At 39.3% G+C, this 72,089-nt stretch overlaps 2 protein-coding genes across 7 annotated transcripts in view; both read right to left on the reverse strand.

The window, feature by feature from the left end:
* Positions 1–6,364: 6,364 nt before the first annotated feature.
* LOC128702380 (enoyl-CoA delta isomerase 2) lies at positions 6,365–53,686 on the reverse strand. 6 transcript variants are annotated; one of them, XM_070102185.1, is made up of 9 exons: positions 53,531–53,686; positions 43,806–43,940; positions 37,287–37,373; positions 28,283–28,410; positions 18,912–19,010; positions 15,936–16,053; positions 14,988–15,107; positions 13,730–13,897; positions 6,365–6,615 (listed from the first exon to the last, which is right to left on the reverse strand). In XM_070102185.1, exons 2-9 carry the CDS (start codon positions 43,815–43,817, stop codon positions 6,517–6,519), a joined length of 831 nt encoding a protein of 276 aa, XP_069958286.1. In that variant the 5' UTR covers positions 43,818–43,940; positions 53,531–53,686; the 3' UTR covers positions 6,365–6,516. The 6 variants fall into 6 exon arrangements, with proteins under 6 accessions (XP_069958286.1, XP_069958289.1, XP_069958290.1 ...); XM_070102188.1 differs by lacking the exon at positions 53,531–53,686 and adding an exon at positions 51,607–51,628; XM_070102189.1 differs by lacking the exon at positions 53,531–53,686 and adding an exon at positions 51,433–51,539.
* Positions 53,687–63,910: 10,224 nt separating this feature from the next.
* LOC128702377 (kelch domain-containing protein 3) overlaps positions 63,911–72,089 on the reverse strand; it is a 26,062-nt gene continuing 17,883 nt past the window's right edge. The window contains exons 8-9 of the mRNA XM_070102181.1: positions 69,041–69,147; positions 63,911–64,553 (exon numbers count right to left, since the gene is read on the reverse strand). Of these exons, the coding sequence (XP_069958282.1) occupies positions 64,411–64,553; positions 69,041–69,147 (250 nt within the window). The 3' untranslated portion in view covers positions 63,911–64,410. The remainder of the gene's footprint in view (positions 64,554–69,040; positions 69,148–72,089) is intronic.

A 72,089-nucleotide genomic window follows, 5' to 3' on the forward strand; every position in this document is an offset into this window, starting at 1 on the left:
CATCCTGCTCTTCCTCACTCCTAAAAGATGGTATACCTTCCTGGCCAATGTATGAAATTAGCACTTCCCTTTCTTTGTTGACATTTAAAAGTTCCTCAAAATATTCCCATCTACCCAATACCTCCATCTCCCCATCTACTAACTCCCCTACTCTGTTTTTAACTGACAAATCTATTCATTCCCTAGGCTTTCTTAACTTGTTTAACTCCAAAATTTTTTCTTATTTTCATTAAAATTTCTTGACAGTGCCTCTCCTACTCTATCATCTGCTCTCCTTTTGCACTCCACCTTTCTTTTACTCTCCATATACTCTGCTCTTCTTATAACACTTCTGCTCTGTAAAAACCTCTCATAAGCTACTGTTTTCTCTTTTGTCATACCCTTTACTTCATCATTCCACCAATCACTCCTCTTTCCTCTTGTACCCACCCTCCTATAACCACAAACTTCTGCCCCACATTCTAATACTGCATTTTTAAAACTATTCCAACCCTCTTCAAACCCTCCCCCCCACACTACTCATACTTGCACCAGCCCACCTTTCTGCCAATACAGTGGACCCCCGCATAACGATTACCTCCGAATGTGACCAATTATGTAAGTGTATTTATGTAAGTGCATTTGTACGTGTATGTTTGGGGGTCTGAAATGGACTAATCTACTTCACAATATTTCTTATGGGAACAAATTCGGTGAGTACTGGCACCTGAACATACTTCTGGAGTGAAGAAATATCGTTAACCGGGGGTCCACTGTAGTTGCTTATATCTCACCCAAACTTCCCCCTCCCTTAGTTTATACACTTTCACCTCTCTCTACTTGTTGCCATTTTCCTCTTGTCCCATCTACCTGTTACTCTAACTGTAGCTACAACTAAATAATGATCCGATATATCAGTTGCCCCTTTATAAACATGTACATCCTTGAGCCTACCCATCAACCTTTTATCCACCAATACATAATCTAACAAACTACTTTCATTACGTGCTATATCATACCATGTATATTTATTTATCCTCTTCTTCATAAAATATGTATTACTTATTACCAAACCTCTTTCTACATATAGCTCAATTAAGGGCTCCCCATTTTCATTTACCCCTGGCACCCCAAATTACCTACTGCTTCCTCCACATTTTTACCCACTGTAGCATTGAAATCCCCAACCACAAGTACTCTCACACTTGGTTCAAAACTCTCCACGCATTCACTCAACATTTCCCAAAATCTCTCTCCTTTACACTTCTCTCTTCTCCAAGTGCATATACACTTACTATAACCCACTTTTCACATCCAACCTTTATTTTACTCCACATAATCCTTGAATTAATACATTTATACTCCCTCCTTTCCTGCCATAGCTTATCCTTCAACAATATTGCTACACCTTTAGCTGTAACTCTATTTGAAACCCCTGACTTAATCCCATTTATTTCTCTCCACTGAAACTCTCCCACCCCCTTCAGCTTTGTTTCACTTAAAGCCAGGGCATCCAGCTTATTCTCATTCATAACATCCACAATTATCTCTTTCTTATCATTTGCACAGCATCTACGCACATTCAGACATCCCACTTGGACAATTTTCTTATTCTTTGTAGTAATCATTACAGGAAAAGGGGTTACTAGCCTATTGTTCCCAGCTTTTACAACACACATGGCTTCCGGAGGAAAGATTCTTATTCCACTTTCCCATGGATATAAAAGTTAAAGTATTAAGAACAAGAACTGTTAAGATAAGATCAAAGAAAACTCAGATGAGTGTATGTAAATAAACATGTACATGTATATATAGTGTGACCTAAGTGTAAGTAAAAGTAGCAAGATGTACCTGTAATCTTGCATATTTATAACACAGACAAAAGGCACCAGCAATCCTACTATCATGTAAAACAATTACAGGCTTTTGTTTTACACTCACTTGGCAGGACAGTATTACCTCCCTGGGTGGTTGCTGTCTACCAACCTACTATCTATAAATATAAAAAATGTATTTTTTGTTAATATTTTTGGGTGTCTGGAACAGATTAATTGGATTTACATTATTCCTCATGGGAAATATTATTATTATTATAATAAAAAAAGAAGCGCTAAGCCACAAGGACTATACAGCATGGGAAATATTACTTTGGTTTTTGTCCATTTTGGATTTTGACCGACCTTCTGGAACAAATTAAGGACAAAAACTGGGGTTCCACTGTATATCATCTGAGTAATGAAGATAAGTTGCTTATGATACATAGGAAATTTGATGTACGTTTTGCAAGTAGTGATGGGTCTCATCAAGCTATTAACCTTGCATCTTGGAGAGGCTATATGTATCAGATTTGGGTTTGTTGAGAATAAGAAAGTCATTTCTTACCTGCTTCTGAATATTTCAAGATCTTTCAGGCATCCAAAACATGCAGAAGCAGGTAAGAAACTTGTATGATTCCCAGCAACCTCAAACCCTACAACTTGTATGGTCTCCAAGACATGCAAGGTCAATTAACATCCTAATAAGGCCTATTACATGTGGCATTGGCAACCCATTACACAGGACTACTTGCTAGACATATATTAAATCTGGGTCCCATAAGCAATGCTCATCTACACTTGGGTTATCTACTTAAACTGAACAGTATCATTATAAGAAATGATTGATTTTTGTGTGCCCCTACCAATAAAGCTATCTAGAAAATCAAAACCCTCTTTGATCTTTCTCTACCTTGCCAGGACTTCATTACTTTCACAGAAAGTTGCATCAAATTCAGTTACAGCAGCAGAACTATTTTGCCAACTTGCATGTTTTGTGCCCATTACCTTCGTTATTTTGTCCACTCTCATGACCTTCACAATCCCTCTACATACGGGATAGTAACAGACGTTAGTGGAGGTCCATTATTTGTTCCCTGCCCGTTTACTCATCCCTTTTCTGCGTGTCTTCACTTGATCTTGGCTTTTCTTCAGTTGCCCCCTTTATATGTTCATCTAGCATCTAACTTTTCTCTTACCCCCTGGGAGGTTCCAACAGTTCATGTCTGTTCTTCCCCACTGTTGTATGCAAAAGCTCAAATACCTACAGTTGCTTCTCGCTCCATTTTTCTCAACCACTTCTGGTCTCATTCTCATGCCACTGCAGTGTACACTGATGATTCTAAATCCTCTGGTGTTGGGTTTGCAGCAGTGTTCCTGGACAGTGTCATGCGAGGGCATTTATTAGACTCGGCTAGCATTTTAAAGAAATTTCAACAGATTATCAGCAGATATCACGGATGCTGCTGGAACAAAGACAAGTTTCAAGAAGCTGGACAGCTTCCAGCTACAAGTGCCAGAGCAACTGGGTTGTGATAAGCGAGCCTGTAGATTGCTAGCACATTGTGGTTGACCAGGTGGTCAACACAAAAGCCTGATCCCAGACTAGGCAGTGGGGGTAGGAATGCCCTCAAAACTGGTCACAGGTATATCACAGATACAGGTATTTTTCTACCATTTTTCTACCATACTTGTCAGCAATATATACCATTTAACTATTCATTGGTCATGATACATCACCTTTTATATTTTACACAACCTGGTTGACACTGTCCATACAAATCCACAAGCCCAATTAAATTCACACTGCTGGACAGATCATACTTCAGATGACTTTCTTGTGTAGCTTTTAGACTATACATAATATATGCAGTCAAATCTAGCAACAGGGCTTATGTCTCCAGTGTTTACTCCTGCATGTAGCCATTATAAATACACCACAGTATTATGAAAAACAAATTACAGCCCAGAATTTGATACATGTTAAAGGTCTTAAGTTGCATAATTCAGGTGTCCTTCCCCTCAAGAAAGGTTCCTTGATGCTAGTGAGGGGCTCTTGATCTAAGGAATTAGATCTGTGGTCCAGTTCCCTGAATTAGGCTGAATACCTTCCAGCCCCCCCACGTGTGCTGTATAATCCTACGGGTTTAGCGCTCCCCCAGTTGTAATAATAATCAGGTGTCCTTGGCACCAGCAATGATGAAAGCCCATAAATCATAGTCCAATCCCTATCAAAAAGTTCCAAGTCAGAGACCATAAGTGACTACATGAGCAGCAGCAGCAGTTTAGATACCTAGGCTCGTCAGATCATTAACTGCAGTCTAAACTATATCCATAACCTGTTAACTTTGCTGAGAAAAATAAGGTAAGGATGCTGGATTAAGTGAACACATTCATATCTCACCAACCTGGTAAGGTCACCCAATGTTGAGTAAATTCCTCAAGGATAATTAAGGAGTAGGTAGTTAATTAAATCCCTACTAAACATACCCTAACCTTATAGTGTCTTGTACAATAAATTGCACAAAAATTATAGTTTTTTTTTTTTTTAACAAACAGGCTGTATCTCATCAAAGAAAAGTCTTAATTTTTGCATTTAGTAATTAATACAGAAGGGATTATTAGCCCCTTGCTCCCGGCATCATAGTCGTCCCCCTACGACATGCATGGCTTACGGTGGAAGAATTCTTTTCCACTTCCCCATGGAGATTATTATAATCATGGAGGAGTGCTAAACCTGTAGGATTATACAGTTCCTGTAGGGAGGGGGGGGATGGAAGGCATTCAGGCTCAATTCAGGGAACTTGGAGCACAGACCCAATTTCCTATCAAGAACCCCCTCACCAGCATCAAGGAACCTCCCTTGAGGAGCCCCATGGAGATAACAAGAACTATTAAGAAAACAGAAAAAAGCCCAGATTTTTTTTTTTTTCAACAAGTCGGCCGTCTCCCACCGAGGCAGGGTGACCCAAAAAAGAAAGAAAATACTTTCATCATTCAACACTTTCACCACACTCACACATTATCACTGCTTTTGCAGAGGTGCTCAGAATACAACAGTTTAGAAGCATATACGTATAAAGATACACAACATATCCCTCCAAACTGCCAATATCCCAAACCCCTCCTTTAAAGTGCAGGCATTGTACTTCCTATTTCCAGGACTCAAGTCCGACTATATGAAAATAACCGGTTTCCCTGAATCCCTTCACTAAATATTAGCCTGCTCACACTCCAACAGATCGTCAGGTCCCAAGTACCATTCGTCTCCATTCACTCCTATCTAACACGCTCACGCACGCTTGCTGGAAGTCCAAGCCCCTTGCCCACAAAACCTCCTTTACCCCCTCTCTCCAACCCTTTCGAGGACGACCCCTACCCCGCCTTCCTTCCCCTATAGATTTATATGCTTTCCTTGTCATTCTACTTTGATCCATTCTCTCTAAATGACCAAACCACCTCAACAACCCCTCTTCTGCCCTCTGACTAATACTTTTATTAACTCCACACCTTTTCCTAATTTCCACACTCCGAATTTTCTGCATAATATTTACACCACACATTGCCCTTAAACAGGACATCTCCACTGCCTCCAACCGTCTCCTCGCTGCTGCATTTACCACCCAAGCTTCACACCCATATAAGAGTGTTGGTACTACTATACTTTCATACATTCCCTTCTTTGCCTCCATAGATAACATTTTTTGACTCCACATATACCTCAACGCACCACTCACCACTCAGATGAGTGTGTAAATATATATGCATGTATATGTGTAGTGTGACCCAAGTATTATCACTGTGGGGGAACCGCTAAACCCGTAGGGATTATAGTGCCTATGAGAGGGGAGGGGAGGGGAAGGCATTCAGGATCAATTCAGTGAATTGGAGCACAGGTCCAATTCCCAAGATCAAAAGCCCCTCGCCTGTTATCAGCAATCCTACCATCATGTAAAACAATTAGATTTCCATTTCACAATCACTTGGCAGGACAGTAGTACTTTCCTGGGTAGTTGCTGTCTACCAACCTACTATCTAGGAAAATTACAGTTCTTTCTGTGGCTTAGCAATTCTTTTTTATTATAATAATAATACAGTTCTTTCAATGCACCGGCTATATCCCACCAAGGCAGGGTGACCTAAAAGGAAAAAACGAAAGTTTGTCCTTTTACACTGAGTAATATATACAGGAGAAGGGGTTACTAGCCCCTTGCTCCTGGCATTTTAGTTACCTCTTATGACACGCATGGCTTAGGGAGGAAGAATTCTGTTCCACTGCCCCATGGAGATAAGCAGAAATAAACAAGACTACTAAGAAAAATAGAAGAAAACCCAGAAGGGAGTGTATATATATCCTTGTACATGCATGTGTAGTGTGACCTAAATGTAAGTAGAAGTAGCAAGATGTACCTGAAATCTTGCACGTTTAAGAGAAAAAAGACACCAGCAATCCTACCATCATGTAAAACAATTACAGGCTTTTGTTTAACACTCACCTGGCAGGACGGTAGTACCTCCCTGGCTGGTTGCTGTCTACCAACCTACTACCTATGAAAATTATAGTTACCCACTTAAATTTAATAAGTTTATTTCCAATGTTATAAACCATACTTACATGTCATTCTGTTTAAAATACTGTAATACATGGTTGATAATCTGCAGAAATGCAGCTCCACACAAAGCTGGGGTTTTACTGCATATATACATATATTGGTTGCATTATCTAGAGTTTTGACTTCCTACTGAAAAATGTCATCATAGCAGTAAAAAATTCATCACATTGCAGCCTTTCTACAAGGTTGTTACACTCCTTGTCATTCACCTAAAAGAAAAAAGAATACAAGATCAGTTCAATTTAAATTACTAATTCATTGTAAAAATTATATTTGACTATGGGAGGGGGGGGGCACAGGTGCATACTGTATGTTTCTTTGTGTCCGTTAAAGTTTTAAGACTAGGTTTTGTGTTAAAAAAAAAAAGAAAAAAAAATATTTGTGGGTAATATTTTTGAAGGGTTGAAATGCACATATTGTCTAGTATGCTTAATGCATAATAGATCCCTACTGTCTGGGTACATAGAAGGGAAAATATGATTAGTAACCATATGAAACTAAACCAAAATGTAGGGCTACCATCTTTTTTGTAATGCTACACTGGACACTTCCCGCTCTCAAAACTATCGCTAGGCATATTTATTTTTTCCAACTATAATAAGATCTAATTTTATGATTTTCCATTTAAGTATTAAGCACAATTATGTGGGATAACATTAGATTATTAAAAAAAAAAGGGGGGGGGGGGGGATTCCTGGATTATGCCCAGTACAGCTCTCTAATTTTCAAATGGTGTTTTACTGTCCCTCAAACACTTTGGTAGACTTTTCTTCCCACATGGCCATCTCATATCAAGGAATGGTAATCCAAAACAAGAAATACATACATCACTCATTCAATAGCTGTCTTGCCAAAAGTGCACGGACATCACAGTTCAGATCCGCCAAACAGCAATACCCACTGCTCAGAGTGCAGGCATTGTACTTCCCACCATCAGGACTCCAAGTCCAACTAATCACTATTTCCTGTATCCCTTCATAAATGTTATGTTTACCCCACACCATAAAAGCACATGAAACCCTAAAAAAAAAAACACTTGTCTCCACTATCTCTGATCTAACGCTTAAACACATGCCTGCTGTATACACTCGAGCGTCTACCACTTAACCCTTTCATTGTTGGTCCCGTAATATTACGGCTTGAGAGCCAGTGTTGGTCCCGTAATACTATGCCAAAATTCTAGTGCCTTCAGATCTGGTGGGAGAAAGCTGGTAGGCCTATATGTGAGAATGGGTCTGTGTGCTCAGTATAAAAAAAAAAAATCCTGCAGTGCATAATGAGGAAAAAAAAAAAACTGACCATGTTTATGGTTTAAAATATCGACTTTGTGGTGTATTTTCGTATGGTATTTATGGATGTATTCTCATTTTCTTGGTCTCATTTGATAGAATGGGAAATATATTACAGAAATAGAGATGATTGTGAATGGTTTTCAGACTAAAAGTACAGTGCTACCTTGACTTACGAGTTTAATCTGTTTCATGACCTAGCTCATAACTCAATTTTCTTATATCAAATTAATTTTCCTCACTGAAATTAAATGAAATGCCATTAATCCGTTCCAGCAGAATTCCTGGCTCTCGGGAGGCAGGAGAAAATACTTCAATATAACGCTAATATCAACTCTTCGGCTTATTTATCTATCACAATTTATCTAATATGACATAATAAACAACATAAATAACATAGAAACGTGATATATACTCTAGAATGAATAAAATACGTTATTATGTGACAAGTGGTGGCGGCCACTCCCAAGGTAAAAATAATTATCGCTCTGACCATATCTTCCCATTCTTGCCCTTCTGAGGTCTTATTATAAGAGAAAATGGAGTGTTTGTAAGGCTAACTGCACTAGATCACTAGTTTCATAAGGAAAACACTGAAGCAATGTATTTATAAATAAGAAATATTGTATAAAAACAAAACACAACAGAGAATGTAAAGAAAAACTGGTTTTATAAAGTGTACATATTTATCTTTGGAGAACAGATGCTGGCGGAGGTAGAGGGTGGAAAAGATAGCCAGAGGAGATTGGAGGAGTTTGTTTTGTGCTTTTTCTATCGCTCAATTGCTTAACTTACTTGCTACACTTTATCGCTGGCATTATAGCCTTTATTGACTCCTCCTGCTTTAGTATGGTGCACATCGTAGAAGTACTACGCTGGTAATGCCTCGCCAACTCCACAACCCACACACCTCGTTCATGTTTTTCTATGATTTCATGCTTTAATTCAATGGACATCATCCTCTTCTTCTCAGCACTGTCCTTTGCACTTACTTTCTTAGGACCCATGGTTAGAAAGAAGAAATTTGGCAAAATAACTGCATAAAATGCAAGCACAACACAAGAGAGATGCTTCCACGGCGAGGTAAACACTTGCACCACTGATTGGATGTTGTGGCATTCGCTGCGCCAACTACTGGTGGCGTATCTGAACCTCACTTGTAACTCAAAGCAAAAAATCAACTGAGCGATGGCTCATAAGTCAAGGTACCACTGTACATACCTCGAAACTAAGCTCAAAGTAGTGGAAATGTTCAATTTTTGCCGATGTTCAAGAGTAAACAAATCATGCCACACGTCCAATACACATCAACTGGTGGGTTTAATATGCTTTCAGAAATGCGCTGATACTATTTATACCATTTTTACAATATGTAATGCAGTAGTCTGCATAACAGTAAATCTTCTATTTTTTGTGTGAATAAAAATTCAAAATGGAAAGCAAGTGTAATAATATAAGAGGGGCCTGGAGACGTGACTAATGAACAGAGAAAATGTTATTTTAGTGCTAGGAATGTCTGCATTGCTTATTCTGGCCCCTATTTTGAAACTGGCCATAGCTCCGTGTCTTCCTTTGCGGATGACACCCAGATTACCATGGCAGTGACCTCCATCGAAGACACCGCGAGACTCCAAGTGGACATCAACCAAATCTTCAAATGGGCCACTCAAAACAATATGAAGTTCAACGAGGAGAAATTTCAACCACTCAGATATGGGAAACTTGAGGAAATTAAAAATGTATCAGGGTATACGACAAATTCTAACCATACAATAGAGTGGAAAAGTAATGTGAAGGACCGGGGAGTGATAATGTCAGAGGACCTCGCCTTCAAAAATCACAATAATGTATCCACCTCATCTGCTATGAAAATGGTAGGATGGATAATAAGAACCTTCAAAACTAGGGACGCCAAGCCCATGATGATTCTCTTCAAATCGCTTGTGCTCTCTAGGCTGGAATACTGCTGTACACTAACGGCCCCCTTCAAGGCTGGCGACATTGCAGACCTGGAGAGTGTACAAAGAACTTTCACAGCACATATAAGCACGATAAGGCACCTAAATTACTGGGAACAGTTGAAGGTCCTTGATCTGAATTCCCTGGAATGCAGGCGAGAGAGATGCATGATAATATACACTTAGAAGGTCCTGGAGGGATTGGTACCAAACCTGCACACGAAAATCACTCCCTATGAAAACAAAGACTCGACAGGAGATGCAACATTCCCCCAATGAAAAGCAGGGGCGCAACGAGTACATTGAGAGACAACACAACAAATGTCCGGGGTCCAAAACTGTTCAACTGCCTCCCAGCCTACATAAGGGGGGATTACCAATAGACCCCTGGCTGTCTTTAAGAAGGCACTGGACAGGCACCTAAAGTCAGTACCTGACCAATCGGGCTGTGGTTTGTACGTCAGCTTGCGTGCGGCCAATAGTAACAGCCTGGTTGATCACACCCTGATCCACAGTGAGGCCTGGTCTCAGACCGAGCCGCGGGGGTGTTGACCCCTGAAACCCTCTCCAGGTAAACTTGAATTGTGTATGAAATTGGCCAAATTACCAATTTCTGATCACTTTTATTGATAGTTGAAATCAATAAATGGGTGGTTTATTGTACTCAATCAATAGAACAAATGGAGTTCTAGTGTAATAGCTATGATTTTGGTCGACTGGAACAATGGAATTAGCTGAATATAGGGCTCAATGTGGGCAAAATCGGCGCCGAGTGTATATCGTCAAGAGCAGTAACTTCACAAGAGAGTAATTCCAGAAGTCATCCATTAATTTTTTTTTTTGTTTTTTTTTGTGTCATTACCATCGGGAAAAGATTCTCTATCATTTCATAAGATTTTTTTTTTTTTTAATATTTTTCGACATAGAATGAGTCTAGAATCAGGAGTCCCGACAGTGAAAGGGTTAAAATCTCATTCCATCCCTCACTTTCTAACCATTCCTGGAATGATCCTCACCCCTCATTCTCTCTGCTCCCAAATATATACACCCATGTCATACCATAAGTATCTATTGCAGTTCACTTCGTATGGGGATGTCAATCACATGAGATGCATTATTATATTTAGGAAGTAGTGCTAAGCCTATTAGAGCTAGGCAGCACATGGGAAATAGGAGGCAACTAGGTTGAACCAAAGAAGGGGAGGAAGTCCAATTCTCTGGATCAAAACCCCTCACCAGCATCAACGACCTTCCTAAGGGGTCATGTACAGTGTGTGGACATACACAAGGATCACACACTGATACTTTAGAATATCAAAACATCCAACCATTTGTACACATCCAAACAAACCATATAGTATATGGTAAATCACTTCATTGTTAATGATAAAATATCTGAAATCCTGATATCGTGTCCACACTTCGTGCTGGCTAGACAAATGAACTTATTTTATGCGAGTCTAACTTAGTGACTAAACATTATACATGTAGTACTTAGTAATAAGTAAAAATACATTTACATGTTGCAGTGAGAAGATGAGGTTGTAATATACATAAAGTGACTAATATCTTAATGATGTAAGTAACTATGTCTAGTGTGGTCTGACCAAGACCCAGTGTGACTTTTTTTTTTTTTTGCAACTGCTCACAGGATGAGCCAAGGGTGCACAATAAACTACCAATCACAGGATGAACTACTTGGTATACAATAAAATACTGCTCACAGGATGAGCTGCAGGTGTACAGTTAATGCCACTCTGGCAGCATAAAGTAAGCATTTTTTTTTTTTTTTAACACATCGGCCGTTTCCCACCGAGGCAGGGTGACCCAAAAAGAGAGAAAAAATACTTTCATCATTCAACACTTTCACCATCATTCATACATAATCACTGTCTTTGCAGAGGCACTTGAATATGACAGTTTAGAGGTCCGTCCAAACTGCCAATCGTGTTGTATGTGAACACATATAATATGTAATATTTAATGCATCAATGCTTGTATAAACATATTAGTAAACAAAGCATCACTAATATGGGTTTAACCAACAATATGCAGGATGGTCATCCTGTGATGTTGCTTGCCAACTCTGTAGAATGGCTACGATTTCTAACATGACGGAAAAAGGTCAGCGTTAGTGTCTGCAGGGCCAATGCTTTCTCTTCTGCTCTTAAAGTTTGCCAGAACATGAGTAACAAAAAGGCACAATACCGTGACTGGAACGATACACATATAACCCGCACATAAAAGAGAAAAGCTTACGACGACGTTTCGGTCTGACTTGGACCATTGACAAAGTCACACTAACAGAGGTGGAGCAGGACGGCTATATATAGGCAGGAAGAGGTGGAGGTAGTAGTAGTAGTAGTAGTAGTAGTAGTAGTACAAGAATTGTATATAATACCGACAAGATGAAATTAAGACACATGCACAACACCCGGGCATCCCCATCGTAGACGTTTCGCCATCCAGTGGCTGGCTGGATGGCGAAACGTCTACGATGGGGATGCCCGGGTGTTGTGCATGTGTCTTAATTTCATCTTGTCGGTATTATATACAATTCTTGTACTACTACTACTACTACTACTACTACTACTACTACTACTACTACCTCCACCTCTTCCTGCCTATATATAGCCGTCCTGCTCCACCTCTGTTAGTGTGACTTTGTCAATGGTCCAAGTCGGACCGAAACGTCGTCGTAAGCTTCTCTCTTTTATGTGCGGGTTATTTGTGTACAGAACATGAGTAGTTAGTCTCACTGTTGTATGGAAGAGAGCAAGAGGAGCAGGAAAATTAAGTAGACATTGGCAGTATCAGCAAGAAGTGAAGTATGAACCACATTGCTATGAAGTGTATTAGTTTGAGAGAACGAAATTTAATATCTAGAGGATATGCGTTGTTACGGTGATTTTATAAACTTAGAAACATAGGGAAGGAAATTACACTTAAGTTTTCACAGAAATGGGTTAAGAAAATAAAATGTCTTAGCATAAAAGTAGACTAATCTTATGAAATTGAGAGGGCAGCCAAAACAAACAAAAATTTCAGTCTAGAAAATGATCAGAGATGCTAAAGGTGCAGAGGAAGACAGACAGACACAATAGCTCCTCTCAACATATTGTGCATGTTAGGAAAAGTAATGATTATATAGTGTGCATAGGCTTACAATAAACAGAAAAAGAAAAGTGTGTCACAACAGTGGACATTAATACTAATTACAACATACAGAGTTAGATTCTCATTCAGCTTGAGATATATAACTTGATTGTTAAGTACAACAAGGAGTTGGAAGGGATAACAGTCATATGACCTGCAGAGAACATAAACAAAGCCAGCTGGAGAGAACATATACCAAGAGAAAAGTACATCTTGCTACTTCTTCTTACACTTAGGTCACACTACTCATACATGTATACAAGCATATATATATACACACCCCTCAGGGTTTTCTTCTATTATCTTTCTAGTGCTTGTTCTTGTTTGTTTCCCCTTATCTCCATGGGGAAGTGGAACAGAATTCTTCCTCCGTAAGCCGTGTGTGTTGTAAGAGGCAACTAAAATGCCGGGAGCAAGGGGCTAGTAACCCCTTCTCCTGTACAAATTACTAAATTTAAAAAGAAAAACTCTCGTTTTTCTTTTTGGGCCACCCTGCCTTGGTGGGATACGGCCGGTTTGTTGAAAAAAAAAAAATAATATTTACAGTATTACTTTTTCTGCACATCAAATAATGAACCACCAACACTTCTGAAATTTCATCACAGATTTAAACACAGCTTCTGCTCTGATAAAAGATTAACTAATTTCCCATTGTACTTTTTCCCATTCATTTATGTGGTTTTCATAAATATTTTATGTTCTACATCCCCTCAAGGGAGGTTCCTTGATGCTGGTGAGGGGCTCTTGATCTAGGGAATTGGATCTGTGCTTCAGTTCTCTGAATTGAGCCTGAATACCTTCCATCCCCCCCACATGCGCTGTATAATCCTATGGGTTTAGCGCTGCCCCATGATTATAATAATAATAATAATTATCTTCTACATTAAAATGGACAGGCTGCCCAAATAATTACAACTAACCTCATGCAGGAAGTCTTTTTTAAGAGCTCTAAGCATCCCTTTGGCACTAATCAAAGTTTTTGGAGGCAATTGTGCCCACTGATAAATCCTTGACCATACTTGATCAAGACATGCATCAGGAAATACTTCTGTTACCAAGCCCAACTGGCATGCTTCCACAGCATTTATCTGTAAAAATTAGAAAAATAAAACAGAATTTTACCAAACATATACTGTATATGCATTTTTTAGGTCTACCTATATTGCTCATTTAATGTATGATATTGTAAACATGTTATCAGGCTTTTATATTCATTTGAAAGTGAAAAAAGGCTTAACTTTACAGCAGTAGCCCAGAGCCTAACCTGCTGTAAAAGCAGGGCCCTCCTGTACAGAGACTTCTTATGTTAAATGTATAAACTCTAGGAGTTCTTACAAGGAGAGGTCACTTATGAGATTTAATAACACCTTTCTTTCTGACCCTTTCAAGAAATTTTATTGGCTAGTGCCCATTTTAGTTACCAAATTAGGCACCTCCTGCTTGTATTGAGATACAGCAATCAAATTTTATTTCTTTGCAAGTAGTACATTGAGATTATGTATTTACAATAATGAGTTGCAGTGCAAAGAGAGCCACTATCATGCCTAGGCATTATGGAGAGACTTAATTTAATGGCTTACTGACTTCTTAATACTAAAGAAATTTATCATACTCTAAGTTGTACAATAGTTCTATTAATTATAAATGAATCTAATGTTTAGAAAGAAAGGATGAATGCCAGTCATAGCATGAACCAGTTCAAGAAAAGAGCCAAAAGGTCTGATGAATATAGCTACAGAAAGGGAGGGGAATGATTTTTTATTTTTTTAGTTAACACATGTGTAATTTTACCTTATTCCTAGTAATGACCCTCGTATTGTAGATAGTCTTAATGACCCTTGTGTAGTAGTCTTTTTAGTATGATAATAAGATGTTATCTCCATTATAGATAAGATTTTAAAACCTTAATATTATTATAATAAGGTAAAAGGACCCCAATGGAAATACGTCACTCTGGCTTTTTTGGGTTATCCTAGATACTTCACACATATGCTGCTATGTATGATAATCTATGTAACTGTATTTGTGTATACCTGAATAAACTTATTTACTAACAAGAACAGCTAATAAACAAAGAAATAGCAATTGTAAAGTACAAGTACTATATACATGAACTAACTAGTAATTTATGGAATACCTGGAAATCTAAAAACCAAAATGAAATTCAGTTTTACAAACCTTTTTGCCAAACAAAATCATTTCTGCAGCCTTTCCTGGTCCCATTATTCGGGGAAAAGTGTAGGTTGAGCAGCCTTCTGGTGCCTGGCCTAATGACACAAATGGTGTATGGAAGGTAGCCTGTAAAGGTTAAAAAAAAAAAAATATTCACTTTGCCTTATAAAACAAACATTTTTAACTAGTAGGTACCCTTACAACATCTGAATTTATAGAAAATTTCACTTCAACTGCTGTACAGGAGCACCCTATATAAGAAACTCATACAGTATTTCCTTAAATAATGTATACATAATATAAACAAAGTCTTTTATCATAAAACTGTGCTGAACATATATAGATCTTGGGCAAAATTCTTCCTGAAAAATTAAAGTTTAAATGCACAATTGAATTAATATTAAGAAACTGGTGTTTGCAGGAAAGACTGAGGTTTTTGAAATCATACTGCAGTGATGAAAAATAATTACCTTATTACATGATAGAGAATCTTAATTTCCATGAAAACTGAATATCACAATAGCTTACAGAAATTGGAAAATGGTTGGCAAAAACCGTTGAAGATTACTAGGAGGCTTCATTAGCAATGGTGAAGAATCCTTAATGACAATTCTTATTCTGGAATGGTGTTTTTGATACCTAAATATACATTTATAAATGATCATACAAATACGGATAACAGCCCTGCAGTTGAGATGGGAATATCAGCAAACTGTGATTGGAGGGTGTACCAAGATTGCAGCTTTGGTAATTCGTTGGCTTGGAAAGCGTCGTTGGTAGGGTAACAGTGTCAAAAGACTGCATCAGTCTGCAAGCACCAACAGTCTAGCTAATTAGATCCATTGTAAAATATAAAAGTTAAGAAATGCCTATTAAAAATTTAAATCCAAAAAATTTTCAAAAGAATAAACTGAACAAAATATATTATGAAAGGTAAAAAATGTGTGAACATACCCTGTCTGTAGCATATACTACATCAAAGAGTCCCAGTATTGTAACTCCAATGCCAACAGCTGGCCCATTCACAACAGCAACCAATGGCTTTGGGAAGTCAATAAAAGATGCCGTAAACCTGTGGTTAAATGAAACAACTCTTAATAAGGTGAAGAAATGCTCAAAAACTAAAATTAATATTAGCTATTTATAGCCAAAAAGTTTAATTTACCAGAATCTTTTTCCAGCAGCTTTCACTATTAGCTTTCACTGTCTTCATAGCTGTTGAGCATTTTTTCAGATATTTGGAAAACTGTTACCAGCTCTATATCTACCAACTAATCCACATAAGCCTTGCAGTGGTTATGATAAAAAAAAAATTACTTTTACAAATTACATATGTAACATTATGCACAGGTGCTCACTACAAAATTTGCAGTGCCTCCTAAATTCCCCAATTTTGATCACACAATGTTTTTACTGAAGGGTTCCACAGGAATAATTTCAGACTATCATGGATTTCTGAGGTGCCCATTTTGTTTTAACTTGTTGCATGACCACTAAATTGAAAAGCAAGCGTGGAATTTTGTTCAGACTCAAGTTTACTGAATTTCCCACACAATCTCTGTTTTGATTTTCTGAGGTAGAAGTTGAAAATGAACATAGATAAGAGTAAGGTGATAAGGGTATCAAATGATTTAGATAAAAACTGGATATCACATTGAAGAGAGGGAGTACAGAAGATGTAAATGTTTTCAGATATTTGGGAGTTGACGTGTCAGCAGATGGGTTTATGAAGGATGAAGGAAAAAAGGCGAGTGGTGCAATGAGGTATTTGTGGAGACAAAAAACATTATCCATGGAGGCAAAGAAGGGAATGTATGAAAGTATAGTAGTACCAACACTCTTATATGGGTGTGAAGCTTGGGTTGTAAATACTGTAGCGAGGAGGCAGCTGGAGGCAGTGGAGATGTCCTGTCCAAGGGCAATGTGTGGTGTAAATATTATGCAGAGAATTCGGAATGTGGAAATTAGAAGGTGTGGAGTTAATAAAAGTACAAGTCAGAGGGCTGAAGAAGGGTTGTTGAGGTGGTTTGGTCATTTAGAGAGAATGGATCAATGTAGAATGACTTGGAGAGCGTATAAATCTGTAGGGAAAGGAAGGCGGGGTAGGGGTCGTCCTCGAAAAGGTTGGAGGGAGGGGGTGGAGGAGGTTTTGTGGGCGAGGGGCTTGGACTTCCAGCAAGCGTGCATGAGCGTGTTAGATAGGAGTGAATGGAGACAAATGATTTTTGGGACATGATGAGCTGTTGGAGTGCAAGCAGGGTAATATTTAGTGAAGGGATTCAGGGAAACTGGTTATTTTTATATAACCAGACTTGAGTACTGGAAATGGGAACTACAATGCCTCCACTGTAAAGGAGGGTTTGGGATATTGGCAGTTTTGAGGGATATGTTATACATTTTTATATATGCTTCTAAACTGTTGTATCTGGGCGCCTCTGCAGAGACGGTGATTATGTATGAGCGAGGTGAAAGTGTTGAATGATGAAAGTATTTTCTTTTAGAGGATATTCTTTCTTTATGGGTCATCCTGCCTCAGTGGGAGACTGCTAACTTGTTGAAAAAAATTTTTTTTAGCAAGATTAGAACAATATTTGAAGAAATATAACCTCTGAAAGACAAAATGAGCCTTAACCCAAATTATTATATTCATAAGGAGAGAAAGCACTAAACTCCTAGGGATCATACAATGTCTGGGAAAATGGGAGGTAATCAGGTATGATCCAAGTAAGGGATGGTAAGGTCCAATTCCTTGAATCAAGAGCTCCTCACTGGAATGAAGGAATCTCCCTTTAGTAGCCAAAATCTGAAACAAAATTAATTAAGCAGACAGCATTTAGAGGTATTTGCTGGAACTTTCAGGAATGCATCTGGTGAATTTGTATGAAGCACTGTACAGCAAAGCCTTAATTAGTACGAATATTGAATAATACGAAAATTGACTTAATATGAATTATGAAATGATCTTCTTTACACAAACCTAGGTAGTAGGTTGGTAGACAGCAACCACTCAAGGAGGTACTACCATCCTGCCAAGTTAGTGTAAAATGGTAGCCTGTAATTGTTTTACATGATGGTAGGATTGCTGGTGTCTTTTATGAAATGATATCAGATCTTATTTAACACATCTAAATTCGATTAGTATGAGTTTCCTGCCCACCCTGCTTATTCCTGCTCCCAGATATAAGTATGACCCTGTTGTTGTGTGAAGATGTGCAGCAGCTTCTTATCCTATTCATATTTAGTACTATATTTTAAATTTTGATATATTGCTCTTAGCAAATATAGACAAATAAAAGAATACTTACAGTGCAAATAAAGCAAGTGCAAAAAAAACAGGAGGCTTGTTATTACATTAAAAATAAAAAACTGATGTAATCAAGTGATATGCACATGGTGAAAGCAACTCTAAAATAGGATGAGATGTTGGAATGCATGAATCAACGATATGTTATAATACACAGATGAAATAAAAGAAAAAGTTAGTTGAATAACCTTTTTGTGGCTTGCAAACAACTACTAGAAATAGAAGTATTACAATGCTATAAATGGACCGTCTCCAAGTCTCTTTATGGCAGTGAAAGAAAACAGTTCACGTAGAAATTGAAGAAAACCTTAGATGTAACACCTCGATAGAATAGACTTTTGATATGGGTAAAATACGCTAGGAAAATTGTAATTTTAGCTTCTTTATTTTCAATGATTATTGCTGTACATCTGTAAATTGTGTGTACAGTACTAATTAAGTATAACAGAGTACAGTACTTAATGCACTTTTTGGCTACTTAACATTATTCCAATTTAACAAACTCGGACAATCCTCCCCTATTAGTCTATTATGTTGAAAGTTTACTTTATGACCTATATAGTACATGATAATACAGTTATTATCACAACAATTATTTGACCAGCAGAAAATAACAATATATTTACTTGTGGAATCTGTTGATATCAGGGGCAATTAGTGTCTTCAGTGGGGTTTCATCATTTCTGTTATCACTCTTCTTTGGTATCCCAGTTGATGACTTTCCTCTGAAATGTATGATTCTAAAATTAAGATCTGAAAATGGTTCAAGAGATTTTTTTTTTTTTTTTTTTCAACAAGTCGGTTGTCTCCCACCGAGGCAGGGTGACCCAAAAAAGAAAGAAAATCCCCAAAAAGAAAATACTTTCATCATCATTCAACACTTTCACAACACTCACACATTATCACTGCTTTTGCAGAGGTGCTCACAATACAACAGTTTAGAAGCATATACGTATAAAGATACACAACATATCCCTCCAAACTGCCAATATCCCAAACCCCTCCTTTAAAGTGCAGGCATTGTACTTCCCATTTCCAGGACTCAAGTCCGACTATATGAAAATAACTGGTTTCCCTGAATCCCTTCACTAAATATTACCCTGCTCACGCTCCAACAGATCGTCAGGTCCCAAGTATCATTCATCTCCATTCACTCCTATCTAACACGCTCATGCACGCTTGCTGGAAGTCCAAACCCCTCGCCCACAAAACCTCCTTTACCCCCTCTTTCCAACCCTTTCGAGGACGACCCCTACCCCTCTTTCCTTCTCCTATAGATTTATATGCTTTCCATGTCATTCTACTTTGATCCATTCTCTCTAAATGACCAAACCACCTCAACAACCCCTCTTCTGCCCTCTGACTAATGCTTTTATTAACTACACACCTTTTCCTAATTTCCACTCTCCGAATTTTCTGCATAATATTTTCACCACACATTGCCCTTAGACAGGACATCTCCACTGCCTCCAACCGTCTCCTCGCTGCTGCATTTACCACCCAAGCTTCACATCCATATAAGAGTGTTGGTACTACTATACTTTCATACATTCCCTTCTTTGCCTCCATAGATAACGTTTTTTGACTCCACATATACCTCAACGCACCACTCACCTTTTTTCCCTCATCAATTCTATGATTAACCTCATCCTTCATAAATCCATCCGCCGACACGTCAACTCCCAAGTATCTGAAAACATTCACTTCTTCCATACTCCTCCTCCCCAATTTGATATCCAATTTTTCTTTATCTAAATCATTTGATACCCTCATCACCTTACTCTTTTCTATGTTCACTTTCAACTTTCTACCTTTACACACATTCTCAAACTCATCCACTAACCTTTGCAATTTTTCTTTAGAATCTCCCATAAGCACAGTATCATCAGCAAAAAGTAACTGTGTCAATTCCCATTTTGAATTTGATTCCCCATAATTTAATCCCACCCCTCTCCTGACCACCCTAGCATTTACTTCTTTTACAACCCCATCTATAAATATATTAAACAACCATGGTGACATTACACATCCCTGTCTAAGACCTACTTTTACCGGGAAGTATTCTCCCTCTCTTCTACACACCCTAACCTGAGCCTCACTATCCTCATAAAAGCTTTTTACAGCATTTAGTAACTTACCACCTCTTCCATATACTTGCAACATCTGCCACATTGCTCCTCTATCCACTCTATCATATGCCTTTTCTAAATCCATAAATGCAATAAAAACTTCCCTACCTTTATCTAAATACTGTTCACATATATGCTTCAATGTAAACACTTGATTTACACATCCCCTACCCACTCTGAAGCCTCCTTGCTCATCCGCAATCCTACATTCTGTCTTACCTCTAATTCTTTCAATTATAACCCTACCGTATACTTTTCCTGGTATACTCAGTAAACTTATTCCTCTCTTTTGTCCCCTTTCCCTTTATATAAAGGGACTATACATGCTCTCCGCCAATCCCTAGGTACCTTCCCCTCTTTCATACATTTATTAAACAAAAGTACCAACCACTCCAACACTATATCCCCCCCTGTTTTTAACATTTCTGTCATGATCCCATCAGTTCCAGCTGCTTTACCCCCTTTCATTCTACGTAATGCCTCACGTACCTCCACCACACTTACATTCTGCTCTTCTTCACTCCTAAAAGATGGTATACCTCCCTGGCCAGTGCATGAAATTACCACCTCCCTTTCTTCCTCAACATTTAAAAGTTCCTCAAAATATTCTTGCCATCTACCTAATACCTCCCTCTCCCCATCTACTAACTCCCCTACTCTGTTTTTAATGGACAAATCCATACTTTCCCTAGGCTTTCTTAACTTGTTTAACTCCAAAAATTTTTCTTATTTTCATTAAAATTTCTTGACAGTGCCTCTCCCACTCTTTCATCTGCTCTCCTTTTGCACTCTCTCACCACTCTCTTCACCTTTCTTTTACTCTCCATATACTCTGCTCTTCTTATAACACTTCTGCTTTGTAAAAACCTCTCGTAAGCTACCTTTTTCTCTTTTATCACACCCTTTACTTCATCATTCCACCAATCACTCCTCTTTCCTCCTGCCCCCACCCTCCTATAACGACAAACTTCTGCCCCACATTCTAATACTGCATTTCTAAAAATATCACAACCCTCTTCAACCCCCCCCCCACTACTCATCTTTGCACTAGCCCACCTTTCTGCCAATAGTCGCTTATATCTCGCCCGAACTTCCTCCTCCCTTAGTTTATACACTTTCACCTCCCTCTTACTTGTTGTTGCCACCTTCCTCTTTTCCCATCTACCTCTTACTCTAACTGTAGCTACAACTAAATAATGATCCAATATATCAGTTGCCCCTCTATAAACATGTACATCCTGGAGCCTACTCATCAACCTTTTATCCACCAATACATAATCTAACGAACTACTTTCATTACATGCTACATCATACCTTGTATATTTATTTATCCTCTTTTTCATAAAATATGTATTACTTATTACCAAATTTCTTTCTACACATAGCTCAATTAAAGGCTCCCCATTTACATTTACCCCTGGCACCCCAAATTTACCTACTACTCCCTCCATAACATTTTTACCCACTTTAGCATTGAAATCCCCAACCACCATTACTCTCACACTTCATTCAAAACTCCCCACGCATTCACTCAACATTTCCCAGAATCTCTCTCTCCTCTACACTTCTCTCTTCTCCAGGTGCATACACGCTTACTATAACCCACTTTTCACATCCAATCTTTATTTTACTCCACATAATCCTTGAATTTATACATTTGTAGTCCCTCTTTTCCTGCCATAGCTTATCCTTCAACATTATTGCTACTCCTTCTTTAGCTCTAACTCTATTTGAAACCCCTGACCTAATCCCATTTATTCCTCTCCATTGAAACTCTCCCACCCCCTTCAGCTTTGTTTCACTTAAAGCCAGGACATCCAGTTTCTTCTCATTCATAACATCCATAATCATCTCTTTCTTATCATTTGCACAACATCCATGCACATTCAGACTTCCCACTTTGACAATTTTCTTTTTCTTATTCTTTTTAGTAATCTTTACAGGAAAAGGGGTTACTAGCCCATTGTTCCCGGCATTTTAGTTGACTTTTACAACACGCATGGCTTACGGAGGAAAGATTCTTATTCCACTTCCCCATGGATATAAAAGGAAAAGTAATAAGACCAAGAACTATTAAGATAAAATCAAAGAAAACTCAGATGAGTGTGTATAAATAAACGTTATCAAGAGATAACCTTACAAATAATCACAAAAATCTGACTACAGGCAGCCCCACTTATATAGTAGATTAGGTTCTGCTACTGTTGTAAAGCAAAACAGCCTTTCTTTTTTTTTTTTTTCAAATGCACATAAAAGTCTGATAACATGTTTACAATATCATACATTAAGTGAGCAATAAAGTTGGACCTAAAAAAAAAATGCATATACACTATACACATTACTTGCCTTAAAATATTTTTGTCTTTAGCTCACAGTGAGTATGAATACGTATATTTATTGTATGAAGGTTGAATAAATGAAGAATGGGTATAAATGAAACCGCTGCATTGGCAAAATGCTGTAAAGCGGGGCTCTCCTGTATGTCATGCACTACAAAGCTACTTCTTTTGCAATCTATAGCAGAAGAAAGTTCAACTATTAACAAATTATAAGGCATTAATTAGCGTAAGTGCAGTGATTTTTATTACCAGACTGGTCATCTTCCACCAAGGCCTCCCATTCTTCCCAAAAATAAAGGAAATGCATAAACCAACATTATTCAATAGCTGGTTTGCTAGAAGTGTGAAGAAATCACATTTCAAATGACCCTCTAAGCTGCAACATCCCCATCCCTCCTTCAGGGTGCAAGCATTATTACCCTCCTCCAGAACCCTCAAGATTTTGCCTTAGATTGTACTTGTTACTTTGACCAACTTTGTTAATAAATTAAATATGATTTGATTACATTTGGCTGATCAAAGGAGGCATCCCCGGTCTCCTATCCCAGTATGTTTCACAATAAAGGTAAAATGTTCGAATGAAAACTTACAGCAATTAACCTAAATTTGTCAATACCTAAATACTGTAACTGCAGTAAGGTTTTGAAGACAGCCCTAGTACAGAAGAAATAAAAGTACCCCATACTTTAATCATAAGCAACAAATGCCTCTCCCTCCATTATTTCTCTCTTAGTTTCCTCCCCATCCCTCATCCCCAGAAAGGAGACATTTTTTCTTACACAGGGAAGGACTATGGTATTCATCAGTACTTTATGCCACACCAGAGTGGTTACATCAACAGACTCACTAAGCACTGTTACTGTGCACAGAGCCTCATTTTGGCTCACCTGGAGGTTGCACCTAACCCTGGAGATGCTGGTGGGTTGACTGCTGGTCTTCTCATATATTTGTAGTTTGTGCATTTGGGTTTGTAGTGCACTTTATGGATCAAGGGCTCCCATGAATTGCAAGTTTGGGTAGTCAGACAAGTGGCACTTGGCCTGACAATTTTGTATTGACATGGTGTATATGCCTAAGGTCAAACAGGCACTGGAAGGCATGTACCCTTGTGGTATTGTAGCTACTCCCAGAAGCACCACCTGCCCTGGGACAATTAGTGCATTAGTCACTTTTGCCCTTTGGTTTTTGGCTTTGCGATGGATGGGGAAATGGAGAGATAAAGTTCTATTTTTGTTTACTTATCCCTAGACTCAGCAGGCAGACAGACAGATCTACAAGTAATTTATTATATTCATGGGGCAGTGATAAACTCAAATATCATACAGTGAGGAACAGAGGTAATGAGATCTGATCCAAGAAAAGAGTAGCTTCAATACCATATTTGAAAAGTCCTTTACCAGCATTAAGGTCCCCCTCCTCATAAATGAGCTAGGCCTGGTTTGCTAATCAGTAAAAACATTTAATAGTAATGACCCCGTGAATTTATAGGGACTTCTGCATAGCATATAAAGTCTCTCTTTTTTTTTTTTTTTTTTTTTTTTGCAACGCATCGTCTTCCAACCAAGGAAGGACAATTCAAAAAAACAAAATACAATCATTGCTCATTCTCTAGCTGTCTTCCCAGTAATGTATAGACATAAACCATACCACAGGTAGGAATAGAACCCGCGGCCAGTTATAAAACTCCAGACCAACACTCTAGGTTTGTTTGCAATCATGTCATTATGATTTCAATAGTAATGTATAGACATCACATCTTGAATGACTATTTGAATAGCAACACCCCTACCCATTCTTCAGTGTGCAAGCACTGTAGCTTGTACACTACAGAATGGGTATTTCCCTCAAAAGAAGTGTTTTGATGCTGAAGGGTTCTTGATCCAAGGAATTAGATACTCTTCCTTGGATCACACCTGATTATCTCCCACTCCCTAGGTAATCTAGGTCCTCATAATTTTTTTTTTTTAACGTCGGCTGTCTCCCACCGAGGCAGGGTGACCCAAAAAGAAAGAAAATCCCCAAAAAGAAAATACTTTCATCATCATTCAACACTTTCACCTCACACATAATCACTGTTTTTGCAGAGGTGCTCAGAACACAACAGTTTAGAAGCATATACGTATAAAGATACACATCACATCCCTCCAAACTGCTAATATCCTGAACCCCTCCTTTAGAGTGCAGGCACTGTACTTCCCATTTCCAGGACACAAGTCTGGCTATATAAAAATAACCAGTTTCCCTGAATCCCTTCACTAAATATTACCCTGCTCACACTCCAACAGATCGTCAGGTCCCAAATACCATTCGTCTCCATTCACTATCGAACATGCTCATGCACGCCTGCTGGAAGTCCAAGCCCCTCGCCCACAAAACCTCCCTTACCCCTTCCTTCCAACCTTTTCGAGGATGACCCCTACCCCGCCTTCCTTCCCATACAGATTTATACGCTCTCCATGTCATTCTACTTTGATCCATTCTCTCTAAATGACCAAACCACCTCAACCCCTCTTCAGCCCTCTGACTAATACTTTTATTACCTCCACACCTTCTCCTAATTTCCACACTCTGAATTTTCTGCATAATATTTACACCACACATTGCCCTTAGACAGGACATCTCCACTGCCTCCAACCACCTCCTCGCTGCTGCATTCACAACCCAAGCTTCACACCCATATAAGAGTGTTGGTACTACTATACTTTCATACATTCCCTTCTTTGCCTCCATAGATAACGTTTTTTGTCTCCACATATACCTCAACGCACCACTCACCTTTTTTCCCTCATCAATTCTATGATTAACCTCATCCTTCATAAATCCATTCGCCGACACGTCAACTCCCAAGTATCTGAAAACATTCACTTCTTCCATACTCCTCCTCCCAAATTTAGTATCCAATTTTTCTTTATGTAAATCATTTGATACCCTCATCACCTTACTCTTTTCTATGTTCACTTTCAACTTTCTACCTTCACACACACACACTCCCAAACTCATCCACTAACCTTTGCAATTTTTCTTTAGAATCTCCCTTAAGCACAGTATCATCAGCAAAAAGCAACTGTGTCAATTCCCATTTTGTATTTAATTCCCCATAATTTAATCCCACCCCTCTCCTGAACACCCTAGCATTTAGTTCTTTTACAACCCCATCTATAAATATATTAAACAACCATGGTGACATTACACATCCCTGTCTAAGACCTACTTTTACTGGGAAGTAGTCTCCCTCTCTTCTACACACCCTAACCTGAGCCTCACTATCCTCATAAAATCTCTTTACAGCATTTAGTAACTTACCACCTATTCCATATACTTGCAACTTCTGCCACATTGCTCCCCTATCCACTCTATCATATGCCTTTTCTAAATCCATAAATGCAATAAAAACTTCCCTACCTTTATCTAAATACTGTTCATATATATGCTTCAATGTAAACACTTGATCTACACATCCCCTACCCACTCTGAAACCTCCTTGCTCATTCGCAATCCTACATTCTGTCTTACCTCTAATTCTTTCAATTATAACCCTACCATACACTTTTCCTGGTATACTCAGTAAACTAATTCCTCTATAATTTTTACAATCTCTTTTGTCCCCCTTCCCTTTATATAAAGGGACTATACATGCTCTCCGCCAATCCCTAGGTACCCTCCCCTCTTTCATACATTTATTAAACAAAAATACCAACCACTCCAACACTATATCCCCCCCTGCTTTTAACATTTCTGTCATGATCCGCCAGTTCTAGCTGCTTTACCCACTTTCATTCTACGTAATGCCTCACGCACCTCCCCCACACTCACATCCTGTTCTTCTTCACTCCTAAAAGATGGTATACTTCCCTGGCCAGTGCATGAAATTACCGCTTCCCTTTCTTCGTCGACATTTAAAAGTTCCATCTCCCCATCTACTAACTCCCCTTCTCTGTTTTTAACTGACAAATCCATTCGTTCTCTAGGCTTTCTTAACTTGTTTAACTCACTCCACAAATTTTTTTCTTATTTTCATTACAATTTCTTGACAGTGCCTCTCCCACTCTATCATCTGCTCTCCTTTTGCACTCTCTCACCACTCTCTTCACCTTTCTTTTACTGTCCATATACTCAACTCTTCTTTTAACACTTCTGCTTTGTAGAAACCTCTCATAAGCTAACTTTTTCTCTTTTATCACACCCTTTACTTCATCATTCCACCAATTACTCCTCTTTCCTCCTGCACCCACCCTCCTATAACCACAAACTTCTGCCCCACATTCTAATACTGCATTTTTAAAATTAACTATTCCAACCCTCTTCAACCCCCCCACTACTCATACTTGCACCAGCCCACCTTTCTGCCAATAGTAGCTTATATCTCACCCGGACTACCTCCTCCCTTAGTTTATACACTTTCACCTCCCTCTTGCTTGTTGTTGCCATTTTCCTAAATAATGATCTGATATATCAGTTGCCCCTCTATAAACGTGTACATCCTGGAGCCTACTCATCAACCTTTTATCCACCAATACATAATATAACAAACTACTTTCATTACGTGCTATATCATACTTTGTATATTTATTTATCCTCTTCTTCATAAAATATGTATTACTTAATACCAAACCTCTTTCTACACATAGTTCAATTAAAGGCTCCCCATTTTCATTTACCCCTGGCACCCCAAATTTACCTACTACTCCCTCCACAACATTTTTGCACACTTTAGCATTGAAATTCCCAACCACCATTACTCTCACACTTGGTTCAAAACTCCCCATGCATTCACTTAACATTTCCCAAAATTTCTCTCTCTCTCCTCTACACTTCTCTCTTCTCCAGGTGCATATACGCTTACTATAACCCACTTTTCACATCCAACTTTTATTTTACTCCACATAATCCTTGAATTAATACATTTATAGTCCCTCTTTTCCTGCCATAACTTATCCTTCAGCGTTATTGCTACTCCTTTAGCTCTAACTCTATTTGAAACCCCTGACCTAATCCCATTCATTCTTCTCCATTGAAACTCTCCCACCCCCTTCAGCTTTGTTTCTCTTAAAACCAGGACATCCAGCTTTTTCTCATTCATAACATCCACAATCATCTCTTTCTTATCATCTGCACAACATCCATGCACATTCAGACTTCCCACTTTGACAATTTTCTTATTATTATTCTTTTTAGTAATTATTACAGGAAAAGGGGTTACTAGCCCATTGTTCCCGGCATTTTAGTTGACTTTTACAGCACGCATGGCTTACTGAGGAAAGATTCTTATTCCACTTCCCCATGCATATAAAAGGAAAAGTAATAAGACCAAGAACTATTAAAATAAAATCAAAGAAAACTCAGATGAATGTGTATAAATAAACATGTACATGTATGTGTAGTGTGACCTAAGTGTAAGTAGAAGTAGCAAAAAGTACCTGTAATCTTCCATATAACACCATAATCAATTATTTACAAATTCAGTTAGCTAGTTTTCCTGAAATCCTTCATATGTATAGCACTATAGTGTATATGCAATTTTATTCTTACCCTAAATCCTGAATACCACTTAAGTCATTCCCTGAGGTGAAATAATCAGCTGTGCCAGTCACAACCACAATAACTGTGTTAGGATCAGTGGCAGCCTCTTCCAATGCTTGACATATTCTTGTATAAAGCTGTAAGAAAGTAGGCACTCATTTTTCACATTCTAAATGTAGCCTTATCTTTTAAACACAGTACAACAATTTTGTTTTAATCTTAAGAGTAAAAGTTCTCTACACTGGCTATCACAATGACTTGAAAAGCTGGACAGTTTCTAATGTATGCCTAAAAAGTTCTTTCCAAGATTAACTTATATACTCTACAACTAACCAAGCCAAACTAAACCACCATACCAACTAATAGTTTATTTAACATACATCATATGTTCACACCATACATGTTCAGTTCCCAAAACGAGTAGTCATTTAACCCTTTGACTGTCGCAGGCCCCTTTCTGAAACTGTCATTCTATGTCGCAAAATATTCGAAAAAAAAAATTATTTTTTCTTATGAAAATGTTAGGAATATTTTTCTGGGTGTTTTAAGCCTAAAAAAAAATTTTGCCATCAGTACTTACCGAGATATAGAGCCGCAAAGTTTGCAGAAAGTGACGTGCGTACGGCAACAGCGGCGACTGCCGCCCACCCGGTATTCTTATATTTACTCTAATTCAAAAGTTTCTTGCATTTTTCAATATTTTTCTTTTCCAAGTAACTTATGTGGCCTGTGAGACCAATGAAAGGTGCATTGTTCAAATATACACTCATTGTTTACAACACAATAACAGAACAAACTTTATCACTATTAGTTTGTGTATACACTTTGTTTACACAAACAAACAATACAAAACAATGTTTATTACTATTGTTCCATAATATATATACATATGTACAGTCACTGAACACGTTCCTAGAACTGCTGCAGCTTGTGGAACTCTTTGAAACATGGGTATATGCAGAGGGGCACTTGACACTCCTCACACATAAAACGAGTGTCTGCATGTTTGTGGGCGTTTTGTGGTATGTGTACATACATAACACCTCTTCTGAGCATTTTTCTTGGCAGTAGTAGGAGGCAGTTGCATGGGGTAGTGATCACCAGGCCTGAAACGAGATGACGTGTGTTGGTAATTTCGTGGGCGCTGGTCTATTGCAGGTGTTGCTCCTTGGTACTTTGCGATTATTTGTCTGATTACTGACAAACAAAATTCACCATATTTTGGTGTTTTGTTGGTCTTGAACTTGTATATCTTATAAGCATTTAGCATAGAGATATCAACAAGATGGAAAAAAAGTTTTATATACCACTTTTAACTCTTGCGTACACAATCTGCAAACCCAATCTGCATGTCACATTTGTCCACTAAGCACATATTGAGGTTGTAGTCCATGACAGCTGCAGGCTTTAGAATGGGTTCATTGGTCTTTCTGTTGTGCCTGCCACTGTGTGCCATTTCGTTTCGGTGAACTGATGTCAACAATGTGACATCACGTTCGTCATGCCACCAAAATGCCATGATGTCATTGGCAGCAAAGGCTTGCACCTCACCTCTGCAAGTGCCAGCGTCGAACCTTGGCATATGTTTACGATTACCACGCACTGTGCCACACACGTCTGTCAAGTTCACTCGCAAGAAATCACTGAGTAAGGGGCTTGTGTACCAGTTATCAGTAAATAACATATGTCCCTTACCAAGATATGGTTCCATCATTGTTCGAACCACATCACCAGAGATACCCAATAACTTCATGGTATCTCTCAAAGTATTGCTGCCAGTGTACACAATGATATCCAAAACTAGACCACTTCTGCAATCACACAGTACAAATAACTTTATACCAAAGCATTTCCTTTTGCTTGGTATATATTGCTTGAATGAGAGTCTTCCTTTGAATAAAATCAAGGACTCATCAATAACAAGCTTCCTGAAGGGATAAAAATACATGCAGCACTTTTGTTTCAGGTACATAAACACATTTCTGATCTTATATAACCTGTAGGTTCTGTCAGGCCTGGTTTTGTCTGAAAAGTGTAACATACGTAACAGTATCAGGAAACGATTGACACCTATAATGTCACTAAAACCTGGAGTTGAAATCAGGCGTTCTGTTGCCCAGTATGTGGTGACAGTGTGCTTATACACATGTGGCATAAGCATTATTGTGGCAAAAAACAGGTACATCTCTGCCACAGTTGTCTCCTTCTACTGGTGTAGCCATGACTTTGGTGAGAGAATTGTATTTGCCATGGTGTAATCATAGTATGTGTTTGTTTCCCTGACAATGATGTCCATCAGGGGTTCATCGAAGAATAACTCAAAGCAGTCCAGTTCACTAGCATTGTTCCCAAGTGGACATGATGGCTTTATTCCACTTTGTGTTTCATCAAAGTCATGGGGACTCGGAACAAACTCGTCATCGTCCTGCCAATCCCAGATGCGGTCTGCTGGTGGGTTCTGGATATTGTACCATGGTTGTGGTTGTGCAGGTTGTGGTTGTGCAGGTTGTGGGAGTGTGGGGTCGGGTGAGGCTGGATGTTGTGCCGAGTCAGCAGCATGGGTAGTAGCGTGGCCCGCTGATGGTGCCACATGGGCCGTGCCACCATCGCTATCACCACCACTGCCTGCTCCCTCACTCACATCATTCATACCCATCGTAACAATATCGTCATCTTCACTATCAGGTCGTGGTGTAGGGCCACGGGATGTGCTCCCCGAGTTTCTCCTTCCCCTTGGAACAACATATGAAACACTACCAGACCGCATGCTACGTCGTACATACTGCCGCTTCACTGGGGAATATTCACCCTCACTGTCACTAGAACTGCTTTCAATGACCTTGAAATCACTATCACTATCACATTCACTGCTAACATCTGGGTGTTGTACACGACCAAATAGTTTCCTCTTTTGTCCTGGTACAGGCGAACGTGAACGTGAACAAGCCGGCCCAGCACCAGAGGTGGAAGGTTGTGGGTCATTTGGGTTTTCATCACTAATTACGTTATCCTGGGCACTTTTTCCGATAACACTCACTTCAAAACCCTGGAATTCACTGTCACTGACATTTTCATCGCTGTTAGAGCTATCACTTGGGAACAAAAGACCTCCAATCCGCCGAGGAGTGAAAAACTTCTTACCAAGAGGCATGGTGAAAATGGACTAACAAGATGGCGTTCCCACAATGCACCGCTGGGTCCCAGATTTTTTTCACAGGGTGCACACCGACCACTGAGACCCATTCTCTCTCATGTAGGCCTACCAGGCCTTTCCCGCTTGATTTGAAGCCGCTAGAATTTGTGTGTATAAATACGTCAGAAACATTGGCGCGTAAGACGTATTTATACGGCATAAAGAGTCAAAGGGTTAATACAGGTTTCCCTCAACATTCGCGAGGGTTAGGGGATCAAGAGCCTCGCGAATGTTGAAAAACCGTGAATGTTTGGTGCCCCAATATATTGTAGGGAAATACAGTGGACCCCCGGTTAACGATATTTTTTCACTCCAGAAGTATATTCAGGTGCCAGTACTGACCGAATTTGTTCCCATAAGAAATATTGTGAAGTAGATTAGTCCATTTCAGACCCCCAAACATACACGTACAAACGCACTTACATAAATACACTTACATAATTGGTCGCATTCGGAGGTAATCGTTATGCGGGGGTCCACTGTATATTACAATACTGCTTTTAACCCCTTCAGGGTCCAAGGCCAAAATCTGAAGTGGTGCTCCAGTGTCCAAGAAATTTTTAAAAAAAAAAAAAAAAAAAATTATTTTTTCTTACAGAATTAAAGAGCATATTTTTGTGAAGGTAATAAGACAAAAAAAAAAATTCTGATCAGTACTTACCGAGATACAGTGCCAAGAAGTTTGTCGAAAATGATGTGGTGGCGGCAACATCGACGAATTCCACATACGCGCATTACATTATTTTGCGGTTTTTGTTGTTTTTTCTTTTCTTTTCCAATTTTTTTCTATTCCTACTAACATTTGGGGCCTGAGAGACCAATACTGTATATAATGTATATATATAAACTCACTGTATTGAACACAATAACCGCACTAAAGTTATTATCATATTATTGTTTACCACTGTTGTTTATTACAATAAACATGCACAAATCTTGTATAATACTAATGTTCTATCATATATTTACATATTTACAATCACTGGACATGGTTTTAGAACTGCTGGAGCTTGTGGAACTCCTTGAAACAAGGCACCATGCACAGAGGCACCTTACATTCCTCACACATAAACCGAGTGTCTTTGCGTCTTTGTTGCCGTCTTTTTGTTTGTGCACAGACGATGCATCTCTTCTGAGCAAATTTCTTCTGAGTTGAAGGAAGTTGTATTATGAAATGATCACCTTCCCTCCTCAAACGCTTGGGTATATCCTGAGGAATTCGAGGACCGTGTTGTATAGCAGGTGTTGTTACCTGGTACTTCATTATGAGTTGTCTGACAACAGACAAACAAAATTCACCATACGGTGGTCTGTTGCCAGTCTTTATTTGGTACATATTATATGCATTGAGCATTGAAATGTCCATGAGATGGAAGAAAAGTTTCATGTACCACTTGTAACTCTTACGAACACAGTCAACAAAACCAATCTGCATGTCACATTTGTCAACCAAGCGCATGTTTTGTGTATAATCAATCACTGTCACTGGTTTTCGAATACGTTCATTAGTCACTCGATCAACTTTGCCACTGTCTTGCATTTCATTACGGTGAATGGTTGTCAACAATGTGACATCTCGTTTGTCATGCCACCGTAATGCCATGATGTCATTGGCAGTAAACACCTGCACGTCATCACCACGAGCACCTGCGTTGAGCCTGGGCATATGTTTACGATTAGAACGCACTGTGCCACACACATCTGTCTTGTTCACTCGCATGAAATCACTGAGTAATGGGCTTGTGTACCAGTTATCGGTATATAATGTATGCCCCTTACCAAGATAAGGTGCCATCATGTTTCTCACTACGTCACCTGAGATACCCAATAACATCTTGGTATCTTTCAATGTTTTACTACCCGTGTATACAACAATATCCAACACCAGGCCACTGTCACAATCACAGAGTACAAACAGTTTTATACCAAAGCGTTTCCTCTTGCTCGGTATATACTGCTTGAATGACAGTCTACCTTTGAACAAAATCAAAGACTCGTCAATTACAAGATTCTTGAATGGATAAAAGTATATGCTGAACTTTTGTTTGAGATACATGAAAACATTTCTAATCTTGTATAACCTGTCACTTCTGTCAGGCCTGGTTTTGTCAGAGAAGTGCAACATACGTAAGAGTAAGATAAACCTGTTCACTGGTATGATTTCACTGAAGACCGGGGTAGAAATTAGCCGATCTGTGGACCAGTATGCTTTTATATTATGCTTATAGACGTGAGGCATAAGCATTATTGTTGCAAAAAGCAAATACATTTCTGCAACAGTCGTCTCTTTCCACCTGTGTAGTCTTGACTGTGGTGATAAGATCGTATTTGCCATGGTGTACTCAAAATACTTATTACTTTCCCTGACAATAATTTCCATCAATGGCTGGTCAAAGAATAATTCAAAGAATTCCAGTTCATTGGCCGTGGTTCCAAGGGGACAAGTAGGTAGAATTCCACTTTGAGAATCATCAAAGTGGTGAGGCTTGGGAACAAAATTGGGATTTTGCTGCCAATCCCACATACGGTTTGCTGGTGGATACTGGACATCATAGGCTGGTTGTGCGGGTGGTTGTGGTTGTGGTGGGCTGGTGGCTGGCGCTCCGCTTTGTCCTTGAACTGACGAGTCAGCAGCGTGGGTCCCAGCGTGGCCTGGTGAGTCACGCATGGCGGTGCCACTACCATCACCACTAACACCATCCACTGATGCCTGTGGTCTATCCATGCCAAGTGTAGCCACATCATCCTCACTATCACTACCTAAAACTGGTGTTGGGCCACGGGATGTACTCCGGGATGTACTCCGGGATGTACTCCGTCCCCTGGGCACAGCATAGGGTACACTACCCGAGCGCATGCGGCGGCGAACATACCGACGCTTCACTGGTGAATATGATTCCTCACTATCACTACTCGATTGATCGTCGAGCGCAATAAAATCACAGTCCACGTCACTATCATCATCATTACTGAAGTCAGAGGCCTGGCCACGCGAAAATATTAGTTTTCTCTTGCGATGAGGAACAACCGACCGTGAGTCACGAGTGCCCACACCAGAGGTAGAAGGTTGAGGATCGTCAGGGTTTTCTGCACTATTATCGATATCCTGGTCATTCTTTTCGGTCACTAACTGATCAAAGCCGTAGAATTCGTCTTCATTTCCACTTCCATCAGTGTCAGAACTATCAGATAGGAAGAGGAGAGTCCCAATTTTCCGGGGAGTGAGAGCTGACTTGCGACGAGGCATGGTGAACAAGGGTAACTGAGCCGGCGTTCCCACAATGCTATGCGGGCGCCTAGATTTTTTGTTTATGGCGCACACCCACCACGCAGACCCGTTCTCTCACATGTAGGCCTATGAGCGTTTTCGCGCTAAATTTGACGGCGCTAGAATTTTGGCGTAGATCTACGGTTTGGACACTCAACGTAAAGCCGTTGATCTACGGGACGGACCCTGATAGGGTTAACACTGCCTCCACCACGGCGAGTCCCTACTACCCTCCCTCCGACCCCCGCAACTGGCAGCCAGCCCTCCCACCACTCAGTGTGGTGAGTGTTTTCTTTGTTCATTATTTGCTATTAAACTACAGAATAAATAATGTAAACCCATTCATGACTGCATATTGGAATGGCTATTAGGAAAGGTATTAGACGGTGACATCATGTGTTTACTCTTTAACACAGCAAAGAATCGAACATTTCTGCTATTGCTAATAATAACAATAGTAATAATAATAATAATAATAATAATAATAATAATAATAATAATAATAAATACGATATAATTGAAGAAGGAAATTGTACAAAAATACGAGGGAGTGGTTGACACATCGTCAGTGTGACTTTGTTTATGCTGGAGTGAACATTAGTCTCCCTGCTCTTCCAAACATTTCACAATAATTCAGCAGTTGAGGCAGTGGTATTTAATAACATATATGTTATAAATAATAATAGTACATGTTATTATTAATAACATGTATTATTATTAACATGTATGTATTTAATAACATATATGTTATAAATAATAATAGTACATATTATTAATAACATGTATTATTATTAACATGTATGTTATTAAATACCATTGCCTCAATCACTGCCTCTACCACCCCAGTCACACTCAATCTACAAGCACCAAACACAATGAATTATTGTGAAATGTTTGGAAGAGCAGGGAGACCAATGTTCACTCCAGCATAAACAAAGTCACACTGACGATGTGTCAACCACTCCCTCGTATTTTTGTACAATTTCCTTCTTCAATTATATCATATTTATTATTATTATTATTATTATTATTATTATTATTATTATTACTAATGTTATTATTAGCTGTAGCAGAAATGTTTAATTCTTTGCTGTGTTCAAGAGTAAACACATGATGTCACCGTCTAATACCTGTCCCAATAGCCATTCCAATATGCAGTCATGAATGGGTTTACATTATTTATACTGTAGTTTAATAGCAAATAATGAACAAACAAAACACTCACCACACTGAGTGGTGGGAGGGCTGGCTGCCAGTTGCGGGGGTCGGAGGGAGGGTAGTAGGGACTCGCAGGTGGCGGGAAACTTAAATATGATTTGGCAGCTGGGAATTTGGTGGCTGGGAATTTGGCGGTTGGGAATTCGCGAATGTGTGAAGCCCGTGAAAGTTGAAAACGTGAATGTTGAGGGAGACCTGTATACAGTATCAGCATGATGATTAGACAGTCTACTAGAGAATGCTATCACAAAGTACAATAAACCAGCTGTAACTATTATTCTAGTAGTGTAAAAGTGGGAGCAAATATACTAGGGGTCAAACATGCAGGGAAATAATTAGTGTGTGTGTCTTCTGACAGTAATTACGTCTGGTTTTCAGAAATGGCAATACTGAGTTAATTAGCTCCTAAGAAAATATAGAAATAAGACATGGACTTTTAAAAAAAGGGTGATGGGTTTAGTTTGTATTCTGAGGAACAAATTTAGAATATTTTCATTCCATTAACTATTTCCTATGAATTCCTTCACTTGCAGTATCACCATAATCTAACTTCACTTGCAGTATCACCATAATCTAACTTCACTTGCAGTATCACCATAATTTAACCTCACTTGCAGTATCACTATAGTAATCTAACATGTCACTGAGGAAATGCAAAACGGGCTGACATGCACAAAAAAATTTCCTCATACAATTCACTTAATGCACACATCCCTGAAGGAAAAAATTCAAATACACAAGTATATAACACATGAATAAATTGCAAGTAATGAATCTTATTGCTAGGGCTTCTAGTAAATGCTAACACTATTATGCGCATAATATACTAGTTCTGAAATGATGTAATCGAAATAGTGGGACAACATCCGAACACAAACTGTATATTACATCGATTTTCCAGACACTGATGGTCCAGAACCATACAAATTTACAAGCAGGACCTTGAAATTCCCGCGGCAGTGTATGTATTTACCACCAAACTGTACGTCACTTATTCAACCCCAAGACCAAGGAATACTGCACTCTCTAAAGGCAGAAAAATCAGTAATCTGGAAAGGCTTTGGAACCAAAGATCCAGAAAATTTATGTTGTACCTGTAATATTTAGGGGAAACACTAAAACCATAGGGTCATACAACACTTAGGGAATGGAAGGCAATAAGGTTCGATCCAAGGAAGGGAAAAATAGGTCCTATTTTTTGGATCAAGACCTCCATGTGGCACATCAATATATGTTAAGTAAATACTGAATATACCAGAAAATAAATTATTCACTTCTTTTATCCAATGGCAGTCCTAATAAACTAACAATTAAAAATAAATGGAGTCACTTACATATGCATTTATGGCATTTTTCTTCTTTGGACGGTTCAGTCTAAGAATGCGAACTTTGTCTTTTATTGTCTCTACCAACTCAGGCTCCTGTAAAATAATATATTGGTCAATGTTTTATTTTTTTAATACACCAAGGTAGGGTGACCCAACAAGAAAGAAATACTTTCACCATCACTCACTCTATCACTGTTTTGCCAGAGGTGTGCCAATACTACATTCCAGATGCTCCCAAACTGCAAATATAACAACCCTTCTTTTTTAGTGCAGGTACTGTACGTCCCACCTCCAGAACTTTAGTCCGGCTAACAGGTTTCCTTGAATCCCTTCATATATGCTACCTTGCTCACACTCCAACAGCACACCAAGTTATAAAAACCACTTGCTTCCAATCACTCCTAATGAACACACAAACATACAAAATCAAACACAAAAACACACACATGCCTGCTGGATGTCCAAGCCCCTTGCATACAAAAACCTCCTTTACCTACTCCCTCCATCCTTTTCTAGGGTGACCCCTACCCTGCCTTCCCTCCACTACAGATTTATAAACCTTCAAATCATCCCATGTTGTAACTATCTTGTCAAATTAATAACAAATTATATACTGTGCTTATATACAGCACAGTATACTATCTAAAAAAGAAAATGAGAAATAACAACATACTGTATATTTTTTATCTCCACGAACACAAGGTGGCCAGAAGGAAACTCATTCACTATCATTCACTGAATTGCTGACATCACACTTCAGATTACTCTCCGTTTACCACCCCAGCTCTCTAGATAGCATGTTACTGGTTGGTGGGTAGGAAAGATTGAGGGTTAAGGTTGGGACGACTGGCAGTGAGGGTAAAGGATTTGGGGAATGGAAACGTGATATACTTTTTCTCCTCTCCTTAACTTGACCAAGTATACTGCCCTTGGCCTCTTACCCATGCAATTACAGTGGAACCTCTGGCAAGACAGTGATGGAGTGAATGATGATGAAAGGGTCTCTTCTTTTTAAGGTCACCCTGCCTTGTTGGGAAACAGCCAATATGTTAATACAAAAAATTAATGAAATACAGCCTCTCCTCACTTAGCGACGTATGTACTTGTTTATGAGTACTCAGGCTTACAACGGGCTCTCTGACCAGTATGCATACCTAAATAATGTATATTAGAGCTGATTTCCTCTATTCTGTTTATTACATTATACTACAGTAAACTACTGTATAAACATTTAAAAATACAGTGGAACCTCGGTATACGACCAGCTCCCTACTTGCACAAAGCTTAGGACTCTACCAAACAAATACGACCTACCAGAACTTCGCTGTAAACTATTTCGTGTTTCTTGGCATTTTTTTTTTTTTTTTTGGTGTTTCTTTTGTATTATTTGTATAAATAAATCACCATGGGGCCTACGAAGATTAGTGATAACAGCCAACCAAACAGAAGATTGGTTGGCTGTTCAATACTCAAAAAGAGCGGCACTTGAACAGCCCTCTGGAATGAATTAAGGTTGCGTACCGAGGTTCCACTATACATGTATACCAGAAATGTTATATATGGTGCAAAGGTGACATTAAAACAATATCAAAGATGGTTGACACAAACCCACTACCATTATAGTATGCTCCTCACTTAGTGGTGAATTCGTTTAAAAACATGGTCTTGTGCAGATATCCAAGAACTATCTACAAGCAGTATTAAAACAGGGAAGTGTTTTTGGGTATGCCCAAATGAGATAAATCTGTGGACTAAAATCACAAGGGTATTAAAAGAGAATAACATCAAAGCTGCTTTCATAGAAAACCTGGAAGCTTTCTACAACAGATGGGAACATAAAAAGTCTGGGCTGAATGGTACTGCCCTTGATACTGGCCATGTAGTCAGAAACTGTAAGGCTGGAGGTGATGTCCTGGTAGTCAGTAAATGTGGGGCTGATAGTGCTGTCCTGGGAGACAGTAATGGTGAAGCTGGAGGTGCTGTCCTGGGAGACAGTAATGGTGAAGCTGGAGGTGCTGTCCTGGGAGACAGTAATGGTGAAGCTGGAGATTTTGTCCAGGTAGTCGGGAATTATACGCAGGAAGGAATACATATAAATGACCTCATAGGGGACAGGAGCCGTAGTAGGGAAACAAGTGCAGTCAAAGATAAGATAAAACCAATATTGCAAACTAGAAATACCACAGGAAATAGCAAACAAGAGGACTCCACTAACAATAGTGAGGATATATTACCAAAAACAACTGGTGGGAGCTCCATTGTTGGTGCTAGGGAGGATAGGAATAAGACAGGGAAACATGCACCAACAGGGAATACAGTCACAGAAACCCAAGGCAAACTGAAACCAAGCCTGTGCACATGCTATGCACTTGGTATCTGCAGGCATGGGAAATCTGGAAAAACAGACGGGACGTGCAACTATGACCACCCTAGAAAATGCCATGCCCATATGACAACAGGAAAATGCAAACTCCCTTCCTGTAAGCTTTTTCACCCTGAACTGTGTACCTCTTCAGTACAGGAAAGACTGTGCTATAACTTAAATTGCCAGGCACACCATCTAAAGGGGACAAAAAGATACAAAACATCCAGGCAATGGGAAAACCTGGGTAGCCACAGCCACTCAAGAGGGAGAGGTTTTTTAGTGCCAGGAAGGAAAAAAAACTGGCAGGAAATGGCAGAAATCGTACGCCAAATCCAGCCATTCCTGGAGTGGAACCACAGTCGATGGCCTCCACTCCAAACCAACAGATACAGATACTAATGCCGGAAAAAAAATCCCCCCCCAGTACCAACAATACCACCAGTCCGATGACATTCTTATTTGCAAATATACAGGGTCTAAAGCCAGCAACAAACAACAAAATACCTTTCATCCGTGGACTGCTTGCAGAGGCAAAGGCAATGTTCGCGGCTTTCACTGAGACCCACATAAAGGATCACTTGGACAACAAAATATGGATCCCAGGTTACAACCTATACAGATGTGACAGAGTGAACAGGCAAAGGGGGGGGCTGGCCTGTACATTGCAGAGTCACTTGTTTGCACAGAACTGCTTAATGCCTCAAATGATGTAGTGGAAGTTTTAGCAGTAAAGGTCGAGAACCAAAACCTAGTCATTGTGGTAGTCCACAAGCCTCCGGATGCAACATCCCAGCAATTCCAGGAACAGCTGTTAAAAACTGACCACTGTCTGGAAAGTCTTCCAGCTCCTGCACCCAACATCTTGCTCCTGGGGGATTTCAACTTAAGGCACCTAAAATAAAGGAATATAGCAAATAATATTGTTGCAGTAATAACACCAGGAGGCAGCTCTGATGAAAACTCACACTCACACGAGCTTTTAAATCTCTGCACAAAATTCAATTTAAACCAGCAAATAATAGAGCCTACTAGACTGGAGAATACACTAGACCTCATCTTCACTAACAACGATGATCTGATAAGAAATGTCACCATATCAAAAACAATATACTCAGATCATAACATAATTGAGGTTCAGACATGTATGAGTGGAACCCCAGACCGACATAATGAGACTAGTCACGAGGGAGCATTCACCAAATTCAACTTCAATAACAAAAACATAAAGTGGGACCAAGTAAACCAAGTCCTAACCAATATAAGCTGGGAAGATATACTAAGCAACACAGACCCCAACTTATGCCTAGAACAGATTAACTTGGTGGCACTCGATGTATGCACAAGGCTTATTCCTCTAAGAAAAAGGAGGAGTAGATGTAAAATAGAAAGAGACAGGCGCTCCCTTTACAGGCGATGGAAAAGAATAACAGAGCGGCTAAAAGAGGTCAATATATCTGAAATGCGTAGGGAGACACTGGTCAGAGAAATAGCAAGCATCGAACTTAAGCTAAAGGAATCTTATAGGAGTCAGGAATCGCGGGAAGAACTAAAAGCCATAAATGAAATCGAAAGAAACCCAAAGTATTTCTTCTCCTATGCCAAATCAAAGTCGAGAACAACGTCCAGTATTGGGCCCCTACTTAAACAAGATGGGTCCTACACAGATGACAGCAAGGAAATGAGTGAGCTACTCAAGTCCCAATATGACTCAGTTTTTAGCAAGCCGCTAACCAGACTGAGAGTTGAAGATCAAAATGAATTTTTTATGAGAGCCACAAAATTTGATTAACACAAGCCTATCCGATGTTATCCTGACGCCAAATGACTTCGAACAGGCGATAAATGACATGCCCATGCACTCTGCCCCAGGGCCAGACTCATGGAACTCCGTGTTCATCAAGAACTGCAAGAAGCCCCTATCACGAGCCTTTTCCATCCTATGGAGAGGGAGCATGGACACGGGGGTCGTCCCACAGTTACTAAAAACAACAGACATAGCCCCACTCCACAAAGGGGGCAGTAAAGCAACAGCAAAGAACTACAGACCAATAACACTAACATCCCATATCATAAAAATCTTTGAAAGGGTCCTAAGAAGCAAGATCACCACCCATCTAGAAACCCATCAGTTACACAACCCAGGGCAACATGGGTTTAGAACAGGTCGCTCCTGTCTGTCTCAACTATTGGATCACTACGACAAGGTCCTAAATGCACTAGAAGACAAAAAGAATGCAGATGTAATATATACAGACTTTGCAAAAGCCTTTGACAAGTGTGACCATGGCGTAATAGCGCACAAAATGCGTGCTAAAGGAATAACAGGAAAAGTCGGTCGATGGATCTATAATTTCCTCACTAACAGAACACAGAGAGTAGTCGTCAACAGAGTAAAGTCCGAGGCAGCTACGGTGAAAAGCTCTGTTCCACAAGGCACAGTACTCGCTCCCATCTTGTTCCTCATCCTCATATCCGACATAGACAAGGATGTCAGCCACAGCACCGTGTCTTCCTTTGCAGATGACACCCGAATCTGCATGACAGTGTCTTCCATTGCAGACACTGCAAGGCTCCAGGCAGACATCAACCAAATCTTTCAGTGGGCTGCAGAAAACAATATGAAGTTCAACGATGAGAAATTTCAATTACTCAGATATGGTAAACACGAGGAAATTAAATCTTCATCAGAGTACAAAACAAATTCTGGCCACAAAATAGAGCGAAACACCAATGTCAAAGACCTGGGAGTGATCATGTCGGAGGATCTCACCTTCAAGGACCATAACATTGTATCAATCGCATCTGCTAGAAAAATGAAAGGATGGATAATGAGAACCTTCAAAACTAGGGAGGCCAAGCACATGTTGACACTCTTCAGGTCACTTGTTTAATCTAGGCTGGAATATTGCTGCACACTAACAGCACCTTTCAAGGCAGGTGAAATTGCTGACCTAGAAAATGTACAGAGAACCTTCACGGCGCGCATAACAGAGATAAAACACCTTAATTACTGGGAGCGCTTGAGGTTCCTAAACCTGTATTCCCTGGAACGCAGGCGGGAGAGATACATGATTATATACACCTGGAAAATCCTAGAGGGACTAGTACCGAACTTGCACACGAAAATCACTCACTACGAAAGCAAAAGACTTGGCAGACGATGCAACATCCCTCCAATGAAAAGCAGGGGTGTCACTAGCACGTTAAGAGACCATACAATAAGTGTCAGGGGCCTGAAACTGTTCAACTGCCTCCCAGCATACATAAGGGGGATTACCAACAGACCCCTGGCAGTCTTCAAGCTGGCACTGGACAAGCACCTAAAGTCGGTTCCTGACCAGCCGGGCTGTGGCTCGTACGTTGGTTTGCGTGCAGCCAGCAGCAACAGCCTGGTTGATCAGGCTCCGATCCACCAGGAAGCCTGGTCACAGACCGGGCCACGGGGGCGTTGACCCCCGGAACTCTCTCCAGGTAAACTCCAGGTATAATAATAATTTTTATTTTAGCATGATACACATTTGTACAAAGGAGTACAGTATAACAATTTGGTGTACGTGCCAAAAGCCCCTTTATATGCAGAGCATTTCGGGCAAACTTAAGATTAATTTAAGATTAATAAGGCAATATCGGTGTAATAACTGTACATATGGTCATTAGGCGAGTTACAATGATTACAAGAAAACTGAATATTCTATTAATTCATGTTATATGGCTTTAGTAAGTTTAGTAGATAAAAATTACAGTTTTGATTATTAACCTAAGGAACAGAACTCCATCATTAAGTGAGGAGAGGCTGTACTGTACAGTATATTAATCCGTAAACGGTCCAAACGTATATATACGTTTTTTCAACATTTGAAAGTATGTAAAAATAGTAGATCTTCTTTTTGTTTTTTACATTTGAAAATGTGTAAACAAACTTTGATCTACCTTTTTTTTTTGTTATATTTGAAAATATGTAAAAATAACGTAGATCTATTTTTGTAGCACTACACATGTGAATGTAGATCTGCTTGGACCGTTTACAGGTTAATTTTGTAATGTTCTGTGTAATTTTTGCAACAATGAAATTTGTACCTAATTTGGCATTTATTATTTTTTATTATTCTAATTTGGCATTTATTTATTATTTTTTATTATTATTCTAAAAGATATCATACCTGATGAATCATCGTTGATTCTGGCAGTAGTTAACTTCAATGCAGACTCAATGGTGTTGGGAAACAGCATGTACCAAATAAGGTTCAATATGGGTCAACAAAAACTAGTCTTCAACTCTGAAAACTAAGTCTTTTCTGGAAAATAGTATTGTATGCTTTAGTTCAACTTTTTTTTTTTTTACCATTACTCAATATATGAACATAAGAATGGAGGAACACTGCAGAAGGCCTAGTGGCCTATACAAGGCAGGTCCTTATCAAAACCACCACTACCCAAAGCTACCCAAGAATTTACTCCCATGACCCATGACACCAATCAAACTCAGTCCCTCTCACTCATATATTTGTCCAATCTCTTTTCAAAGCTATCTGAGGTCCTAGTCTCAATCACCCTACTCGGGAGATTGTTCCATGCATCCACAACTCTGTTCAAAAACCAGTACAGTACGTACTTACCTTTGTCCTTTCTAAACCTAAATTTATCTAACTTAAATCCGTTATTTCTGGTTCTCACCTGGTTTGATACCCTCAGTATTTTATTAATGTCACTTCTGTTTATGCCCATCATCCACTTATACACTTCGATTATATCTCCCCTCATTCTACGTCTCTCCAGGGTAAAGATTCAAGACTTGAAGTCTATCTTCATAAGGGAGATGCCTTATACAGTGAAACCTCAGTTTCGTAACTAATCCGTTCTAAAAGGTGTGATGAAAACTGAATCGTACAAAAACTGAAGCAATATTTCCCATAAGAAATACAGTGGTACCTTGAGTTACGAACTTAATTCGTTCCAGATGGCTGTTCAAGTGCTGATACAGAACGAATCTGTACCCATAAGGAATAACGTAAATTAGATTAGCAAGTTTCAGACCCCCAAAAATACACTTACAAAAGCATTTACAAAAATACACTTACATAATTGTTCAAGTTGGGAGCTGTCTGAAACTCGAGGTACCACTGTAATGTAACTCCAATTAATCTGTTCCAGATGCCCAAAAATATTAACAAAAAATACATTTTATAGAGAATAACTACAGTTTTACATACAGAAAACATTGAGAAATAAAATTAAATGACTAATGAAATGGATAAATGAACATTTAACATCACTTATACCATTATTGAAGATTCTTGTTGGCGTATGGAAGACGGTGAGGAGGGGAGAGGGAGGAGAGGTTATTGTTTGGAAGGGAAATCCCCTTCCATAAGGACTTCAGGTATCAAGGCCCTATCCAGGGTTACTGCCCTTCTTTGTCTTTTACTGGCAGTAGGACCAGCTTGAGAGTCACTGTACCCCTGTCGCACAAAAAATCTGTCCAGAGAGGTCTGTTTCTGGCATCTCTAAGATTTGCCTAAAAAGGGACAAGTCAATGTCTTTGAACATGTTGCAGATACGGCTTGCAACAGCTTTGTTAGGGTGATATTTCTCCACAAAACTTTGCAACTCACTCCACTTTGCATACATCTCCTTAATCACTGAAGAAGGCACATTCTTCCCTCTCTCTTCCTCCTCCTCCGAAGCAATTTCCTCAGCTGCGGTCTGTTGCTGTTCCAGTTGAAGGTCTTGCAGCTCTTCAGAGGTTAGCTCTTCCCTGTGGTCATCCACCAACTCTTCCACATCCTGGCCACTCACATCCAACCCCATGGACTTCTCCAAAGACACAATATTCTATCGCATTCCTCGCCTTCTTTATCAAAGGGCTGACACTTTGAACTTTATTTAGCAGTTGCACTCAATAAACAAGCACAAACAACAATGGATTACATGTATTACAAAATGTTTTGGATGAACATGCGGGATGAAGCTCACTCAACAAGAAACAAAGGCAAACTGAGTCACAAACGCATGGGATGCTTTGTGTGGACGCTTGAGTGGCAAAGTCACATGGACGCATTTGATAAGGACCATTTTCAACTCTACGAAAACCGCGCGTATGTATGAAAACTGGGACAAAATTTTGACGAATCCTACGAAAACTGGGGCATATGAAAACCGAGGTTCCACTATGCAGTAAATCATTTTAGTCATTCTTCTCTGTATGTTCTCCTATGAATTTATATCCATCCTGTAGTAAGAAGACCAAAACTGAACAGTATAATCTAAATGAGGCCTCACTAGTGATGTACAGAGCTGTAAAATAACTTTTGGACTGCTGTTACTTATACATGTACTTCTTGAAATAAATTCTAGTAATCTGTTAGCCATATTGCACACACTTAGGCACTACTGTCTTAGCTTTAGATTTCTGCATACCATGACTCCAAAGTCTTTCACACTGAAAATGAAATGAAAATATTTACTTCCTTGCAAAGCTTACAATGTGTGGTTTACATATTATAAAATGTTAATTACAAAGAAAGTCACTAGCAAGCCTAGGCATTTCGGGCAGACTAATCCTACGGATTGTAATAAAGTTGGTAGAATTACCGACAATATGTAAAGTAAAAGGACACAAGTGCAACTAATGTGACATTTGATTGTGGCAACGTTTCGCTCTCCAGGAGCTTTATCAAGCCATTATGGCTTGATAATGGGTTGATAAAGCTCTTGGAGAGCGAAACATTGCCACAATAAAATGTCACATTAGTTGCACTTGTGTCCTTTTACCTTACAGACTAATCCTAATTCTTACTACATGTATATATTGACACAGGTTATGGAGCAGTACATTTTAATTTACATTATTGTATACTGATATGAAAGTTAGGTAACTAAAGTGATTAATTAGATTTATAATAGTGAGGCAGTACAAAACATATAACAATACTACAATTAGTAAATTTAGTACAGTAATGGAAATGGTTTTATCTTGGCATGATACACTGTTTCTATAAAAGCTCCTATATTGGGAGAGTATTTCAGGCAAACTTAGGACTAACTTGAGATTTATTAGGCAATAGCTAAATTAGGAATTTATGTTTACAGTCATTTGGGTGAGTGTAAGTGTAAAACAGGAGGAATTATGGATAACAAAAGTCTATTTCGTTTTGGATGTGTTCATGATACAAAAAAAAAAAGAACAGGTGGTTGTCACATAGCAGTTAGCTGATGAAGGGGTGTGTTAGGGAGACTTTTTTTAACGGTGGCTTTGAAAATGGTGGTCGAGTCTGCAGTTCTAGAGTTTTTGGGCAGGGAGTTCCAGATTTTAGGCCCTTTTATGTACACTGAGCTTTTGTAGATATTTAGCCGGACACGAGGCATGTCACAGAGATTTTTGTGTCTGGTATTGTGTCTATGGGTCCTGTTGCAACTATCATGAAAGTGTTTTAGTTCAGGGTTAATATTAGAATTTATGGTTCTGTAAATGTAGGTTGCATAGTAGTAGGTGCAAATGTTTTGTACAGTAAGTTTAGGTCTTTGAAGAGTGGTGGGGGGTTGTCTAGCATTAGATTGCATATGAATTCTTACTGCAGCTTTTTGTTGGGTTATTATTGGCTTTAGGTGGGTTGCTGCTGTCGATTTCCAGGCACAAATAACATAGGTAAGGTAGGGATAGATGAGTGAATAGTATAGTGTGAGTAGGGCTGATTGTAGTACATAGTAACATATCTTTGAGAGGATCCCAACTGTTTTGGATACTTTTTTTTGTTGTGTGTTGGATATGGGTGTTGAATTTCAGGTTGCTTTCAAGGTGCAGACCCAGGAATTTGTCGTCATTATGTTTAGCAATAAGAGTGTTATCAATCATAATGTTCAGCTAGGCATCACCTGTTCTGCTCCAAAACATGATGTAGAAGGTTTTGTCAATATTAAGTGTAAGTTTATTGGCAGCTCTACTTCACCTAGTTTATAACTTCACAGGTTATTTTCATTCCCAAGGACTAGGACTTTACACTTGTCCACACTGAACTTTATCTGCCACTTTTCAGACTAAGACATTAATTCGTCCAAATCGTCCCGGAGTTCACTGGTATTCTCCTCAGAATGAATCATATCGCCTATTTTTGTAACATCAGCAAATTTGCTCATGTCACTTGCAATTCCTTCATCAAGGTCATTAATGTAAATTATGAACAATAATGGACCCAAAACTGATCCCTGTGGAATGCCGCTAGTGACCAGTCCCCACTCAGATTTGACCCCATTAAAGGAAACTCTCTGCTAGAACTTTACCTCCTGTACCATGAGCTGCCACTTTTCTTATGAGTCTTTGGTGAGGTACTCTATTGAAGACTTTACTGAAATCCAAATAAACAATATCATATTCTTTATCACTGTCTACTGCCTCAAATGTTTTACTGAAGAATGTCAGTAAATTTCTTAGGCAGGAACAACCACTTGTGAACCCATGCTGAGATTCATTAATCAAATTATGCTCTTCAAGGTGACTTCTAATAATATCAGCTATAATTGATTCTAATAATTTGCCTATTCTAGACGTCAGGCTTATTGGGTGGTAATTTGATGGAATGGACTTATCCCCTGATCTGAATATAGGAACTACATTAGCTATCTTCCACATCTCTGGCACAACACTAGTTAGGATGGATGCATTAAACACACTCATTAATAGCTGACTAAGTTCCATTTTGCATTCTTTAAGTGCCCTGGAAAACAACTTGTTGGGTCCCAGGGGCTTATTTTGCTTCAGTTTATCTATCTGTTTGATAACCATGCCCCTCGTGACAGTAATATTAGTTAATTTGAATTCTTCAGGAACTGAATAACTGTTAATTTCTGGAATCTCGTTTGTCTTCTTGTATAAAGACCGATAAAATATAATCATTAAATAGAGAACACATTTCCAGTTCGTTATCCATTAGCTGTCCATTCCCAATTTTCAGAGGTCCTGCTTTTTCCCTCACCTTCGTCCTATACATTTGAAAGAACCCTTTTGGATTAGTCTTTGATTCATTAGCAACCTTAATTTCATAGTCACATTTAACCTTTCTAATCCCCTTTTTTACTTCTCTTTTAAACTGAACATATTGGCCAATAAGGTTAACCTCTCCTCTTTTGATGGGCCTACATATTCATCTTTTCTCTCCTAACAGATGCTTTAGCCCACTGTTAACCCATTTGTGATCCAAACTGGTTCTGAAAACTGTTAGAGAATTGCAACTGCTTATAGTAACTATGCCAAAACCAGCAGTAGCCTCAACTGATTCAGTGCTAAAATTAAGGTACACCTAGCAGGTGAAGCTGTAAAAAGAGAAAAGTGACTGTTTTACGAATACAGTATAATGCTACACTATGAGTAAGCAATGCACAAAAGATTAAATTTTCTCCCAGAATTTGTAATAAATTATTACATGTACAGGAAGGACCCGCTTTACAGCATTTTGCTAATACAGTGGTTTTCAATTATACCCACTCTTCATTTATTTCGACTTCCTAAAATAAATATATTCACTACTTACTATAAGCTAATAATAACATTAATAATAATCTTTATTTCTACAAGTACATGTACAAGGTATACAGGTGTAGCCAAGATCAATGACATACTACTATTTAGAAAGCCCCTTGTTATGCACAGCATTTCAGGCAATTTATGTAAATTTTTTGGGGTTATCATAGGTAATTTGCAGTATGTATGATTATGCATGCCTGTGCCTAAATAAGAGCATAAGAAAGGAGCTGCAGCAGGCCTACTGGCACATGCTAGGCACGTCCAAGTCGCATCCACTTAAGATGGAAGGAGCACTACAGTAGACACAATGGCCTAATCTAGTAAGGTCCAACTCACACCCACTTAGTAACTGACAAGTGAACAAGTTGCTGAGGTCGAATCTCGGCTCCTGGTCTCTTTTTTTATTTATTTATTATTATTTGGACATGATACATAGTTGTACAAAAGAAATATAGTGGTTGAGTGTACATGTCAAAAGCCCCTTGTATGCAGAGCATTATGGGCAGGCTTAAAATTAACTTAAGATTAACCAAGCAATGATATATTCAGTGGTAAAAATACTACAGTAAACAAATGACAACATGAAGTACAAATGAGTATTTCAAATAAGAGGCTTTATAGTTGTACAACTACTGTGCAGTCTACATCTACAGGACCTTAAATTCCAATATTAACCTTGACCTAAAACGCTTTCTTGATAGTTGTGACAGAACCCACAGGCATAACACCAGACACAAACATCTCTATGACATTCCCCGTGTCCGACTAAACCTTCACAAAAATTCAATGTATGTCAAAGGCCCTAAAATCTGGAACACCCTACCTGAGAACTCTAGAACTGCAGACACATTCATTACCTTGAAAACTACCATTAGAAAACATCTTATCTCCCTGATACACTCCATCAACTAACTCCACGAATACCACCTAGTGGTTCACACTTACACTCACTCACGTATTTGACCATAAACACAGAAATATCAATCTTAATCTTAAAATAATGAATCGTAACTAGTCATAAGTTGGCCTGTGATACTCCAATACTGAAACTATGCATTGTGCGAAAACAAAAGCATTCACGTTGCTAAACTCACAAACTAGTATTTAGTCACTTAGCCATAGTAAGTAAGTAAGTAAGTAAGTTTATTCAGGTATACACAAATACAGTTACATAGAATTATCATATATAGCAGCATATGTGTAGAGAACCTAGGATAACCCAAAAAAGTCAGACAGAGTGACTTATTTGTAATGTTTTAAAGTTAAGAATTAATCTAAGTCTGCCCGAAATGCCTAGGAATGCTAGGTGTTCTAATGGCACCCTCTGTAATTAGTATTTTAAAACATGTAAACCACACATTATCCAAATTCTGTAAACCCAGCATTATAATCCTTATAGAGAATAAACTTGATCTGATTTGATTTGATTTGAAATTTGTAGTACATTTGATGAGTTACTGAGCATTCAAGAGAATGGGGTATTCTATTAGGTAATGTAATTACAAAAAGACATAGTTTGATAGGGTCACAGGTAAGCCAGGGAGAATAACAACAGGGTACAGGGGCCTTGTGGCCTGGCTGGCAAAGCTCTCGCTTCACACATGGAGGGCCCGGGTTCGATTCCCAGCAGGGTGGAAACATATCTTCACGTTTCTTTACACTTGTCCTGTTCACCTAGTAGGAAATAAGTACCTGGGTGTTAGTCGACTGGTGTGTGTCGCATCCTGGGGGACAAGATTGAGGACCCCTCAATCTTGAAGGTTTTTGGTTATCCTGGGTGGCTAACCCTCCGGGGTTAAATATCCGAACAAAATCTCATCTTAAATATCTAATGGTTATAATTGTAACCATAATTTTTAAAGGGGGGGGGTGGACCTGTAAGCCAGTGGAAGGCCTCGGTCAGATAACCAAAAGCTCCAGCTGCGGGTCATCATACAACTAAGACCCGCGTCAGGAAACACCTTTTCCTGTTTCCTGAAAATCCTTAACTAATAACTTGGTTTACCTGCTTTAACTTTCAGAGTTTAAATAACAAGTCATTACAAGGACCCCAATGGAAATACGTCACTGATTTCTTGGGTTATCCTGGATAATTTACACATATGCTGCTAAGTATAATTTATGAAATTGTATTTTATGTGCACCTGAATAAACTTACTTACCTAATCTCACCTGGGAGAATAATTGTCACCAGAGTTCAGGACACAGAGAGAGAGTGACTTCCTCATTACACTAAGACAGAAATAAACTGTACAAAGTTTAACTCGGACCTCATCAGTTGTGGCTAATGATCACCACAGTCAGAGCCGTATATATGTAGCACTAACTCCGGTTATCTGTACATAATTTGGTACATTTACCATTATTACATTAATTGATATACGTAAACTTGGGCCGGAAAGTTAAAGGAACCGACTTTCTTAAAAAAGAAAGCTGGAACTTACTCTTATCTTATTTTACCCACACATATACACTGACTTTTTTTGGGTTATCCTAGGTTCTCTACACACATGTTGCTAGGTGTTACAATACATTACAATTTTTATTTCTTTGCACCCCTCAAGGAAGGTTCCTTGATGTTGGTGAGGGGCTCTTGATTTAGGGAATTGGATCTGTGCTCCAGTTCCCCGAATTAAGCCTGAATGCCTTCCACATCCCCCCCCCAGGCGTTGTATAATCCTCCGGGTTTAGCGCTTCCCCCTTGATTATAATAATAATATTTCTTTGCAAGTTCTGTATAATCCTACGGGTTTAGCGCTCCCCATGATTATAATAATAATAATAATAATCTTTGCAAGTTTATATTGACATTCTGTGGCCTGGTGGCTAAAGCTCCCGCTTCACACACGGAGGGCCCGGGTTCGATTCCCGGCGGGTGGAAACATTTCGACACGTTTCCTTACACCTGTTGTCCTGTTCACCTAGCAAGTAAGTAGGTACCTGGGTGTTAGTCGACTGGTGTGGGTCGCATCCTGGGGGACAAGATTAAGGACCCCAATGGAAATAAGTTAGACAGTCCTCGATGATGCACTGACTTTCTTGGGTTATCCTGGGTGGCTAACCCTCCGGGGTTAAAAATCCGAACGAAATCTTATCTTAGTTGCAGTGCAAAGAGAGTCACTATCATCCCATGGCATTATGGCCAGACTAAATTAATGGTATAATAATCTATGTAACTGTATTTGTGTATACCTAAATAAACTTACTGAGTCAGTGACCGGCAGTCGTACAAAAAAATTCAGGAGCCTTCAGATTTTTAAAGAGGAATCGCTAAATCCACAGGGGTTACATAGAAGGCATTAAGGTTCGAGCTAAGGAAGGGGATAACGAGTCCAGTTCCGTGGATGAAGAGCCTCTCACCGGTATCACGGCACCAAAGATGCAAGGACCCAAATGGATTATTATTATAATCAAGGGGAAGCGCTAAACCCGTAGGATTATACAGTGCCTGTGGGGGGATGGAAGGTATTCAGGGTTAATTTAGTGAACCGGAGCACAGATCCAGTTCCCTAAATCAAGAGCCCCTCACCAGCATCAAGGAACCTTCCTTGAGGGAAGGACCCAAATGGAAATATTGAGGCTCCCAATAGAAATAAATCACTTTGACTTTTTTGGGGGGAGGGGGGTATCTTAGGTAATTTACGCATATGCTACGTATGATAATTTGTATAACTGTATTTATGTGTACCTGTACCTAAATAAACCTACCTACCTCTTTCAGATGTAACTTTTTTCTTTAGAGTATATCAGATTGATAAGTCCCTAGTTAGCTAAACGTTTCTCAAATAAAGATAACCAGATGTTGTATTTGTCTTATTAATTATCAAAAACACTGTAGATATATCTATTGGGTGAGCAGATGACCAAATAAGTTACTCAGTGTATCAGGCGGCCTTAACTAGAACTAAACTGTTAAAAACATTTTATTCTCAGCCAAGGTAGAAACATTGGGTGTGTTTTTTACACTGGTTATCTATGTTCACCCATCAGTAAAACCTGGGAGTTAGTTGACTGGTGTGGGTCGCATCCTGGGACAAAACTGACCTATTTTTTCCGAAATGCTTAACATAACAAGCAGCTTTCTATATACATGTAGTAGTATGTCATTGATGTCAGTTAGGGCTGTATACCTTGTACATGTACTTGTAGTAAATAAAGATGTTATTATTATGACTGATATACCATTCACCTTAGACGGTGATGAAACAATCTTGACAGTATTCCCTTCCCTGACTCAATTTTGATAACATTCTGTCTCCCAGGCTCTGTATGACTCCTACAGGTTTTAACTACAGGAAAGCATTCACTTCACATGTTACATCATTCTTCTACCTCTAATGATTACAATAATACAGTATAGCACATTACCTTAAATATTGGCGAGTTAAAATACCGATAAGAAGGCTGCTGCAGCACATTTATCTAAATGTTTCAAGCAGTCATGATGATGCCTTAACATATCTGGCAATGGTTATCTTGGGTCGAAGTCCATCAAGGAAGGTTCCTTGATGCTAGTGAGGAAGGTTCCTTGAATTTACTGAGGAAGGTTCCTTGATGCTAGTGAGGAAGGTTCCTTGATGTTAGTGAGGAAGGTTCCTTTATGCTAGTGAGGAAGGTTCCTTGATGCTAGTGAGGAAAGTTCCTTGATGCTAGTGAGGAAGGTTCCTTGATGTTAGTGAGGAATGTTCCTTTATGCTAGTGAGGAAGGTTTCTTGATGCTAGTGAGGAAGGTTCCTTGATGCTAGTGAGGAAGGTTCCTTGATGTTAGTGAGGAAGGTTCCTTTATGCTAGTGAGGAATAAGTAAGTAAGTAAATTTATTCAGGTATACACAAATACAGTTACATAGAATTATCATACATAGCAGCATATGTGTAGAGAACCTAGGATAACCCAAAAGGAAGGTTTCTTGATGCTAGTGAGGAAGGTTCCTTGATGTTAGTGAGGAAGGTTCCTTGATGTTGGTGAGGAAGGTTCCTTGATGCTAGTGAGGAAGGAGGTTCCTTGATGCTAGTGAGGAAAGTTCCTTGATGCTAGTGAGGAAGGTTCCTTGAAGTTAGTGAGGAAGGTTCCTTGATGTTGGTGAGGAAGGTTCCTTTATGTTAGTGAGGAAGGTTCCTTGATGTTGGTGAGGAAGGTTCCTTTATGTTAGTGAGGAAGGTTCCTTGATGCTAGTGAAGGGTTGATAGCGCACTCGGCTCAAGTGTCCGTGGTTCGATCTCCGGTACAAGTAGAAACATTGGGCTTTTCACTCTCCTATGTGCGAGTTATTTGTGCATTGTTCTAGTCATTGTATTCTGCCTTTTTGTTCTGTTTCCTTAAGACACCTGTTGTCCCTGTTCACCTAGCAGTAAGTAAGTACCTGGGTGTTAATCGACTGGTGTGGGTCGCATCCTGGGACAAACCTGACCTAATTTGTTCGAAATGTTCAGCATAAACAAGGGCTTTCTATATAGTATGTCATTGATGTCAACTATGGTCTGTATAAGTTGTATCTATTATTGTTCCAGTCATTGTATTCTGCCTTTTTGTTCTATGTTTCCTTAAAACACCTGTTGTCCCTGTTCACCTAGCAGTAAGTAAGTACCTGGGTGTTAATCGACTGGTGTGGGTCGCATCCTGGGACAAACCTGACCTAATTTGTTCGAAATGTTCAGCATAAACAAGGGTTTTCTATATAGTATGTCATTGATGTCAACTATGGTCTGTATAAGTTGTATCTATTAATATTATTAAATACGTACTTGAATCAATCCTGAATGCCTTGCATTTCCCCAGGCACTGTATGACTTACGGGTTTAACGTTTCTCCCATGAAAATAATAATTATGGGACAACTAAACCCATAGGAATTATACAGCGTATGTAGGGAGGGGGATGGAAGGCACTGAGGCTTATTTCAGGGAATTGGTGCACAGCTCAGATTCCCTAGATCAAGAGCCCCTCTTATTCCCTTCCTTGAAGGGTCAAAGTACAATACTGTTTTTATTCCCATTTTCCCGAAATATGTCTTCATTACACAACTCAATTAATATTGGAGAATTTACATAATCAAAAAATTGAGTCGCTAAACTCGTTCTTGGCCATTTTCTGAACATTTGCCACAAGTTTCTGAACATTTGCAAGTGACGTCATGGCTTCCTTGGGCACATCAGATGTGAAAAAAACTATTTGGAATATTAACCCCAGGGGCATTGTAACCCAGTACAGGCCCCTCAAAGGAGGTTCCTTGAAGCTGGTGAGGGGCTCTTGATCTAGGAAATTGGATCTGTACTTCAGTTCCTTGAACTGAGCCTAAATATCTTCCATCCCCCCCACATGCGCTGTATAATCTTATGGGTTTAGCGCTCCCCCATAATTATAATTATAACCCAGTACAGCCAATCAATGTAACTTATTTCCATTTTTTTTTTAGATCCTTTCCCATGATGCTACCCACAAGGGCCCGCAATAGAAATGTCGCTGATTTTTCTGGGTTATCCTATGTATATGATAATTCTACTTCTGTATATCTGTACCTAAATGAACTTACTGACACCCCTCAAGGGAGGTTCCTTGATGTTGGTGAGGGGCTCTTGAACTAGGGAATTAGATCTGTGCTCCAGTTCCCTGAATTAAGCCTTCTCATCCACCCCTACAGGTGCTGTAAAATCCCTACAGGTTTAGTGCTACACATAATAATAATAATTGCTAATAGCTGAGTAACTCCCAAGCATCTACTTACTGCTAGGTAATAAGCATGGTGGATGCTTGGAGACTGACACATGTCCCACCTCGTGTGGGTCTTGACTCCTTCATCCCCTCACTAGTGAGCCAGAGTACTAACCTCGGGGCTATGAAGTGCTATACATAAGGCAACGTTGACAACCACATGCACATTCTGCTCGTCTTTCTAAACCTGTACTTTTTGTTGTTCTGTTGGGCACATTACTTTTATTATATTTATGGGGAAGCACTAAACTCGTGGGGGTCATATTATGCCAGGGAAAAGTTAGGTAATCATGTTAGATTCAGCGATTAAGAGGAATGATTGGCATAGGAGTAATAATTGGGGGAGTGCAAAAGATGAGCCAATGGAGAGAATAAGTTAAGTCTTCAGCAGCAAATTTTGTTGAGAATAATAAATAGGTTTGAGAGAGATTAACAAGTTGATAAAGTCTGGAGAATAAATCAACTTGCCAGTTAAAATTGAGAGAGAAAGATGTTAAATGAAGAGGAGGTACTGAGAAGGTAATGTTATGAGTTGTTATATGTTAATGATAAGAGGACATCAGTGATATGCCTTAGGTAGGGAATAGTTGTACATATGGCAGAAATAAGGAATAGCAAGTGGTGAATGTGAGAACATGCATGAGACAAGGGGTAAAATGAAAAGGGGTGATTACATCACAATTCGAAGGACCCTCTGAACTAACATTCACATCCTTCAGAGTGCAGCACTGTACCTCTGCCCTTAAGTACTCAAATTCAGCTAACTTGTTTCCCTGAATTTCTTCATATATGTTACCTTCCTCACACTCCAACAGCTTGTATTCCTTTCTTGCTTATTTATCCAGTACTCTCCCAAAAGCTATATAATCACTGGTAACAACACTGAACTGAGTTACAATAAAGCAAACTGTTTTCTGCAAACCACAGCTAGGGCTGTTGTCAATCTTCTTCCCTCCACTGTTGGGTTTGGGAAACTACACTCTTATGATTACAAATCAAGACACAATACTCATACATTGGTATCACATGAAGAAACATCTGCCACCTCACTGCAAGGACTGCCAAATTACAATGTCAATTCCATATATTAACATTGTCATATCTTTCAGAGAGCATACACAATTCACTTGTGACATCTACAGCACTAATACCTGCTTTAACTGACCTCTTTGTACTAGGTCCCACCTTCAACATAATCACTTTTTTTTTTAACGGAGACTATGCCTTCAACGTTACACCCACACCCCTGCCCACGGCACTGTATACTGTATCCAGACAGGTTTAGCATGTTTAGAATATTAATCCAAGAGCGTGCTAAATCACTAAAGCCACTCGTCTTCATTTGCCTTAACCACATCTCCTTGGTCATCCTAATCTACTCCATCCTCTCTTAATGCCTAAACCACTTCAACATCCCTCTTCTGCCCTCTGAATAACACCTTTCATAATCCTACATCATCTGCTTTTTTGTCTTCAAGATTCTTTACACAATATTCATATCACACATTGCTCTAAACATATCTCTGCCTCCAACGTCCTCTTTGCGGCATCATTTAAAGCCCATGCCTGACACTCTTATAAAAGGATTGATAACAATGTACTCTGGTACATTCCTCTTTTTGCCTCCATATTTATTCTAAACTGTTGTATCTGCGTGCCTCTGCAAAGATAGTAATTATGTATGAGTGAGGTGAAAGTGTTGAATGATTAAAATATTTTCTTTTTGGGGATTTTTTTTTCTTTCTTTTTGGGTCACTACCTTGGTAGGAGACGACCAATGTGTTGAAAAAAATTATTATAATCACAGGGGAGCACTAAACCTGTAGGATTATACAGTGCCAGGCTTAATTCAGGTAACTGGAGCACAATTCCCTAGATCAAGAGCCCCTCACCAGCATCAAGAAACTTCCCTCGAGGGGTTTTACCTCCATAGATGTGCTCTCCCCACATTCCTCAACACCACCTACAGCACCTTTTCCCTCCCCTTAGTCTACTGTTTCACCTTATCTTTCATGGACTCTCCTATTGATATGTTACTCCCAAATACATCGACACACTTACTTCCTCCATATGCCCTTCCAATCTGACATTCAATTTTTCATTGTCTTAACAATTTTGTTATTCTTATCACCTTGCTCTTTTGTTTACTCTTAATTTCTTTCTTTATACACCCACCCAAACTGTATGGGTCATACTGTGCCTGGAGAACTGGAGGTTGAGTTTTAGCCAAGCAAGGAGAGAGCAGTAAAAGTCCTTGGATGAAAAACCCTTCACTAGCATCAAGGCACCTCCCTCAAAGATATTTTCTTTGAAATAACTCCCAACTTCACAACTCTCAATCTTTTTAATTATTGCTATAATCATGGGGGAGCACTAAACCCATAGGGATTATACAGTGTATGTAGATACACAAATAACCCGCACATAAAAGAGAGAAGCTTACAACGACGTTTCGTGGTGCTCTCCTTCCTGCTCTTGTTAGTCTGTTTTCCAAGAATCACCACCTTCCAAGCCGTTACCAACTTGCCCTTTCTTCTCTTAAATCCAACACTAACATTGTCATACTATCTTCTGACAAAGGTAATTCGGTAGTTATCCTTGATCGCGAGGATTACCTCCGTAAAGCTGATGTCTTACTCTGACTCACGCACCTACACTCCTCTCGTTTCCAACCCTCTTGATCGCATCAAGAGAACTTTCAACAAAAAACTAAGGACTCTCTCCAACCTCTGTCCTCCTGACTTTGACCTTGTTCAATGGTTTCGTGTCATCTGTCCCTCTCTTCCCTATTTCTATGGCCTTCCCAAAACTCATAAACCTGATATTCCTCTTCGTCCTATCATATCTTCTAGAGGTCCTGTCTCTTATTCTCTTGCTTCTTGGCTGGCCAAAACCCTCACTCCCTTTCTTGGTACTTTTTCTCCTGCCCACCTCCGTCACTCTCAAGACTTCATTGAACGGGTTCGCTCTCTCCCAACCTGTAAGATGCTTAGTCTTGACGTTGAGTCCCTCTTCACCAATGTCCTTCTTGATGATGTCCTTGATTTCCTTAGAGAGAAGGCCCATGAAGGGTTTCTTCATCTCCCTATCCCCACTGATGTCTTTCTTGATCTGATCCGCCTCTGTGTGGACTCTAACTCCTTTTCCTTCCAAGGGAAATATTATTCTCAAACCTTTGGTGTCGCTATGGGCTCTCCTCTCTCTCCTGTCCTTGCTAATCTTTACATGGAATACTTCGAGACTGTTCTTCTTCCTACCCTCGATGTGCAACCTTCACTCTGGCTCCGCTATGTGGATGACATCTTTGCTCTGTGGCCTCATGACTCCAGTCTCTTCCAATCTTTTCTTGAAGCTCTTAATAATCTTGCCCCTTCCATTAAGTTTAAAGCTGAATGGGAATCTAATTCCTTGCTTCCTTTCCTTGATGTCCATGTCCACCGCTCAGATACAGGTTTTTCCTTTTCCGTTTACCGTAAACCTATGCACAGTGGCATGTACATTCACTACTTTTCCTATCATGCTTCCCCTGTCAAGAAAAGTGTTATCTCCCTCTTTCTCCGTGCCCTCCGCATCTGTGATCCTCAGTTCCTTCCAGCAGAAATTTCCACTCTTCATAATTCGTTCTCCCGTCTTGGCTACCCTTCCCATTTCATAGACTCTGCCCTCTCACGTGCTAAACGCAATTTCTTCTCTCCCAAACTCTCTACTCATGGGAACTCTTCTATTATTATAATCAAAAAGAAGCGCTAAGCCACAAGGGCTATACAGCAACGGAACTTATCCTCTGCCTTCCCTACATTTCTGGTCTTTCTAATCTCAACAATTCTCTCAGTCCCTTAGACATCAAGCTTACCTTCCGCCAGACTAACACTCTTCGCACTAATCTCGTTCACACCTCTCCTCCCTCTACAGATGTTCCTGGTGTCTACTCTTTCTTGCTCCTCCTGTCCTCTTCAATACTTCGGAGAAACTGGTCGATCTCTTTCTGAGACTTAGGGAGCACAAAAATAGTGTTAGGCTTGCCGACACTAACAATGCTCTTTTCTGTCACGTCAGAGATCACAGCCATCCTATCGACTGGTCTTCTGCTAAAACTGTCTTCCCTACTTCCAACTCGAACAGTCGCCGTCTAGTTGAATCCTCTCTAATACACAACTTTCCTTGTATGAACCTTAGCCCTGGCTTCGTCTCTGTAGATGCCTTCCTCTCCCACTACATTGTAAAATGCTCCAAACTTCAGAACACCCGTGACTTAACCTGAATCCTCATTTTTTCTTTTTTCTTCTTCCTCTTCCCCTTTCCTCTTTCCTTTTCTCCTCTGGGTTGTCTTTCTCTCTCCTGTCTCGTGTTTGTTCCTTCATTTAATTTATTTCACCACTTCCCCTTTCACGCACCTTTGTGCGCTTGCTCTCCCTCTGTGGGCATCTAGCTCTCTTGCAGTGCTCCCCTTCCTTTGTTTTTGACTGGCTCGTCATCCTTATTTCCCACCTCTACCACTACCTCTTCTTCTTCTACTACAACTACTGATGAAATTAAGACACATGTGCGGCGTCTGGTTGTCTTTGTTGTGGACGTTTTGCCATCCAGTGGCTGGCTGGATGGCGAAACGTCTACGATGGGGATGCCCGGGTGCTGTGCACGTGTCTTAATTTCATCTTGTCGGTATTATATACAATTCTTGTACTACTACTACTACCTCCACCTCTTCCTGCCTATATATAGCCGTCCTGCTCCACCTCTGTTAGTGTGACTTTGTCAATGGTCCAAGTCGGACCGAAACGTCGTCGTAAGCTTCTCTCTTATGTGCGGGTTATTTGTGTATCGTTCCAGTCACAGTATTGTGCCTTTTTGTTATTTATTCAGTGCATGTAGGTTGGGGATGGAAGGTATTCAGGCTCAATTCAGGGAACTGGAGCACAGATCCAATTCCCTAGATCAAGAGCCCCTCACCAGCATCAAGGAACCTCCCTTGAGAGGCAAATCTTGTTAAACCAACAAGTCAACCATACAATAACAACTTAGTGTTCTGTGTACTCTTGCCTTGTTAGCACAAGTGGAATTTAATTTATAATGTTAAGAGTTTATCATGTTTATCATACATGATATACTCTTACATGATAAACAACCTGTACACTTATCACAACCTAACATACCTTTGCTATTATCACAGGTAAACACCTAACAATGGAACACTTAATTAGAGTAGGAATTGTACATTCCACTAGATCAAACGAGCTAGCAGTCTAGATGATCCAACTAATGCTAATAATGATGTAAAAGCTTGTGTAAATGAAACATCACCAGTAATGGGGAAGCACTATGCCTATAGCAGTAAAACATTGCCTAAGGAATGATAGTTAATAATTTTTGATTCAAGGAAGGGGAGGGTAGCTCCAATTCTCTGAACCATGAACTTTTTACAAGCATAAAGGCCCTTCTCATCCCAAAGGCATTCTTCGTATAAAGGTCATTTCTGTACATGGTGCTTCCATTATAAGTTTTAGTGTAACAGCAAAAGTGTACCTGAACTTCTTTCAAGAAGTCATTCTCAGTTTCATAAATGAAGTTCATGGAAAAGTGCTACTCCTTAACACATTTCTGTGAAACATATCTCCGACATTATGTGGGTTGAATTCCAGGAATGAGCATTGCATGTTAAAATAATCAAGTGGAAATGGAGTGAGGGAAAAATGTTGGTATATATTTTTATATTTAACACTGCCACTTTTCCTAGAAATGACAGCATTTACAAAGTCACCTCATTTTGTAAAAGCAAAAAATGAAAGGAACCCAGGGCAAAACTGCATGTTTATTTCTTTAGTCATTTTAATTTGAATATTTCATATTAATTTATATAATCTGTTTTCAGAGCACATGTATATATTTGCTGTATGTATATTTTTTCACTTGGCTGTAAACCAGCTCAAATGCATCTTATAAAATACTAATCACATTTGTCAATCAAATCTTGTTCTTCATACAGAGAAATGATAAACAACCTGTACACTTATCACTAGGCACAATCTAACATACCTTTGCTATTATCACAGGTAAACACCTAACAATGGAACACTTACTGCAAAGATGAAATATAAGAATACAGTATCTTAATTCTCTGTATGCTCATAATAAGAGCAGGAATTGTACATTTCACTAGATCAAACGAGCTAGCAGTCTAGATGATCCAACTAATGCTTATAATGATGTAAAAGCTTGTGTAAATGAAACATGTTATAATGATTTAATAATATGGAGATAGAAATTTAAGAGCAATATTCACTGCAAATTGGTGTTATGCTTGTAACAATAAGCCAAATAAATTGCTAGTGAGAAAAGATAAATCTTATATTTTAACTTACAGGCATGGCATGATCAAACAGCTGCAATTTAATTATTGAAATGCATAGTTTCAAACACACAAACCTGTGTGTTTATAATTAAAATCCCCAACACCATAACTACCTATTGTATAATTTTTTTTTACTCCCCATGATAAACAAAAAATACCCAGTATGTAAAAAAAATAAATTGGTTTATAAGTGATATACTGTACTACATTTCCTCTTTATCCACATAGTGGAGACAACAAACTCCAGATGTAAACCTAAGACTGTTTACATACAACTGATCAAATAAAGAGAATACTATTTGATATTTAACATCTGTCCTGAGCTAAAAGCATCAACTTTACACAAAGCATTATAACTTTGTCATTATGGATCTAAAATGGAATTTTAAATTAAAAGCACTCATTAGAGATAACTCAATCTTACAGAAAGACTACATGCTTCATTAAGAAATCTAAACTTATAGAGCAAAATTAGCTTTAACACAACTTTTCCACAAAAAAAAAAAAAAAATAATGACCAGAGTTTGAGAGCAAAAATCAAAGTTTATCTACAGTAAACCAAATTTTTTACAAGCAAACCAAAAACAAATACCTACAGAACCTTTACATTATTTCTTTCATTGAAATTAAATGAAGTGTTTTAAGTACATGTAGTATTACCCACCTATTTGTAAGCCTCTATTTGAGATAGGAAAACAAGATCTAGCTCTTAGTCCCACCACTTAATGTTTGACTGACTGATGAGGAATTACCTCATGTCTGATTCTGAACTCCTGTACGAAATTTACTTTGTTTAATTGATCAGTCCTTCACTTGTGTCACTCATATTGAGCAAAATTTTTAATACCCCAATGGCTCATTTGGCTCAACAATTACCATCTGTGCCTTCTTGATAGTATATTATTATTATTATTATTATTACAATCAAAATAGTGCTAAACCCCCATTGATGGTATGACACGTAATGCAGCGTTCACTTGAGAACGAGATTTATAAGGCTTGATAAAGCTCAACTACAAATGAAATGTCTACAATATAGGTAAGGACTTGCTCTCCATTGTCTTTATACCCACTTGTTAGTCTGTTGCCCCAATCACCATGGGATCTCATTCTTGCTAAATCCCTAGTAAAGAGCTTATTCTTGACTACATCCCAGAGTCTTCTGTATGGTACGGCATTTCCTCATGTTTTTCTACTTCATGTTGGAAGACCTAGCTCATCCATACTTGATAAATCATTACTCTCAGTTCAGACATAAGTCTGGATGCACTTATTAGGTCTTTTACACGTTTCACTTGGTGAGGGTTCCACACCAGTGGTGTATACGTAAGTACTAGCACATATGAGATGAAGCACTTTTTAAAGTTTTGGTCTAGTTTCTTAATTGTAACTTACATTTATGCAAATGTATGCATGTGCATAAGTGTGCATGCACACATGTATGCATGCATAATATTAAAGGTGTTTTAAGTTCGTGAACATTTGTGTGTACACGTGTGTGCAAGGGTGTCAACGCACATTATCATAAATTTCGAAGTATGCTAGAATATAAAATGTTGAGCAAATAATACTACTACAATAATAATAATAATAATACCAAAATAACCTGCACATAGGAGACAAACTTATGATAACATTTCAGTCTAACTTGGACCAAATAATAATAATAATAATAATAATTAAAATAATAATGAGAGAACAGAAGATCTTATTCAAGAATGCTCTTACAAACTTGGGATTTTATGAGAAACCAAACTATGCATCATTTATATATAATCAGTTTTTATAAATTTCTGAGGGACGGAGAGACAGATAGACTGGACTGAAATATTCTCTGAATTCTTTAGTGGAAACAGATTACTTTCGTATGAGAGAATCATAGCTTACTTAATTCACAATCATTACATCTCTCGTATTACAAAGTTTACACCTCTCATCATAATTTGAGTTGCAAAAATATATCTTAGCAATGCTTACTGGCATAGCAATGGATGAGGAAGAAATTAAAATTTTGGTATACCAATCAGAAACCTTTAAAATCAAACTAGTAACATGGTGAATCGCACCATAGAGAATTTCATGGAAATACATAATCCTATTCCCTAAGTCTGCTGAAAGAGCATACGACTGGTTGATTAGTCAAGCAATAATTAATGTCTGCACAACACTCCTCCATTACATTTCCTAAGGCTTATCCAGTATGGTTCAGAGGTCGAGTAATCGTGTTGGGCAAGCTCATAACTTGAAGAAGGGCTTGAAGCTCTCTAGGAAGCCAAGTTGTAACAAGCCTCAGTTTCTGCACTTGAATTAGGCACAATGTCTTGAGGCTTGGCTCTGTAAAATAAAATAAGTGAATAACTACATGAATTTTTACTTTTGCAAACATCAGGTAATTTATAAAAAAAAAAAAAACTAATCAGTTATATTTTAATTTAAAATTATAGTGAAGATAAATAATATATATTTTAACCTTTTTCACTCTCCAGATCCCCCAAATTAACCCTTTCACTCTCCAGATCCCCTATATTAACACTCCAGATCCCCCATATTAACACTCCAGATCCCCCATATTAACACTCCAGATCCCCCATATTAACACTCCAGATCCCCCATATTAACACTCCAGATCCCCCATATTAACACTCCAGATCCCCCATATTAACACTCTCCAGATTCCCCCCCCTCCCCAAAATTAACTTTCACTTAAAAAATTCTTCTGAAATGGGAAAGAAAATTTTTCTGAGGACGACACCACAAAAACAAAACTTGATGAAAAACTCACGAGATTACACAGGCACAAAGTTAGCAATCTTGGCAAAATTTAGGCACTGGTGATTTCACCCACCGAGTTCTATTTTAGACAACTCCATTTTTCCAAATGACCAAATTCTTAGTTATTTTGCTAGTATGCTGTCCATTACGATTTTGCGAGTCATGCTTTCCATTCTATTGATTGAGTATGAGAACTACCCATTCAATTATTTCAAGTATCCTATAAAGTGGCCAGAATTCAGTAATTTGACTAATTTCTCACAAAATTTAAAATATGTAATACCAATTTAAAAATAGTGTTCATTATAAACAATATAGACATTTCAAGCACTGAAACATTTCCACTGTTCATTAGTCATTTCCAGGTTTCTCCTGTATTACACTTGCTTTCCATTTTTAATTCTTATTCACACAAAAATAGATTTACTCAACTTCTCGGACAATAAAATATAACCAGGAAAGATTGTCTATAGCTTACAGTCTCCCAATAATGGAATCACATAAAAACTCATAAAATAGACTGGGAGCTGTAGAGGGCCTTACCCATCCTCTGGAATATCGGCAAAAATTAAATTTCTGTTACTTCTAGTTCTGAAACCAATCAAAATCATCACTATTTCAGTACTGTCTTCCATTCTATCAAATGATACCAAGAAACAGCCAATAAACTCATAAAAATCATCTGAGAAAACACTTCAAAGTGGCTATTTTAAACCATGAACATGGTCAGTTTTAGCACATGTACAGTGTGGAGCAGGATTTTTTATTCTGTGCACACTCACTGCATACACCCATTTTCTCATATCTAAGCCAAAATTAACAGCTACAACTTATCCGAGTGAGCTCATGACAAACTGTCAGGGACCCTGGCCTCTATGACAATTCCCTGTGACAGCCACTGAGTGTGTTAAATTGATAAAATATAGTTAACAGTACAAGTAAAACATCCCAATATCTCATGTTAAAATTCTTTTCATACAAATTTAAATGCATATCTTGCCCAAAAATCTACAGATATATTTTTGTGGTACAGGTTGGCCATCACTAATCCAGCAATCGATAATCCAGTTCCATCAGTAATCTGGCCCTAATTTCTGCTAACAATTTCAAATTCCCGGGGTCGCCACACCAACCTGCTGCTACTGTTTGGTGGCGCTACTTGCTGTAAAAGTCATTCCAATTTCTTTTTTTCCATTTATTGATACAACCTGCTCACTTTTAGCCTTAACTGGTTCCAACAAATAAAAGAAATGCTTCTCGTTGTGTAAAGCACATACAGTGGAACCTCAAATTTCGAACTTAATCCATTCCAGGAGCTAGTTCTAAATTCAAAAAGTCTGAAATTCGAAGCAATATTTCCCATAAGAAATAATGGAAATACAATTAATCAGTTTCAGAAACCCCAAAAAACATTTTTTTTATTTTTATTATCACACTGGCCGACTCCCACCAAGGCAGGGTGGCCCGAAAAAGAAAAACTTTCACCATCATTCACTCCATCACCGTCTTACCAGAAGGGTGCTTTACACTACAGTTTTTAAACTGCAACATTAACACCCCTCCTTCAGAGTGCAGGCACTGTACTTCCCATCTCCAGGACTCAAGTCCGGCCTGCCGGTTTCCCTGAACCCCTTCATAAATGTTACTTTGCTCACACTCCAACAGCACGTCAAGTATTAAAAACCACTTGTCTCCATTCACTCCTATCAAACACGCTCACGCATGCCTGCTGGAAGTCCAAGCCCCTCGCACACAAAACCTCCTTTACCCCCTCCCTCCAACCTTTCCTAGGCCGACCCCTACCCCGCCTTCCTTCCACTACAGACTGATACACTCTTGAAGTCATTCTGTTTCGCTCCATTCTCTCTACATGTCCGAACCACCTCAACAACCCTTCATCCCTCTGGACGACAGTTTTGGTAATCCCGCACCTCCTCCTAACTTCCAAACTACGAATTCTCTGCATTATATTCACACCACACATTGCCCTCAGACATGACATCTCCACTGCCTCCAGCCTTCTTCTCGCTGCAACATTCATCACCCATGCTTCACACCCATATAAGAGCGTTGGTAAAACTATACTCTCATACATTCCCCTCCAAGGACAAAGTTCTTTGTCTCCACAGACTCCTAAGTGCACCACTCACCCTTTTCCCCTCATCAATTCTATGATTCACCTCATCTTTCATAGACCCATCCGCTGACACGTCAACTCCCAAATATCTGAATACATTCACCTCCTCCATACTCTCTCCCTCCAATCTGATATCAAATCTTTCATCACCTAATTTTTTTGTTATCCTCATAACCTTACTCTTTCCTGTATTCACTTTTAATTTTCTTCTTTTGCACACCCTACCAAATTCATCCACCAATCTCTGCAACTTCTCTTCAGAATCTCCCAAGAGCACAGTGTCATCAGCAAAGAGCAACTGTGGCAACTCCCACTTTATGTTTGATTCTTTATCTTTTAACAACACGCCTCTTGCCAAGACCCTCGCATTTACTTCTCTTACAACCCCATCTATAAATATATTAAACAACCACGGTGACATCACACATCCTTGTCTAAGGCCTACTATTACTGGGAAATAATTTCCCTCTTTCCTACATACTCTAACTTGAGCCTCACTATCCTCGTAAAAACTCTTCACTGCTTTCAGTAACCTACCTCCTACACCATACACCTGCAACATCTGCCACATTGCCCCCCTATCCACCCTGTCATATGCCTTTTCCAAATCCATAAATGCCACAAAGACCTCTTTAGCCTTATCTAAATACTGTTCACTTATATGTTTCACTGTAAACACCTGGTCCACACACCCCCTACCTTTCCTAAAGCCTCCTTGTTCATCTGCTATCCTATTCTCCGTCTTACTCTTAATTCTTTCAATAATAACTACCATACACTTTACCAGGTATACTCAACAGACTTATCCCCCTATAATTTTTGCACTCTCTTTTGTCCCCTTTGCCTTTATACAAAGGAACTATGCATGCTCTCTGCCAATCCCTAGGTACCTTACCCTCTTCCATGCATTTATTAAATAATTGCACCAACCACTCCAAAACTATATCCCCACCTGCTTTTAACATTTCTATCTTTATCCCATCAATCCCGGCTGCCTTACCCCCTTTCATTTTACCTACTGCCTCACGAACTTCCCCCACACTCACAACTGGCTCTTCCTCACTCCTACAAGATGCTATTCTTCCTTGCCCTATACACGAAATCACAGCTTCCCTATCTTCATCAACATTTAACAATTCCTCAAAATATTCCCTCCATCTTCCCAATACCTCTAACTCTCCATTTAATAACTCTCCTCTCCTATTTTTAACTGACAAATCCATTTGTTCTCTAGGCTTTCTTAACTTGTTAATCTCACTCCAAAACTTTTTCTTATTTTCAACAAAATTTGTTGATAACATCTCACCCACTCTCTCATTTGCTCTCTTTTTACATTGCTTCACCACTCTCTTAACCTCTCTCTTTTTCTCCATATACTCTTCCCTCCTTGCATCACTTCTACTTTGTAAAAACTTCTCATATGCTAACTTTTTCTCCCTTACTACTCTTTACATCATTCCACCAATCGCTCCTCTTCCCTCCCGCACCCACTTTCCTGTAACCACAAACTTCTGCTGAACACCAACACTACATTTTTAAACCTACCCCATACCTCTTCGACCCCATTGCCTATGCTCTCATTAGCCCATCTATCCTCCAATAGCTGTTTATATCTTACCCTAACAGCCTCCTCTTTTAGTTTATAAACCCTCACCTCTCTTCCCTGATGCTTCTATTCTCCTTGTATTCCATCTATCTTTTACTCTCAGTGTAGCTACAACTAGAAAGTGATCTGACATATCTGTGGCCCCTCTATAAACATGTACATCCTGAAGTCTACTCAACAGTCTTTTATCTACCAATACATAATCCAACAAACTACATCTGGAGATCAATTCCCAAGTGAATATTTAAGAAATATATAATACAAATAAGAAATTTATATACATTTAATAGTACTTCAGTTACTTACCAAAGTCAAGCACATGTAGATCATTATGGTCTTTAAGATGCCGATCAGTTTGTTCTTCTAATGCACCTTCTTCCTGGGTTGTAACTTCTTCATAATTGTCCTTTGGACTGAAAAAAAATTCAATATGGATTTAAGAAGTATTATTATTTAATAAATGTATGGAAGAGGGTAAGGTACCTAGAGATTGGCAGAGAGCATGCATAGTTCCTTAATATAAAGGCAAAGGGGACAAAAGAGTGCAAAAATTATAGGAGGATAAGTCTGTTGAGTATGCCTGGTAAAGTGTATGGTAAAGTTATTATTGAAAGAATTAAGAGTAAGACTGAGAATAGGATAGCAGATGAACAAGGAGGCTTTAGAAAAGGTATGGGGTGTGTGGACCAGGTGTTTACAGTGAAAGATAAGTGAACAGTATTTAGATAAGGCTAAAGAGGTTTTTGTGGCATTTATGGATTTGGAAAAGGCATATTACAGGGTGGATAGGGGGGGCAATGTGGCAGATGTTGCAGATGTATGGTATAGGAGGAAGGTTACTTAAAGCAGTGAGGAGTTTTTACGAGGATAGTGAGGCTCAAGTTAGAGTATGTAGGAAAGAGGGAGATTATTTCCCAGTAAAAGTAGGCCTTAGACAAGGATGTGTGATGTCACTGTGGTTGTTCAATATAATTATAGATGGGGTTGCAAGAGAAGTAAATGCGAGGGTCTTGGCAAGAGGTGTGGAGTTAAAAGATAAAGAATCACACAAAGTGGGAGTTGTCATAGTTGCTCTTTGATGATGACACTGCTCTTGGGTGATTCTGAAGAGAAGTTGCAGAGGCTGGTGGATGAATTTGGTAGGGTATGTAAAAGAAGAAAATTGAAAGTGAATACAGGAAAGAGTAAGGTTATGAGGAAAACAAAAAGATAAGGTGATGAAAGATTGGAGGGAGAGAGTATGGAGGAGGTGAATGTATTTAGACATTTGGGAGTGGACGTGTCAGCGGATGGGTCTATGAAAGATGAGGTGAATCGTAGAATTGATGAGGGGAAAAGGGCGAGCGGTGCACTTAGGAGTCTGTGGAGAAAGAACTTTGTCCTTGGAAGCAAAGAGGGGAATGTATAAGAGTATAGTTTTACCAACGCTCCTGTATGGGTGTGAAGCATGGGTGATGAATGTTGCAGCGAGGAGAAGGCTGGAGGCAGTGGAGATGTCATGTCTGAGGGCAATGTGTGGTGTGAACATATTATTATTATTATTATAATAAAAAAGAAGCGCTAAGCCACAAGGGCTATACAGCGCTGCAGGGTAGGGAAGGAAGCGAGGGTATTGGATGGCAGAAGGGAAGAGGGATGATCAGTAGGTTACAGAAAACAGCGGGGCAGGGGATAGTACGGGGGTAGAGGGTAGCAAGAGATTGAAGTAGAAAGGGCTGAAGGTATCAGAATTTGTGAAGTCAGCTGTTGTCAAAAAGTCAATGAGAGAGTCCGGATGAAAGGTGGGTCCATCAGCGAGAAGGGAAGGTAAAGAGAGAGCAGTGGAGCGAAGACGACGACGGAGGTAAATTCTGCGTGCTCGTTGATAAAGTGGGCAGTCCAACAGAATGTGGCTGACTGGGCAGTCCAACAGAATGTGGCTGACTGGGCAGTCCAACAGAATGTGGCTGACTGATAATGGAGCTTGGCAATTCTCACAGAGAGGGGCAGGGCGCCTCTCCATGAGATATCCATGAGTAAGACTAGTATGGCCAATGCGAAGACGGGAGAGAGTAGTCTCCCAACCTCGACACTGGTGATAAGAAGACTGCCAGTAACCTATACTTGGTTTAATAGATTGAAGTTTGTTGCCGAGCATAGTAGACCAACGGTGTTGCCAACGGGTGTGAAGGTGGGAAGATATTGCAGCAAAATAGTCCGTAAATGGAATACCTCTATATGAAACTGGTAGGTCACGTACTGCTGACCGCGCAGCAGTGTCTGCCTGTTCATTGCCCTGTATGTCAACATGACCAGGGACCCAACAAAAAACAATATCTTTATGCTTGGTAAAGATGCGGCGTAGCCAAATTTGGATACGGAGGACTAAGGGGTGAGGTGTATCAAATTTCTGTATAGCCTGTAAAGCACTAAGGGAGTCTGAGACAACCACAAATGATGACAGGCATAGATGCAATACGGATAAGTGCTGCAAGGATGGCATACAATTCAGCAGTAAAAATACTAGCCGAAGATAGTAAATGCCCTCGTACAACGCTGTCCGGAAACACTGCTGCGAATCCTACGCTGTCAGAATGAGAATGAGAGTGAAAGTGGTCAAGAAAAAGAGCGGGAAGCGACTGTAGACAGTTGGGTTTTCGAGCAAGGGAGAGAGAAAGAACAGACTCCAACAGCTGGAACTTCCCAGGTGGGTAGGGAAAAGTGAGATGCTACATGAACATAGAAAGGTGGTAATTGAAGAGAAGGCAAGAGCGAATGAAGGCGAAGAGAGAAGGGATGGAGTAAACAGGGGCGGCGAACAAATAAAGAATGTCTACTAATATCAGTGACCATTCTATAAATGGAAGGATTGCGGAGATCATGAGAGCGTACATAGTAGCGAAGGCAATGGGCATCACGGCGATCGGATAAGGATGGAACGTTCGCTTCTGCATAGAGGCTCTCGACAGGGGAAGAGCGAAAAGCACCAAGGCATAAACCTAATCCTTGGTGATGAATGGGGTTAAGGCTAGAGAGAGTAGCAGGAGATGCCGCTGAATAGATCTGGTCACCATAATCAAGTTTCGATAAAATAAGGGTGGAATGTAGGCGAAGGAGGGTTCGACGATCAGCTCCCCATGAAAGATGAGCAAGGGTTTTAAAATCAAGAAGTCTCTGTGGTTCTATTGTACCGGTACCTGCCCCATGCAGCGCATTTCAAACGTACTGCACGAGCACAAGCAGGAGACCACAAGGCACGAATTTCTGAGAATGCCTGCCCGAAGTTTGGGGTATAGAATGAGAAGCTGCGGTTAAAACGGAGGACGAGAAGAGGTGTAAAAGCTCATCAATAGAGGACGAAGAAGGAACCTCTCTA

The sequence above is a fragment of the Cherax quadricarinatus genome, chromosome 80, assembly GCF_038502225.1.
Source record: "Cherax quadricarinatus isolate ZL_2023a chromosome 80, ASM3850222v1, whole genome shotgun sequence".
Classification (NCBI taxonomy): domain Eukaryota; kingdom Metazoa; phylum Arthropoda; class Malacostraca; order Decapoda; family Parastacidae; genus Cherax; species Cherax quadricarinatus.

Excerpts from the sequence above, each read along its gene's own strand:
- LOC128702380 (XM_070102185.1), bottom strand. Across the intron at positions 28,411-37,286 it reads AAAATGCCATAAATGCATAT|CTTTATACAAGAATATGTCA; the intron begins GTAAGTGACTCC and ends ACTTTCTTACAG. Across the intron at positions 13,898-14,987 it reads TGATTTTGTTTGGCAAAAAG|ATAAATGCTGTGGAAGCATG; the intron begins GTTTGTAAAACT and ends TAATTTTTACAG.